Source organism: Ipomoea nil, unplaced genomic scaffold (genome assembly GCF_001879475.1).
Source record: "Ipomoea nil cultivar Tokyo-kokei standard unplaced genomic scaffold, Asagao_1.1 scaffold2165, whole genome shotgun sequence".
NCBI lineage: Eukaryota > Viridiplantae > Streptophyta > Magnoliopsida > Solanales > Convolvulaceae > Ipomoea > Ipomoea nil.
In genome coordinates this window covers 66,732-137,212 of record NW_017618593.1, presented here as the reverse complement: position 1 = coordinate 137,212, position 70,481 = coordinate 66,732, and the positions used below count along the sequence as shown (strand labels likewise).

Below are 70,481 nucleotides of genomic sequence, written 5' to 3'. Positions count from 1 at the left end.
ACAGACCAGATGGCACAGCAATTCCAAAAGTGATCAGTCCCAGGATGCAGTAAAGTACAAAGAAGATAATAAGGGATGATATATTGAACTCTGTGGGAGTGTTTATGGAGAATATGTTGCGCACAGCATCATCATTCGTCGTTAGCAGAAGAGTGGCCAGGTCATTATAATACCCCTTTGGGCAGTTGAATTGCTTGAAGTTCCCAGTTCCTCCAGTTGTGGGACACGACTCTTCCTGTGAGGGATTACAAGGCTTACATTTCGCAAGGAAAGGAAGTCCATATAAGCAGATAGAGGTGAAAAGCGAAACGCTTAGACTCAGAAGAAGTTTATGCAATTTCCCCCTCCTGCACCACAACAGTTTACAAGTCAAAATTGTGCTTATGAAGTGTATTATATATATATATATATATATTTATATATATATATATATATATATATATATATATATATATATATATATATATGCTCACATCTTTCTGACAATTGATAGATATGCATATTAAGATGATTTGATGATGAGGGAGGGTGCTTACTCATTGATGAGACTATATAGCCTGAGGACTTTGTGGAGAACATGGTTGTAGAGGCTTCCCAAGAGTCCACCAATGACTCCAATCACTGCAATGGGGATGAGGTCCACTACATGGTAACTCACACTCACCCCACTCACATCAAACATGATAAGCCCCCCTCTGCCAAACAGCCCACAGTCGCTCGACTTGCAGTACTCCATGAAGGACCTGAGTACCACCACCACCACTGCTGTGCTGAAGAAAGTTCTCCACAGAAGAGCACTCCTCCACCATGTTGCCACCTCCTCCAGTGCAAAGAGCACACCTCCAACTGGGGAGCGGAAAGCAGCACATACCCCTGACGATGACCCACAGGTAATGAGATCTCGCCTGTCCCTATCATTGTTGAAGTAGCGCAGCCAACGCCATTTGATGCGATAATCATCCGGGCCCCCTTGCCCTAATAAGGAAGCAATGCAGCTGCCTATGTGTACTAAAGGCCCTTCTTTTCCTAGATCCAAGCCTGCAGCAACTGCCCCAATGCTTCCAACAATCTGTGAAGTTGAAGGAAAAGGTACAAGATTACTTACTACATTTCTACTGCTGATATGTCTTAGAATCTTTTCATCTATTGAACTTTGAATAAAGTGTCTTATTTAAAATCAACTGCCAATCCACTACTTATCCAAAAACCTGAAACTGTTGCTCCACTAACTTTCCTATTCCCATGATAACCATCCTCAAAAAGTTGCAGTATATACTACTATATAGTTATATCATGGTATGGTATGGTAAACTGAAACAAAGAACATCGAGTGAGGTTCGCTTATTCTGGGATTGTGGGGTTAAGATGTCATTGTCACATACATACATACATACACCACACAACTTTCTAGTGCTTCAAGATCTGGTTTTTACTTCCAACTACCACTCATTTGTTAACTGCAACTTCTTGAATTGATGTGTTTGTTTCACACAGAATTGTAGTATCAACAACAGGCCGGGTACGTACCTTGACGATGAGTGTCGTGGCGCCAAACATGTTGGGAGTGTCCACTCCATTGAGATAAGCCTTGATTTCAGGTATTCCAGGGCCAGCAGCAGTGGGTGCAAAAAACACACAGAGAACGGAAGCTACAAATGTGAGCACAAAATTGGCCCCAGCAAAATATGCAAATCCCATCAGGTACCTGCATCACATCAACCACTCTTATACTGATTCTCTGCAGGTGTCTGCTGGTCAGAATTCAGAATGTTTTTGGAACATACATATATATATATATATATATATATATATATATATATATATATATATATATATATATATATATTTCACTGACCTTTTCTTGTCGATGTAGTCAACAACTGCAAGAAGTTTGTAGCCTGCAATGTTCTCCACAGCTAGATTGATGAGAGTGGCTATGATTCCTGTGAGAAGTCCTACCAGGAATGCCAGTGTCCACTTCAGGAACACATACTGCAAAACCTGGGTTCTTGATCTGCTCCTCCAATCATGCTTGAACAGATCATTCTCGTTGATCCTAAATCAACAACAGGTAAGGAATCAACAACACAATTTTGCAGTTCCCCCATATATATATGGGGGTAGGTGAGAGTAAGTAGTAACTAACTTACTCATAATCCAAACTCTCTATGTGAGAAACCTTGGCTCCAACCATGGCTAGTGGACTGGAGGAAAGCGTTAGGTTTCTCTTGAGGAGCAGAGGCTGATGCAGAGAGTTGCTCTCTGGGTCTCTCTCAGCTTCTTCTTCTTCAGCTTGTCCCGCCATGGCTATCGTCGTTGCACTTTCTGCATACTGCTCCTCCATCCTGGATGCGGAAACTCTCAAATCTTATCAGCTCCACCCTCCAAATAATATGATGCCAGAGGATTATTTTGTATGTCTGATCTATTATTATTATTATTATTATTATTATTATTATTATTATTATTATTATTATTATATTACACCACTAACTAGTTACCTTTCCACGTCTAATGGACCAACCAAACAAAATACTCCGTATATAATAAAACCAAACACATGTATAGAAGATGGTTCTTAATATAATATGTGGGCTCCAACAATGTCATAATTCAGATTCTGGATATTTCGTGTTTTTATTATTTTTTAAATCTAAGGGGATGTTTGGTTGGATGGAAAAGTTTTTTCATGGACAATATTTTCCTTCAAGTGGAGGGTTCGTGGAATTCATTTTCTATTTCCTCACATGTGAGGAAAACAAAATTTTTGGTAGGAGTGTAGGACATGTGATTTTGTTTTCCATGGGAGTTGGGAAGCAAAAATGAGATGACTTGATAATTTTACCCTTGTTGTTTTGTAGGGTCATATATCTCATTATATTCGTTATTCCTTACAATTTTCAATCCAACCAAACAATGGAATCAATATTTCTAATAATTTTTTTTTCACCAACAAAATAATGAAATTCATCTTTCTAGTAAGCACCCCTTAAAATATTTTTTGCGAACCAAATAGATCCTTAAGGGAGGGGGGACCCCGATTAGTGACGGTAGCTCACTCTGCAGTTATTTAGTAATGTTATACGGAGTAATAGATTGATTAACTCTATCTGTACTTCTATTTCCTACTCTCATTTTTTACTCTATATAATGTGTCATATTTTGATATTTTGATTGCTTAATAAAATAGGGCGTATTGTGATTGGGGGCGAAGTTTAAATAAAGTTAGAAATGTCAATTATAAAATATCAAATATCCTATAGTCATAATAAGTTTTTTTTTTTTTTTTTTTTTGAAAAAAAAATATATAATACATTATAAATTACAATAGAATGTTTTTGATATATTACACGATAGTTAGAGTCGGAGCCAAAAATTATACTTGAGTGGGGTGACAATGTGAAAATACTTATGACAACATATGAAGCATAATAAATTAGATAAAATAATTTGAATAATACTATATTCATAAATACGTTTTAATTTAATTTTTTTTTAATTAGATCAAATTTAAGTTTTTCTAAATTAATTCGAATACAATGAAGTATAATATAAATTTGTATATTACATTAATTGAATGATTCATAAAAAGTAGACTAAAAGAATATTTAATTTGTTAATTAAATGATTTATAATAGTAGACTAAAAATATTTATCTTGGGAAGAAATGAAAGAGATAAAATAAACAAATGAAAATAAGAAAAATGTTGTTAATGAGATTTGAACCTATGACCAGAGGCTTTCTTAATATTAAAAAATAGAGTTCAACCAACTACACTACTCAAACTATTGACAATTTAAACAAAAATATTTATTTTATATACATATATAAAGGGGTCCCCCACACGAGCTCCGTCTCTACTTGGTGGGAGTTATACTACAAGGAGTACATCTACTATTTTTCTAATAGATTATTCTATGTTAGTCTTTTGTTTTTTTTTTTTTTTTTTTTTTGGGATACATTAAATTTCTCAACTTACAGTAGATTAATACTGAGCCTCTAGAATCCCTGCCAAAGCCATAGTTAGTGTTAGTCCTTTTCTACCTAGTACTCTTAGCAAGAATGTTGATTAGACATATTTTATACTGTTTATAGTAATACGCGATTGAGGAAAATTTATGATGTATGTATAGTCTAAAAATGAAGATTTTTTTTTTTTTTTTGAAAACCAGATTTGTTATTTTTCTTTCTTACAAAATCCATTATCTTCCCTCATCACTCATTATTTAGGAAGTAGAAGATCTAACTCTTTGGGAACAATTTGGTGGGTAAATATGGAAAATGGTATATGGACTCCTATTGAGTAAATTCTCTATCATGTGTCGTGATTTTATTGATAAAATAAAAATAAATTAATAAAAAATTGTATTATTTTTTTATAGATAAATCAGAATACACTAGTATGCAATGAGTAAAAAAATAAAGAATTCTTTTGTCAAAAAATATAAAGAAATGAAGAAATTTGGAGTATATGTAATATTATTTGGTAAATAATGGGCAGTTGGCAGTTGGCACAGCAAAAAGTGTGATGGATCACAATACATGACATGTCACTTAGGTTATTAGATGCAGTTTGCTTGGCTTTATTGCCATAAATGATTGGAGCTTCATAGTCACATACAGCCATGATCATGCTTATCTCTTAATCAATGTTTTTGCTTGGCTTTTTTGATTTCCAAGAGACATAATTTTAAAACAATTTTGTAAAGTGGTCTTTTATTTAATTTGTTTTAGATCACGAGGAAAATTCACACTTATTATTCAAAAGTGTTGAAACTATGCAATTGTGTAATAGTTTGTAAATTACTCACGAGATGAAAATTGTACTAAGAAAATATATATTTTTATTTATTCAAGTTGTAATAGTAATAGTGAGTGAATGTTAATATTATAACACTTATTACAAAATATATAATTTATGTCAATTTGTATAGTTAAAAGACGAAAAAATTGAGTTATTTCAAATACTGCCACAAAAAAACAAAAAAAAAAAACAAAAAAAAAAAACAAAAAACTCATAGTTTAAAAAAGACCGTATCCGAACCGGACAATGGAGTAACATGACATGTCATTGAATACTACTCTGTAGTCTGTACTCTGTATGACCGTATACGAACCGGACACATCTTATGGAAGATTGGTTTCATAAGAATCAAATTTAATTTTATTGTCTAACAATAAATATAATATACTAAAAAAAGCTTAACACTGTCAAGCATAAAAATATAAATTACTAAAATAGAAACTGTGAATTGTTTAATCAATTACACAAGTTATGATATAATATTCTAGCTATTATTCTTATTACTCATCATGTCTCATTTTATTTGTCATGTTTACTATTTATCGTTAAACCAATTATTTCTTCCTTGCATATTTTCTTTGGTATTTTTTTCAATTATTTTTAAATTTAATTTTTTGTATTTAATAGTGCAGTTAATGTAGTTTCTAAATATATAAATTTTATATATTCATACTAAACTTAACATTATGAAAAATTGAATTAAAAATAACTTCAGTCAAAACAAGAAACATAAAATGGGACGGATGAAGTATTTTGGTGATGAGGGAAACCCCCAACTATTACTCGAATGTGCATATTGGATAAACCCCGCTCCTGTGTGATAATTCACAAACCACACATGAGAGATAAATCGCATTAAAAAGACATGTGAGATAAACTCAACCGATAGGATGTTAGCAAATATAAAATCATGCTTCACCCACTTGATTACACCTTTGGGACATCTATTTTATTTTTATTGTATGTAAAATGAGTGATTCTTTTGAAGTTTTCTTGTATTTGTAAGTATAATTATAAATATAATATCAATGTTTTTATTTTTAACGATTGATATATAGTTTGCCATATTGTATTGATTGTTGGTTCTTAGGAACAAGTGTTTTTAGATTTTGATGATACCAAATTATGTTAGAAATTTTAGTCCTTATTTTATTTTTAGAAATAGGAATTAACGGATTTTCAGTTGAATAAATGTTTTTTAATAATTATTTTTTGTTTAGGAAATGGGCGTGCTACAAGATCATACAGAAAAAAGTGAGCTTCAAGATACTCATTGGATTGCCCGAAGCTTGGGAGATGAAAGTGACAACAATGAGAGATCACATGGATCTAAAGGCTATGCCCACCATTTAACTATTCAGGGATCTCAAAGCATATGAGTTCGAGATGAACTCAAGAGATGAAGATGAAGAACCAAAGAACACAACGTTGGTTGCAAACCAACCACCTACTTCATCTAGGTCGTCAAACTCTAACCCCTACTGAATTATTGTCTGATGAGCAGTGCTATGTTTGTGCGCAAACCCCCGTCTTCTTAAAAATTCTTGGGGTTTAAGGAGAAGAGTGGTCGTAGATTGAGTTTGGTCGAACCACTTAAATCTCTCTCTCTCTCTCTCTCTCTCTCTCTCTCTCTCTCTCTTTCTCTCTCTCTCTCTCTCTCTCTCTCTCTCTCTCTCCATCTATCTACATTCCGGTACTTAATCAACCAAATCTACGATTTAAAATCCATCCATCTATCTACATTTCGGTACTTAATCAACCAAATCTAAGATTTAAAAAGAACAAATACATGCAAGTAAATTAAAAAGGGGTAACAAATTATTTTCCATTGTGTTACTCAAGCTGTTTTTAAGTTCAAGTTTACTTGAGCTAAAAATCATTGAAAAAAAATTAAAATTTATAAAAGTCTATTCACCCACCTCCCCCTTCTAGACTTGTACCCCTTTTCCATCGGGAGTAACACTTGTTACTACATATCGCATGATTAGATCCGTCAAAATATGTCAGTGAGATGGACTTTAAAGCCTATCAATTTTTTTGGCTTGAAAATTGCCAGCCCACCGAAGTGTTTTTGAGTAATCATTACTTTAAAAGCAAATTCACGGGTGTCTTTGCAAAAGCATCGTCACCGACTTCTCCCTCCCCCCTTCATCCACCCCCAATCTTTACAACAAATTTTTTGTTTGTGCATTCAAATTGAAGATTAAAATTTAATTACATGGCTACTCAGAGTATTAGATCTTCATCAATAATAAAAATTTACGATATGTAGACTTTCTTGAATTATATTCTGCATGATTTCATATCCTCATGTGTAATATGTTCACATTATTTCTTTACCGAGAGGAAAACATGTTATAATGTGTGAGGCTTTCTCTACTATCGCTTATCATTGCTTTTGGTTGGCATACATAGCTTAAAACTGAAAGCTTAAAAGTTAGTAGTCATTTATTTTGAAACGCTATTTAGAGAAGCGTTTGAAAATAAACTATTATTTTAAACTCTCAATGTTTTATCAAATAGAGCTTATAATTTGTTTGTAGCCTAAAATAAGGTATATACTTTAACAAACATAGCCATAGTCATCTATTGTATTAACACATTTATTCGCCAAGAGAAGAAGTAAACAAATAAATTTAAAAAAAAAAAAAAACAAAAAATGCAATAGTATCTCATTGACTAACTAATTAGATGCTGACTCTTTATTAAAAGGTTTGGGTTTAGTTTATACTTTTTTAAAGTAGATAACAAAAAGTTGAAAAAGAATGAGATTTATGTGAGTTGATGGCTTGATGGTTGGGGAACGTGGATATACTGATAGGAGTTACATTATAAGGTGGATCACTAATATATATTTATTTGTAGTATATTAATGATTCACTTTACAACGTAGATTTAGATATAATGATTTAAAGTAGATAATAAAAAAGTTGTAAAAGAAAAATATTTATTTGCCCACAAAAGTGAAATTTCACCTCAATTTTAACATGATAATAGATGTATAAATCACAGTGATTCAATGGCCTAAATACCCACAATGAGCTCACGGTGGCTCAGCGGCGCTCACACCCACAACATTGGGTGATGCACTCACACTACAACTGTAAGTGCTTGATCCTATGTCATTGTTCATAATTTATCACTTAAAAACTAATTGAGTTATTCTTGCAAGCAACCTAAAGAATATTTATTTGAGTGGGTGGCTTGATAATCATTATGCAATGGAACCATGTTCACCATCCATGGTGAACACGGTTCCAACGGTAACGACACCGTTATCTTTTTTTTTTTTTTTTTCTCTCTCTCTCTCTTTTAATTAACAACGCGACTTTTCTTCTTCATTTTCACATTTCGCGGTTTCACTTCCTCTTCGCGCAAGCTTCTTCAACACTCAGAAATTATGAATGTACAAACATAGATTTATGATTGTGCAGTTATGAAATTCTGAATATTATTTTATGAGATTATAAATTTTCTGTTATAAAATTATGAATTTTCTGTTATGAGATTATGAATTTACAGAAAATTCACAATTAATAACTGTAAATTTATAATTTCATAACAGAAAATTCATAATTTCATAAATGTAAATTCATAATCTCATAATAGAAAATTCATAATCTCTGTTAAGAGATTATGAATTTTCTGTTATGAGATTATGAATTTACAGAAAATTCATAATTACATACTGAAAATTCATAATCTCATAACAGAAAATTCATAATTTAATAAATATAAATTCATAATCTGAATATAAAATGCAAATATCATTAATAGCACATTAACTAATTTTTTTTTTTTTGTAAAAACGATACCGTTTAGACTCGTGTTTACCATTATACGATTCCAGAGCATAATTTGCGGTGGCTTGATGGTTGGGGCAACGTGGATATAGTGATAGGAGTTATGGTCGGTTGGGCCCTACAAATTTGGGCTACCACTAGTGGACTACAGTTGTTTGAGATGAAACATAAACGTGGCAAAAAAACGTGCGAAACCGACCATATGACTAATCATCATCACCTATAATTCATTGACTTTTTTCCAATCTCTTTACGATTTCCCATTCCCAAATTTTAGTATTTCTTAGCCACGAGATTCATATGAAATCATTTAGATTGCCTTTACTTCTTGATTTGGAAGTTTTAGGCACCGAAATTTGATATTATAAATGGGCCATTGTTATTTATTATGTTAGCATACTAATTAGATTAGTATTTGAATTGCTTCTGTTTATCATTATTGTGTGGACCCAATCGTTATATTGTGGTGCATGGTGTACACGGTTGCAAAATGATGCCGTTTTATTTTTAAAAAATTCCATTCGGATTGTCGTTAACGGCGTTAGTCGGTTCCCTTTCGTATTCAAATAGTAGGATATATCCATAATTTCATACCTATATATCCACAATTACATAACTATATATCCAGAATTACATAACTGTATATTCATAATTTGACAACAGTACATTCAGAAATAATAACTACACATTCATAATTTCATATCCATATATTCATAATTTCACAACTAGACATTCATAATTTCATATCCATATATTCATAATTTCACAACTAGACATTCATAATTACATAACTCCATATTCAGAATTCTTAAAGTGCTTGTTCACAGAGAACTATATCCATAATTGCATAACTACACATCCATAATTTCAGAACTATATATTCATAATTTCAAAACTATATACCCATAACTTCATAACTATATATCCATAACTTCATAACTATATATTCAGACTTGCACTATGTATTATAATTACACGTCGATTGGAGTTTTTGTAAAAAAAAAATTAAAAAATTATTTGATTGGTGGAGTTAAACGGTGTCACTGACAAACCGATCGTTTTTTTTTTTTTTTTTTTTTTTAATAATAATAAATATATGTAATGTATTAAATGTCTAAAGTGAAGTTTAAACCCTTAACCACCAAGTTAGAAATCAAGAACTCTAACCATTAAGTTATAACTACATTTGTATTAATATTTACATTTGTATATTAATAAAGGTATACATTGTTTATTAAATGTTGTACACTTCAATTATAATGGACAAAATTGTCCCTACTACATTCTTGTTAGACTAAAATACCCTTATACCATTATAACACCGTTACTATTTAATTCTAAAACTTTCATGATTCTATCATTATTATCATACACCTATATCTAATTATCTATGAGATCTTTTTCCTATTCTTTAATTATCGTTTTATTAAAATCATTATATAATTACTTTAATTGTTGATTATATTTTAATTAAATTTCTATGAATAGTAAATCATATATGTGTGTATATATATAAAGGCACACACGCACCAATATATGTGACCGGGTTCTAGATTAGTATTATAGATATTATTTATTTATTGTAAAAACAAAGTATAAATTATATCAAAATTGTTTACATTATTAATAAAAAAAAATATAAATTTTGTTCATCTCTATAGTTTTCAAATTCGATAATTAAAATGTACTATTTTAAGAAATTGCGAAATATAATTTGAACTATAATTTGTAATTATTTGCATTTATCAATTTTTAATGTTGGGCATAAATTTTTGCGCATCACGCCTACAAAATGCTAGTATTATATATAAATATTATAATAATTAATAATTTTAACTCCTCAAGTCCTCAGATCTCAACTCTAAGTTGTAACTCCCAACATTTGGTGTTTTAATAATTCTTATTTTTTAAATATTAACTAAAGATGGATGATTCTTCATATTGTCATAAAAAAAACACTTCAAGTGCCACTGCAAGTGAGCCAACTGAACAATCGGTCAGGCAAAAAAGGAAACGTTCAAATAGTGGACATCCATCAAAACCGAACCAAATCGAAACTGAACTTTTCAAACCGAAACCGAACTCTATTTTAAACCGAATGGTTTAATTTTTTTAAAATCGAAATCGAAAAAAAAAAAAAAAAAACGAACCAAAACCCGAAGTGCCCAGCCCTAAATGGCACCGTTACTCCATCACAGTAAACAGTGTCGTTTTGCAACCGTGTGCACCATTGCACACGGTTGCACATCATAATTTGCGGTGTAGACCATGGTCCACACAAGTTGTATGGACCATATTTTGTATACTGTAAAATCATGTACATTCAATACAAAAATAATATACATTGTATTCAGGGGATGTACATTATTTCTGTACTGAGTGTACATTATATTGTATAATGTACATTCAGTACAAAAATAATGTACTTTTTGTTATGGTCCATATAACATTATGTGGATCATGGTCCACACAATAATTTGCCTCAAATTACTCAACAATTTGATTTATTTAATCTAATTGTGAGATAAAAAAGCAATCCTTGATTGGCCCCACGTCATATAGGTATTATATACCTTGATTCAGATTATGTATTTTCAGTTAACATATGTACATTCAATTATATAATTGAATATACATAATATATACTCGCACGGGTAGCTGAGTTAGTTCATGAATGATAGATTATAAGCAAATATACATAATATATTAACTAAAAGTATATAATAGAATATTTTGATAAGATACTGTGAAGAAAGGAAATGCTTAGAATGAGATTTTTTAGTTATCTATTATGATGTGTTTTAAATTTTAATTTTAATGCAAAATATTTTGAGATCATGAACCTAGACATAATAGCGGTATGATTCATTTTGGATATTTTTTTATATTATCTTAAAGATTTAATTATTAATTTGGAATAAATATCAAAGAAGGGAATAATCTGAGTCTCATATTCTCACCACAATTACACTGAAATTCTACCAAAATCTCGTCAAGATCATCAAAAAGATTGAAAGAACAAGCTATTTGAGCTCATAGGCTCTTCAACCCTCATGACATACTCAAGATTCAGTTATATATAATAATGAAAAATTGCTCTCAATTCACCTCTTTATTTTCAAAAAAAAAAAAAAAAAGAAGAGTTAATTCCTTTACCGAAATTATAATGAAACCTTGCTTTCAATTCACCTCAAGTAACTAAGAGTTGATTCTTTTATCCTTATTCTATTACACATCCATTCGAGAATTGTTTCAAGTTTAATTCCATTGATTTATGTTGAGATTATTTTTTACTATACACCAACAATAAAAATGAACATTTTCTTTGATTTATATATAAATCAATTGCTTTTATCAATTTTTTGTTCACAATACACTTTGATTAGAGCTATTAGACTATTAGAGCACTTGCTAATAACACCCTTGAATAAATTGATATATGAGTTTCAACATTCTTATAACACTACACGTTGAAATGTCGCATTATATTATATAAATAAATAAATAAATATAAATATAAAATAATAAATATTTATTTAATATCAATTGATGGTATTGGATGGATGTTATGATGTTACATTATAAGAATAAAAATATAATAAGTATAAATACTACATAGTCCATATCAATTGATGGCACGGGATGTTGATCTTGTGATCATAGACAAGAAACGACAGCGTTTACCTAGACTTTTCCCAAAATCCAATTGGATATAATTGAACCAGCTACTAACCCCGTTTAATTTATATTTTGAACATAAGGACCATACACTTTTTGTCCTTCACTCCTTCAAATATACTCTTCTCACTTATGGTGCCTCAATTGTCACAAGTGGCTTTTTTTATCAATTAATTGTCAGCAATGTGATTTTTTAACCGAATACTGATAAAACTCACAACGTCAACCAAAAAAAAAAATCACTTGACAAAAGGATGAAAAGTGACTACAAAAATAACTGGGGAATAGGAAGTGCTATTTCTCTCTAATTCGGGGACAAAAAATTTGCAATTTTTCCTCTAAATATTTTGAAGACAAGGGTGTGTTTGGATTCAAGGTTGAACTTATAAGATGAAAGACTTAGGAGGTGTTTGGTAAATAGTTGTTAGCTGATTGGGTTAGTGGGTTTGACTAATTGATAGCATTAGCTGATTGTAGAAAAGTATTTGGTAAATTAATTGTTAGCTGATAACTGATTACATGCAAAATAACTTTCTCAAAAAGCTTATCGAAAAAACTACTTTGAGCAGCTTTTTAAATTTGAAGCAATAAATTGTTACAAAAAACCAATTAATCAAACATCATATTGATTATTTAACCAAGTCAAACAGCTAACAGTGATCAAATAAGTCAAAATTGACTTATAAGCTAACTATGTTACTAAACTGGCTTTAGGAAAAAAAAGAAAAAGTTTACACCATAATTGAGAGACTAAAAATATTGTTCTCCCCCAATATTATGAAGACTAATGGTGTGTTTGGATTTAAGGTTGAACTACTATGATGGGCAAGATTATCCCTAGAGCAGTAAAGCCTATGTACTAATGGGCCTGGTTGGAATTACAAATTTGGGCTTAACCATAAGGCAGCAAGGGATTAGATTATAAATGGACAGTCCTTACATTGTAAGGATGAAACATCATGTCATTGGTCTTATGATGGACTTACAACATCAACTATTTTACATAAGATACTAGATGATGTCTAACAACTCAGAAAGCAACAAGAAAAGCAAGCAATTACATGTGCATTAAGAAGAAATCACAGAAAAATAGAGAGAGTTAAGTGCATTGGGAAGATTAGAGGACATGAAACCTTACAGGGATAAGAAGCCTCTTCAAAAGCAAAGTCAACCAGAATCCTTGTAAAATAAATTCAATCAAAAGGGCACGTCTTTGTCGGGAAGTTCCCAATTGTCGTCGTCTTCTTCCTCTTTTTTACCATCGCCATTGTTGTTTGCAGAGGCCATTCGCCTATCCTCAAAGGGACCTCTTCGTCTGTCACAACAAGATCAACCAAAACCTTCGTATTAACATAGAATACAATGTCACTCATAGTACAGTGAACACACTTAAAGCACAAAGCCTCAGAGCTTAAACATTGTAAATCAGGAATCAAACACTTGCGACCAGAAGGACACAAGTAGCATCTTTCATCGTTTGTCTGTCGAGAAACAGAGGTTTCACAGAACATCAATTACTGGAAATCTGGAATCCAGATTCCAACTTCCCATGTCCTGCTACAACAACCTCTCCAAACTTCTAATAGCACACAAAATCTGAATTGGAAGCCGCCTTTTCTCTACTTTGATATCACATTACCATGCATCCAAAGTATATGTTATGATTTAATTTTCAACCCACCCAAACTACTCTCGCCTCTTAACCTGCTAGAACCATCCACTTCTATACTATACTGATTTAGGCAGGTTTACCCCGTTTTCTATCACAAACTTGAAACAATTCATGCATTTGTAGTCTATCAGAGTCTCAGGGAATGAGAATCAAAACTTAAGCCTCTCATACAGTTTCAACCTATTCCTGTGGACTACAAGATCATTAACAAATTATCAGCGACCTTGGAAGCAAATGAATAACGTATCATTTGAACAAAAAATTATTCAACATTAAATTTTTAATTCAGAATATCACAGATTCGATTCTTCAATGCCACTATGAACAATACAAATCATTTAAATTTTACTATACATTGTTAAAATTTCATAACCTAATCTAAACAAGTTAACCTGTACAAGTAACTTGTATTTCAAACTGGTAATTAGGTTCTATAGAATCACAGAACAATATACAGTAATATAATCTTAAGTAGTCAGAAACAGTTGAATGAATCGATTATCCATAAAATTAAATCTAATCCACACGGAAAATGCGTGTTTGTGTGGTTAAAATGAAGTCTGCACTGAACTAGGAAACATGTTTCTCAATCAAAATTGAAAGAACAAAATAGTGTTACCGTCGACGATTGCGCCTGGCGGCTTCACGGGACTTGCGCTTCTTCTCCTCCTGCTTGTTCTCGAAGTATCGCCTGCGCTTGCACTCTTGAATCAGTCCGGTTTTCATCACCTCTCTGCGGAAGCGGTTGAGCAACCGCTCCTCCGGCTCGTCCCCATCCACAATGAGCTCGACGTTGTAGGAAGAGAAGAAGAGGGTGTTGGCGTGCGCCAGAGACGGGCAGACGACGGACATGAGCTCGGAATTGCCGGATAGCGGCGATGGATACTGCTGTTGGTTATCGGCGGTTTTCACTAGCGGGGCCCAACCATCGTTGTGGCTTTTCGAGATAGAAGAGGAATAGTCGGAGGAGAGAGACAGCTGAAGCGGAGGAGCTTTAGGGGATGGCGGTTTGGAGGGGGAGAAGAAGGAGAAGAGAGTGGCTATGGAAGATGCAGCCATTTCTGAAAACTGGAAATGGCTAGAGGCTCTGTGTGGATGAGCCCTTTTCTTCTTCTTTTGTTTTGGATAGATACTCTGATACTAGATAGGGAGACTACAATTTCACTCTACCGAGTGAACTCTGTATAGTCTGTACACAAAATAAGATATAATATTCATTTTTATAAACATTTTCAATTGTTAAACCAAATTTAAGGGCCTTTCGTTCACAGAATCTTAGATTACCTGAATTACTTCCAGGAAGGTAATGTGAAATTTTAAGAATATAAGATTAATTTATGTGTTTAGTATGAATTGTGGAATATAATATTACATTGTTTTGTTAAGGATTATATTTTAAGTTATATACATCAATTTACTATAATATCCTCATATATATATATAATTTATATATGCGTGTATTTATTTATTTATATATATGAATGTATATCAATGCTTAAATTAAAAAAAAAAAAAAACAACTAAATATATAAATATACACACATGTATATTTGATTTTTTTTGAAAACTATATTTGATTATATAAACATATATTTGTTTCATTATTATTATTAATATTATTATTATTATTATGAGAAAATTTCAATTTTGGTCACATGATTGTAGGGGCTTTGTTAATTTCAACATCTAACTTTCCATAGTGTTAATTTAGTACCTTAAGTATTTAATTTTTGTCAATTTTGGTCACTCCGGTCAAATTATTGGTCAAATTTGGCCGAAAAAATTTAATTCAACATTTAGTCTAAAATCTGAGGGGCAAAATGGTCTTTTCTATCCTTTCTCCTAATTGGTGTTGACCCGGTTTAGACACATTTGACCCTGGTTCGACTTTAGCTTTCCTCTCAATCTGCAAAATCAATTTGGTTGATGAAGCTAAATAATTGAGGTTTATAACTGTTGGTTGCGCCGCCCATGCGAAATATGGGTAGACGTCGAAGAAGAAGAAAGAATTGGTCCGGTCCAGGAACTGTAACAACCGTTTGAAAACCGAAACGATGATGTCCGACAGGAAAGCCCCGCTGGACGGCGGATAAGACGCCTCCAACATATCCATGGCTAACGGAGTCCCCACCTTGATCTTTCTCAGCCCGAATTTCTTAATGAATCGTCGGATTTTCCGCATCGCCGGCACGAGCTGAAACCACGTGGTGTTCAGCGGGTTGCTAAAGATTTCGTTCCCGACGAGGAGGTAACGGATCTTCGTCTCGCTGTAAAACGAGACCACATTGGTCTCCACCCACCGGTCCGCTAAAGCTTGGTCAAAGGAAATGTTGGGGATAATCTCGTTGGGAACCATGACCGAGACTTGAACGTCGGAGTTCCCGAGAGCTCTGAGGATTTTCAGGTTTGCATCGTAGATCTTGACCCGCTTCGCCTTTAAGCCATGGATCAGCTCTGCATATTGTGATGGTGTGGGAAGGTTGTTGCCTAGTTGACCGTAGCATATTCCGACCTTAGCTGGGATATCTGCGCCTGAAATCAACCGGGGGGAAAAAAAAGACAACAACAACGTCAGCTTGATCGAACCAAATCACTCTGGACTGGGTCAACACCAATTAGGAGAAAAGATAGAAAAGACCATTTTGGCCCTCAGATTTTAGACTAAATGTTGGATTAAATTTTTCCAGCCAAATTTGGTCGGCAATTTGGATGGAGTGACCAAAATTGACAAAAATTACATTACCGAAAATCACATTACCTTGAAACATTAGTGCCACATCAGCTTTCAGGTAATATAACATTATCAGGTAATCTCATATTCTCATTACTTGAACCAAACAAGATAATATAACATTACCAAACTCAGATTATCTAGGTAATATAAGATGACCTGAACCAAACGCCCCCTATACTATATTATACTTCAAAAGTTAATACCATTTAAATTTATTAATTCAAATGGGCAAAAGAGTGAAATACTCTTTGAATTGAGAAATAACATTCATTTTTTTCTAGATTTGAATAAACATTAGTTTTAGTTCATATTAACATCCCAATAAAATATGAAATAACAAATTACAGGACAACATGATGAGAGTGAGAGTATTAAAATTCAGTAAACATTTAAGGCTCGGAAAATGACTTCTGGAAAATATTTTCTGGAAAATAAGTATTTTTTCAGAAAATATTTTCCTTTCTAGTGTTTGGCTACACAACGGAAAATTGTCTTTGTGTGTTTGGTTCATTTTCCAAAAAAATGAGTAGGAAAATGAAAAAATTGAATACTTCAAAATTTTAATTATTTGATACTTTTGATAAGATCCTTTTGTGAATATCACTCTTATATATATATATATATATATATATATATATATATATATATATATATATATATATATATATATATATATATATATATATATATATATATATAATTAACATTTTAAAAAATGTAATTTTTTTTTAATTTTTAAATATGAAAAAATTAATATTATTTGTAGACTTTACTTATTTTTTTGAACTTTGAATTCAAAAAAAAAAAATCGAGGATCGGCCCGGCCCGTCAACTCGCATGGAGCGGGCTTTGGTTTCATGAACCCTAGCTTGCGGGTTTGGTGGGCCGACTCACAAAAGCCCGCAAAAAATTAGGCCCGGGCATACATATTTTCCTTTGACTATTCCATTGACCTCATTTTCCCCCTCTTGCCAAACACTGACAACTCGGAAAACATTTTCCGGAAGTTATTTTCTGGGTTTTCAAACACACCCTTAATTTACCAATGGAACCAATAAATTTTGGCAATATTTTGAAACTTTACTCTCATGCTACTAGCCATGTTTCTAAGAACTACATCCTCATTATTCAAATTTCTTTTCAACAAAAGCTCAATTTTCCATACTTGCATGAAGTATAAGTTGGAAGTAGGATAAGTTGAACCCGAAATCAATTTTGTAATTTCATTAAAAGGCATCAAAAATTCACAAATCTTTTCACCCCTAGCCCACTCCTCATTTGAAGGACAATGCTTATAATGAGTGTCAAGCAAGTGAAGACTACTAAAACCACGCCGGTACTTAATAGCACTATCAAGCATCTTATAAGTTGAGTTCCATCTAGTGGGCACAACTAACTGTCTCAACACATTCTTCAAACACTTTCATCCTCCCCTCCGACCATTTAACATATTTCACACTATCTCGAATTTTATTCAAAGCATCACCCACCACTTTCAACCCATCTTGCACAATAAGATTCAATATATGTGCAGAACATCTCACATGAAAAAATTTCCCATTACACAACAAATCCTTTTGTAAACATAGTTGTCCTTTCAAGATATTTTGCATAGTATCGTTAGCAGAAACATTATCCAAAGTAAGAGAAAACAATTTTTTCTCTATTCCCCACTCTTTTAAACATTCTAGAAGCTTCTTAGCTAACTGAACACCAGTATGTGGGGGAGGCATAGCACAAAAGGATAATATTTTATTGTTTAACTTCCAATTACTATCAATATAATGAGCAGTTAAACAAATATATCCCTCAACTGTGCATGCTGTCCAAAGATTAGAAGTCAAACAAATTCTACTAGGAATTCTTTTCAAGTTACTCTTTAGTTTCTCTTTTTCCTTCTCATAAAACTTATAAACATCTGCTACTGCTGTATTCCTACTTATGAATTTGTAATCAGAATTCAAATACTTGTGCAACTCTCTAATTATCTTATATTCAACAAAAGAATACGGCAAATCATGTTCAATAATGCTCATGCTTATCATTTCACGGACCACATTATGATCAATTTTTTGGCATGCAACTTTCCTTCATGATCAATTAACATGGAACCCACATCATTATATTTATGCTTTACTTTACAAGAAGCTAAATGACGGGATAAAGTTGATGTTCCATATTGGTGTGATCCCATCATATAATCTTTATGACAATATTTGCATTTAGCTCTTTGTTTATCACCAATTTCAATTACATCAAAATGATTCCACACATATGAAGTTTGACGTCTTTTCTTACCTCTTTTTTGTGATTCTAAATTTTCAGCTTGTTCTGAAGGTTTAGGTGAAACCGGTCTGTCCCCCGGCATATTAACTTCACAATCAACATTGATATAAGTGTTTGGAGAACTTTGCTGTTGAGAATCCATCTCCCTGCCATTAAAAAATATTAAAACAATGTTAACTCAATGAGCTCTATTTAACATGCTAATTTAACACAACTCTATTTAACAGTGTTGAAGCATGTTAATTTAACATTCCTCTATTTGGGGGTAATTCAATTTCCCTAGTCCTAAAGATAATATGATATCATATAAAAACTTTCAATATAAACTGGAAATTTGAGCCACAACTATTTTGAATATATCTAGAGGCTTGCTTGTAAGCTGTAAGCAATATATAGGAAATTGACTTCAACCCTTAACTATTATATACGAAAAAATTAAATATTAGCTAGAACTAGAAGTGTTCAATTTTTATTTGAATTATAAACTTTTCTATACTTTCAAAAATTATCAGACAAATCCCAGGACAACTTACCCGAAACTCGAAGACTGACTCGGAGAAGAAGAAGAAATCAAATTAGTGGTGGACGGTGGCGATCGGCGAGGACGTATGGTCGGCCGGTGATGGGTGAACGGCGGTGGGCGATTGGGCGGTGTTCAGTGTTCTGGCCTCTGGGTTCGCGAATCGCAGAGAAGAGACGTGAGGTCTGTAAGTCTGTTTTTTTAATTAGAAATTATTTAGAAATTAGAATATATAAAGGAGTAAGGGGCGTAGGGTATAGGGTTTATTCTGATTTCTACTCAAAAAAGAATTAAAGGTTCAAGTTTTTTTTTTTTAAGGCTCGGCCTGCGGGCTGGCCCGCAACCCACGAGGGTTTGCCTGCGCGGGCCGAGCCCGTTAGGCCCGCATTTTTGAGGGCCAGTTTTTTTAAAGCCCTAACCCGCCCCGTAGTGGGGCGGGTGCGGGCCAACTCGTGGGTTTTAGCCCACTTTGACAGCCCTAGTGGTACCCCACAATAGGCATTTTTTGTTAAAGTATAGGGCTCATATTAATGTTAAATGGTGCAATCAGTCTCGTCCAATCAAGTATTTGTTCAAGTATGTGAACAAGGGTCACAACAGAGTTTTATAGAACAAACAATGACAAAGAGGGACAGCAAGTTATTGATGAAATCAGTATGTACTATGATTGTAGGTACATATCGCCGTGTGAAGCTCCATGGCGGTTGTTCGGTTTTGATATACAATTTAGGACACCATCAGTGGAACGATTAAGCTTTCACTTGCCGAATCAACAAAGTGTTGTTTCGCAGACGATGATCCTGTTGATAACATACTCAGTCGACCTACAATCTTACAAAGCATGTTCCTACAATGGTTCGAAGCAAATAAAACCTACCCGGAAGCAAGGAAGCTCACATATGCTGAAATGCCAACGAAATTTGTATGGAAGAAAGATATTAGAAAATGGCAGCCAAAGAAAAGAGGATTTTCAATCGGTAGAGTATTCTATGTACCTCCGGGGTCAGGGGAGATCTTTTATTTGAGGTGTCTTTTGAATAAAGTGAAAGGTCCAACAAGTTATTTAGATATAAAAACAGTGGATGGCGTCCAATATGAATCTTTTAGGGATGCATGTTGTGCAAGAGGATTAGTTGATGATGACAGGGAATATGTTCATGCTATAGAAGAAGCAAGTCATTGGGCCACAGCGGTGCATTTGAGAAGATTGTTTGTAACTCTATTGATTTCAAACTCAATAGCCAAACCAGAGGTTGTGTGGGAAGCTGCTTGGATTCATTTGTCCGACGATGCACAATTCAAGATTAGAGAACAATTGGAAATTACATGTATTCTATTCTCTTCATATTACTGCTAAAAATAATTTTTATAAACAAACTTCTTATATGTGTTAATAATATTGTCATAGATTTGATTATATCTGAAGATGAGAAGAAGAATTTTGCACTTATCGAGATAGAAATAATGCTTTCAGCTATGGGAAAGAGTTTGAAAGACTTTCAGTCCATGCCGATACCAGATTTAGTTAATCATTCTAGAACAACCAATCGGTTGATCATGGAGGAATTAGCATATGAGATTAATGTCATGAAGGAAGAGAATGATACTTTGGTGGAGAAACTAACTGAAGAGCAAAGAACAATATATGACAACGTATTACAAGATGCTGAGAATAATCTTGGAGGACTTTTTTTTTTTGTTTATGGATACGGTGGAACGGGAAAAACTTTCTTGTGGAGAGCGTTGTCTTCTGCTATAAGGTCAAAAGGCGAGATAGTTTTAAACGTTGCATCAAGTGGTATAGCTTCTCTTCTATTACCTGGCGGAAGAACTGCACATTCAAGGTTTGCAATACCAATCGCTGTTAATGAAGATTCAACTTGCAATATAAGCCAAAACAGTCCTTTGGCACAGTTGATCATGCAAAGTAGGTTGATCATTTGGGACGAGGCACCAATGATGCATAAACTTTGCTTTGAAGCTTTGGACCGATCTATGAGAGATATAATGCGTGCCAAAAATCCAAACAGCTTTGATATGACTTTTGGTGGAAAAACCGTCGTGTTAGGTGGAGATTTCCGACAGATTCTACCAGTAGTTCCAAAGGGCACGGGCAAGATATCATCCTATCTTTGGAGAAGCTGTAAGGTTTTTAGGTTAACAAAGAATCTATGGCTTAGGGCTTTGAAATCAGATAGTGAAGTTCAAGAGATTGAGGATTTTGCAAATTGGATTGCTAAGATAGGTGATGGAACAATTGGTGATTCAATGGATGGAGAATCTGAGATAAATATTCCTGAACAATTTTAGCTCACGTGTGGGTTGGATCCCATTGCTACAATTGTTGATAGCACATTCCCAATGTTTCGCAGTGGCAACAGAGATCATGGATATCTAAAAGATCGTGCGATCTTGGCGCCAACTTTGGATGTTGTAGATACAATAAATGAATACATGAATGACTATAACAATGCTGCAGGAAGGACGTATCTCAGTTGTGATTCAGTATGCAAATATGATTTGAATGTTGACATGCTTGCTGATCTGCACACCCCGGAATTTTTAAATGGCTTACGATGTTCTGGAGTTCCAAATCACTCTTTGACTCTAAAAGTTGGCTCGCCAATTATGCTTTTGAGAAATATTGATCACTCATTGGGATTGTGCAATGGTACAAGGATGATTATTTCAATGTTGGTTGATCATATTATAGAAGGGTGATTATTTCAATGTTGGTTGATCATATTATAGAAGCTAAGATACTATCCGGATCAAGTGCTGGTACAAAAGTTTTAATTCCAAGGATGTCATTAACACCTTCAGATCCAAGATTGCCTTTTAAGTTCCAAAGAAAGCAATTTCCGCTAGTGTTGTCATATGCCATGAAAATAAATAAAAGCCAGAGGCAAACACTTTCAAATGTAGGTTTGTTTTTGAAGATACCGGTTTTTAATCATGGTCAAATGTATGTAGCATTGTCAAGAGTTAATAATCCTAAGGGATTAAAAATACTCATTTATGACGAAAATGTACAATATAAAAATACGACAACAAATGTCGTGTATAAAGAAGTATTCAATAATGTCTAATACACTGGAAATGTTTTGCATGACTGGTTTTTTTTATACGATAATATATATTATATTGATTACATATATGGCTGTGCATCGCACGGGTGGAACTACTAGTTCTAAATTAAAGAAATGCATATGTATTATTTTTTGTTGTAGCTACTAAATTATTATTTAATTTAATAAGAGTAAAATAGAGTACTAATTATGCCAATTTTGATTGGGATGTGGTTCGAACCTAAGACATTTCTTATTGAAATCAATTAGTAAGTTAACGGTGAACTAACAGAAATTAACGGAAAATATAATATTTAACGAAAAAGCCAGAGGCAAACAATTGAACATCGAAGTGCAAGTAAAATGTATTATAACTGCATGTAAAATGTATTATAGGTGCAAGTAAAAATTTACTCTGAGCATCACTACTAAGTGCACCTATAGGCCTAACTCTCTTGGGCTCTTTTATATATATATATATATATATATATATATATATATATATATATATATATATATATATATATATATATATATATATATATATATATATATAGAATTGCACTCATGTGCGAATGCTTCGCCCGGGCGCGAAATAGGAATGGATTCTGTCGGTCCACGTGTCCAGATCTAATGGATGAGAAACACTGATTTTACAACTGAACATCGAAGTGCAAGTAAAATGTATTACAACTGCATGTAAAATGTATTATAGGTGCAAGTAAAATTTACTCTGAGCATCAATACTAAGTGCACCTATAGTTATAAGTAGTTACAACTATAGTTCTAAGTAGTTGCACACATAGTTATAAGTAGTTGCACCTAGGTGCATGAATGTTTGCGAGTGGTTTTCTGGGATATTACTACCTGCTGAACTCAGACCAATGAATGTTAACAAGGCAAAATTACATGCACTTATAGGTGAAAGTAGGTGCACCTATAGTTATAAGTAGTTGCACCTATAGTTATAAATAGTTGTACCTATTGTTATAAGCACACCCAGGTGCATGAATGTCTGCGCGAAGTGAATACTAACAAGACAAAATTACTTATAGGTGAAAGTAGGTGCACTTGTAAGTTATTGTACTTGCACTTCGATGTTCAATTATTTATGAAAATGCCACCGCATTTTTTTTTAAGTTATTAGATCTGGACACGTGTCGCGAGCTGATTCGTTCGCATATTCCTTCCTGGACATTTATTCGCACCTGAGTGCATCCCTATATATATATATATATATATTATCATACATTGACATCTTTCTTAAAGTGTGATGTAAATATAGTGACCATTATGTCAACTTTTTTTTACCACCTTGTTTACCTAGTCTGCCAGCAAAACTTCAACAAATTCTTTTTACTTATGGTATTGCCTTGCCGTACCTAAATTTCTCTAGATTTGTTTTTTCAGTTGTATTATTTTTAGAAAATAATAAAATTACGATCAATAATGAAAAAAAAAAAAACGGAATTAAATTATACTCATAGATAAATAGGAAGTAAAACACGAGGCCAACGAGGGTAGCATTGTAATTTAAGTAAGTGAAGGTGTATTGCCAAAAGGAGCCGTCCGCAACTGTGCAGCAGATAGAAGAAGAAATGGCGGGAAAGCAATCGAGTTTGGAGACGAAGCAGCAGAAAATGGAGGAAGAGAAGTCGGAAGTATGGTGGAGAAAGGAAGTGGATACCAACCTGAAGAGGCTCCACTCTTTTGTCTTTGGAGCCGAGCAGGCGAGAGAGAGAGGGGACTTCAGCTCCGCACAAGTACTAGCGATGGGGCTCGTCGGTTTTCTCGATTCCCACTCTCATTCCGACACCGACCGGGCTTTCGTTCGCCCTATCCGATGCGAAGCCTTATCGAACCTCGATTCCGCTCGCCGCTCCTTAATTCCTGAGTCCGATCGGTATAGATTCATTCAATATTTTTGCTGATTACATGTTTTTTAACTTATTTATGTCTGCATAGTTGCTTTTAAGTCCCAATGGGAATGTAATTTCACTAGATTTTTTTTTTACATCTTTTAGTTTATTTGATTTATAACTCGATGCGCGTTGGTTTGACCTGCTTGTTTATTTATAACTGATATTGGAGGCATACCTGTATAGATTTTCAGTTTTGAGGAGAAAATAATTAAACTGTAAAGTCAATTGTAGGCTTGTTCTTGGGAAAATTTGAATTTAACTAGTTTGTTGTGTAAATTAACAAGGAATGCATGTTTATTAATGTGGAGAGTTGTGTGTCTGCTTATTGAATAATATGTAAGGAGAGGCCTATTATTCTGCTAACCTATTGAAGGCTTTCTTTGGAGTGTTGGCATTCATTAGACTTAGCACGGCATCTTCATGTATGTTAAGTATGTCTCATAAGGAATAGGAATATAGCGGATTGGGTCGAGCCCGTAGTACAGGGATATTTTTGTACTTGTAAATGTTTAGAGTTGCATATAAATATGATTGCTTGTAACCCTGGATGTTTGATCACCACCATCACAATTAATAAAGAACAGTTTCACTCTTGTAGATGTAGACATGAACCACGTAAATCTTGTCTTCCTTACTTTTTGACATTGTTATTGTTTCTGGTTCTTGTTAATCTCAACAATGTAACTGATTTGTGTTGATATCATTTCTGAAATTCATTGCTTTAGCTAACGTTTACTGGACAATTACTGAACTGCTCAGTTTACCTTCAGCCTAGCTTTTGAACAGGCAGGTAGAGATCCGGGCTGCATATTTACCAAGAAAGGAGGCATTGACGTTGATAAGATTAAACAATCAAAGTACTTTCAAACCCTCGTTCAACAATCTGAGGGAATAACTTGTCATAAAACGGTATATAGCAAATTGTACTTCATTTCATGTTTGTTGAGTGAACTACTTAACAATAATTCCTTTTCCCATTAGGTTTTTATTTTCTCTTTTGCTGGTACCTGACCTCTAACCGGAACACCCTCATAATTTATTTCATTTTAATGGAAATTCATGCAATTTCTCACAGGCAGATAAACTTACTAGGCGGGAGAATCTGACTAGCAAGAACTCAAAATCACCAGTACTGACAAATTATGGAGATGTCTCCAGGTATAACCATAAGAGATCTGAAAAAGATAATAGTCCAGATATCTGCTTGATAGAAAAGGTTCATTCAAATTATGACTCCAAGGATCGTGGTGCCACCATGGAGATTGAAGATGAAGATGCAGAAAGAACTTTTGGGAATAGTCCCAAAATGAAACGGCTCCACAAGGAAACCATTGGGCAAAGAAACAAGAATGTGAAATCCCCCTTGTGCAATGAAGGAGCTGATGCTGATTCTCCTTGCAATGGATTTGTTACTGCTAGAGCAAAATTGGTACTCATTTGATTTCACTGAGCAGTATTTTTACATGTTGTCACCATTATCTTTCTCTGAGATATCTGTTTCATGGCTTCTCTTTCTCTCTACCTCTCTCTCTTTGTTTGCATTTCTTAATAACAAGATTTTATTTTATTTTTTCCATTTATTTGTTTAGTGTCTATATATGTCTCCCATATCTAACTCTTGGAAGGCAGGGTTGCTTCTTATATGTGAACCCAAGATAGATGCATTGAAAATTCTTTGCCAACAGAAAATACTCTGGTTGCACATTCTCATATTAGTATTTTCCATTACTAGATGAAGTACAAGTGTGTGCTGAATTTATTTTCTTCATTTATTGAATTGTCATTCTTGAAGATCTCTAAGATGTTTAAATTCCTGAGATGCAGTGATAATTCATTGCCAAAAGAAAATGCACTGATTGTATGTTCTAATACTAGTATTTGAAATTTCTAATGACCTTCAAGTGTGTGCTGACTTTATTTGCTTTATTTATAAAATTCTTACTCCTGAGGATTTCTTAGAGGTTTAAATTCCTCAGTGACTTAATATGATAGGAAATGGATGTGAGGCAAAGACGAGGATTAAATGGTTCTCCTAGTGCTACAGATTCTCCACAGAGTGATAACACTATGGCAAACAAAAGCTATGGAGTCCGGCCTTATGGGTTTCCACGCCGTGGTGTTCGAGGTAATTTTGTTCCTCCAATCAGAGGGAGTGGGAATAATGGTGGTAATGTGACTTCACGCAATGCCGGGAAAGGTGAAGATGCGTTAGAGGACTCAACACGGAGATGGTTAGTTGACTTCTCTATGTGAATTCTCTAGACTCATAAGGAGAGGGAAAAAAAAGGAGAGGAACCGATTATGCTTTATTGCCCATATCTAATGCATAACTTTTCCTATTTCCACACTGTTAAGTTTGGAAATGCTTTGTGGTCCTGATGGTGAGCTTCCTGAGAAATTGAGGAATCTAGAGCCTAGACTTATTGAACATGTCAGCAATGAGATTATGGATCGGGATCCCAATGTTAGGTGGAATGACATTGGTAAGATTATGATGAATATCATCCTTCTTTTGCTGATCAATTTCTAATTCTCTATCCTCACCTAGCTTTCTTCTTCTTTCCTCTATAGCTGGGTTGGAGCATGCTAAGAAAGTTGTGAATGAGATGGTCATCTATCCATTGATGCGCCCCGACTTATTCAGTGGATGCCGTTCCCCAGGCCGTGGCCTTCTTCTGTTTGGTCCACCTGTATGTCCATAGTCCACGTACTGAAAAGATACAGATCAAAGACAATTGAGTTGTTTAATGTTACATCTTTCATGCATCAGGGAACTGGTAAAACTATGATAGGGAAAGCTATTGCCGGAGAGGCTAAAGCAACATTCTTTTACATATCTGCCAGTTCTTTAACAAGCAAATGGGTATGTATATTCTTTATCATCAGATTGTTAAGAATCCTATATCTTGGGAAAAAGAATAAAGAAAAAAAAAACAAAGATTTTTTACTTTTACAAAATCATTGATTGACATTCATTGCTGTAGATTGGTGAGGGAGAAAAGTTAGTGAGGGCACTATTTGGAGTTGCCAGTTGTCGTAAACCTGCTGTCATATTCGTTGATGAAATCGATTCTCTGCTTTCTCAGGTATGTAGGTTCTGTCCAATGAAAAGATAAACATATATTTGCAAAAAAAAGAAGATAAACATATCTGCTGTTTCTACTGGGTAACAAATGTGGGCTATTAAGAATGAGCTTTGGAGAATTGCGTCTTTCTTTCTGTTTTAAAGTGGAAATAGTGCATTTCCTGCTTGTACTAAGTATAATCCAAGAAGTTATTGTACATTTCAGCTAAATAATAAAGATTGAAACTCCTAGAATCCATGCTCAAATTTTGATGACAGAATACAGTTGGTGTGAATTTGAGAACAGTAGTGCTGTTTACTAATCCATCTGGAACGAGCTTTGTAGTCCAGGGTTTGAACCATATTACTATGTACCACATGCTAAGAGAAGGATCCTGCTAAGACCTTTTTTTGTGGTGGTTGTAGCGCAAATCGGAAGGTGAACATGAATCAAGTAGGCGGCTGAAGACACAGTTCCTTATTGAGATGGAGGGCTTTGACAGTGGTAGTGAGCAAATTCTGCTTATAGGTGATTTCTCTACTACTGAAATTGTTGCACACTATGTATGCATTTACAATCTAAACATGTGCTGAAGGAAGCATTCAAGGCTGCTGATTTATGTGTAATCTAATAACAGTATAAGTAATTACGCAGCATTGTTCCATCATAATGGATTCATATTAAGACAGTTGGTGCATTGAATTGATTCTTGTGTTGGTAGTGCAGGTGCAACTAATAGACCACAAGAGCTTGATGAGGCTGCAAGGAGGAGACTTACTAAGAGACTCTATATTCCACTCCCTTCCTCAGGTGTGACTACTTGCAGTCATTTATTCCCTGTTTGTTTTTACAGCAGGGAGCTACTGCATATAATATGTTGCTAACATATTGTATTGTGAAAATAAAGAAGCAAGAGCATGGATAATCCAGAATCTGTTGGAGAAGGATGGATTATTTAATCTTTCGAAAGAGGAGATTGAAACTGTATGCAAATTAACTGAAGGTTTGTGCAGTGCACGTAATTACAATTAATTTATTTCGTGTCTTGGTTTGTTGGCTCATGTTCCTTATTTTATTTTTTTTAAAAAAAAAATTGGTTGATTATTAGGGTATTCTGGATCTGACATGAAGAACTTAGTAAAGGATGCATCAATGGGGCCACTTAGAGAGGTTCTTCAGCAGGGCGTTGAAATCACAAAGCTAAGGAATGAGGACATAAGGGGTGTTTCTCTTCAGGTGATTTTCTTTTCTAAAATACAAAGGATATGATGATGCAATTTGATTGCTTTCCATTCCATTCCAGTTTGATTTGCAATTGTGGGTTTGCATTTGTTTGTTTGTTTGTTTGTTAGGACTTCAAGAATTCGTTACAAGAGGTAAGGCCTTCGGTATCATTGAATGAACTGGGCACATACGAGGATTGGAACAAACAGTTTGGAAGCTTATCACTCTAGGAGTAGGAGAAGGAGAAGGAGAAGGAGAGATGTTCAGATGTTTATGGAATGTTGCCAAATGCCAATCAAAACCTTACATCATAGTGATTGGTATGGTGGAGTACAGTTGATTATTGCCGCTGAAACATAAACACCTACGTACAAAATGATCAGCCCGCGTTGTGTGGTTGTGCTACCACAAAAATATAATGGTGACACTGTTAACAAATTTCAGAAGACGAAGCTGTGTGTGAATTGAATTTGCTGCAACTTAGCTTTAATAATAGTATTCAACACTTAATATTAATATTTTACCTAAACTCATGTTTATACCACTACTTCCATCTGTATGACTGTATACAATATATATATATATATATATATATATATATATATATATATATATATATATATATATAGTATGGAGTAGTTTTTAACTAATTATACTTATTAATTCATATTCAATGGAAGTGAAAACTTCTTCACATAAACAAGATGATGTGGAAAGAAGGATGACAATATTTATGCAGACCCAACAAAATATTTTGCGCTTTGTCCTTTAAAAACTTCTTATTATAATATTTTAAATAGTGCAACGTATTGTATTGCAAGAGAGTGACAAATAAGTCGGGCAAATTATATCGTGCACCGCGGTGTATAATGGATTATGCACCGAGCTTCTAAATGATGCCGATGTCGTTTTGTTTAATGAAAAGAAACGGCACCCGTTTCGCACCATTCCGCAAAAAGTAACTCTTTTATTCAGTTTCATTTTGTATACACTGCAGTTTCATTTCGATATAATTACAGAATATAACTACAGTTTCATTCGATATTATAACAATCAAATATGTGAAAATGTTATTTTATTTTATATACATCATAGTTTCATTAAAACACAACTGCATGATCATTTCGATATAACTACAGTTTCATTGCACAAATATACACTCAAATATGTGAAATATTATTCAGTTTCATTTTATATACACTGTAGTTTCATTTCAACACAACTACAGTATCATTTTGATATAACTACAGTTTTGCTGGGCAATATATATACACTCAAATATGTGAAATTGTTATTCAGTTTCATTTTGTATACACTGCAGTTTCATTTCAACACAACTACAGTTTCATTTTGATGGGGAATATACCCCGGGTTCAGACTCTCCGTGCTTCAGTTTAGGTCGGGGTCAAACGGTTCCGGTCAAAGTTAGCAGGTCAACCCTTGGCCTATATAAGGGCCATTGATCCTCCATTTTAGGAGTGCTTCCCTTCACTTCTACCATGCATTCTCTCTCTACATTGAAACTCTCTCCCCTCTCCCTACAAGCATAAAAGAGCAATTATGAATAAAAGAGAACTCTTGAGCTATTTTTCCTCTTGTATATATCTTTGTTCATACATACATTCTAGATACACACGGAAATTAACCGCGACGAGAAGCCGTGTTCCTATAATTTTTCAATTCCGACTTCTCTACTACTACGTATGTTTTACCATCGGATCTCATCTTTGTTAGGATCGAAACGGGTTCACAATACAAATTTACAATAGCAACTTGAACTGGAAATATTGAGAATAAATTCTAGTGTAAGATTTAAAATAAATCATACACAGAACAAGGCAATTTGAAGAAGAATTGCAAAAGGATAATACAATAGGAATTACAAATATAACTCTCTATTTTTTTTCTACTGAATTTTGCTATACTCTCTGTATATTTCGAATGAGATGGAATGGGATGGGATGATATGATGAATGAAGGATGTTGCCTTATTTATAGAAATCCATGAGTCTAGAATTTTCCAAGCTAGAACCCATGTGCCTATAATGCTATTTCTTTCCCTGCAAGTTTTTTTCAAAACTTATGCTCAGAACTGGCTCCTTAGGCAAACCTCCTCCCAAGTCCCTTAGGAAACCTTCTCCCAAGTTCCTTAGGAAATCTCCACCCAAGTCCCTTAGGAAAACCTCCTCCCAAGTTCCTTAGGAAATCTCCTCCCAAATTCCTTTAGGAAATCTCCTCCCAAAATCATCCCAGGCAAAAACCTCTGCCCATTCCACATTCTGACTTTAATATTTACAATCTTCACCATCAGAAGCTCATCACCACTCTTGGTCAAGCCACCACAACCGCTACCTGCTGGTTGCTCTAGTTGCTGTAACTTTCCAATGGTCATTCCATGGAAGCAATCCAAGGTCCATCGCTGCTGTCACTGTCATCTCAGTCGTTGTGGGCATGCGAAGGAGGAGCAATCCAAAGTTCATCGCTGCCGTCACCCGGTCACTGTCATCTCAGTAGTTGTGGGTATGCGAAGGAGGAGCAATCCAAAGTTCATCGCTGCCGTCACCCGGTCACTGTCATCTCAATCAGTATCTTTTCCTATTTTATCTTCTCAATCTGTGGTATGATTTCTTGTGCTATTGTTTCAAATTTATAGATGTTTGAAACCGTGTCTATTTGTTGAGTTTCTGAGTCTCACTTATCTATCACTAAAATATAGTGTGGTTTCTTTGTCTGAAATTATGAATTTATCTACATCTGGCTCATATCTGAAATCGTGTAAAGCATTGTCTTTACCATTTTTTGAGTCAATCTGAGATTGTACCCATTGTTGAATCTGTGTTACCTTGGACTAAGGAAAACCCCATGTTTCAGACCTAGTCGGTGCATTAGTTGTACCTTATGTTTCTGCATAAGGAATTGCCTCTGTGCCATGCTATATTTCAGTGCTACTACTCCTGTTTTGACTGTGGTAGATTCAGTGCCTACTTTCCCCTTATTTAAAATTCTTTCTACAGGTTTTAGTATCCGTAATGTATCTCCTTCTCTATGTTATACCTGCCTCCTCGTACAACACCAATTGTGTCTATCCCTGAGAATGAGTTCTTTGTGCCTATATCGAGTCACACTTCTGATCTTATTGTTGAGCTTGTGTCCAAAGATCCTATTTCTGCGCCTTCGTCGTTCGTGTCTGTCCCATGTGTGCAGGTTCCAGTTGCTGGCCTCTGGCCGTACTAGAGAAAGGAAATAAAAAAATTCAAAGCTCCTCTACTCCGGCAAAGAGAAAATCGACATTCACTAATATCATTAGTGATTCGAAAGATATGATGAGTGGAATATAATTGGGAAAAGCATATATAGCTGATAGTGTCAATTGCCACGTAATGCGGTAATTAAGTAAATAAGAGATCAATTAAAGCAAGTAAATAACTCTTATTGATCACAATGAAGTCCCTAAGTACAATCTACTTGGTTGCTCTGAGTACCGACTGACTGCGGTCGGGATTCTCAAACAACAACCTATCGATCGTCCAAAAGTCCCTCTCACTGTTGCTGTCGCGGGTATTTATAGCCGCGGAGCCGGAGACACAAATCCGGTCGTTCGGCATGCTTCCCACGTAGCAACCACGTGTCAACGTCCCGGGTGCCCTGCCTGTCAATGCGTAGAGCCGCCACGTGTTCCTCGTCAGCTCTCTCGCTAAAGGGCTACCGCTCGGTGGTCGACACTGTCGCTCGAGTAACACCCGGTCGGACCCCGACCGGGTTCTTCACAAGAAACCCGACCTGTTACCTGCAAAGACAAGAAGAAAAGGACGAAGGCACACCGGTCGGGGTAACGCTATGTCGGTCGGGGTATTCCCTACCAAGAGCCCCCCAGCCCGTGCCTTTTTGATCGTCCGGTAAAAAACAGGATGGGATGAAGAAGCCCAACCGTCAGCCGCCAAACCGACCGGCCAGCTGTCATTCCCTCTCCTGCCACGTGTCGAGGACTGCCGGCCTCTGCGACTGCAACGGTCGCCTCGGAATCAGCGCTGGTCGTGTCACGCAAGTGGACTTGTTTCCCGCCTAAATGCTCTCCTATAAATAAGCCCTTGAGGCCCTCATTTGAACTTTCTCCAATCTACTGCATCGATCGGTACCCTCAGAGAGCCCCGAGCGAAGCACTTCAGCAGAGCAGTCGAGCAAAGAACTTCTAAGCTTTTCAAAGCCAAGCACCTTCAATCGGTAAATTCTCAGTCCTTAGCTCTTACTTAGCGTTTACATTTGTGCGTAGAGTTGGTAGGTTATAACTAACTGTCCCGAACGGCCCGAGTCCCATACTAACCCCGACCGACCTTTAGGTAGATCGAAATGACAGACTCCGATAGCCAAAACGTCTCGATCGCGGATTACGACGAGGAAGTCGAGCATATCAGCGACGAGGAAGTGGACATTATGTCCTACTCACCCGAGGTCGTCCAACGACCAGAACAAGCCCCCGAGCAGGCCCCTGAGCAACGGGAATCATCGAGCCCGTCCGGGACATCGGGGTCCAGTTCTAGCGGGTCGGGGAGTTCAGATGGAGAAGGCGAGGAGACCTCAACGAGCGGACGAGGCTCCCCGGCCGAGGGCGTTAGGGAAACGCCGACCGGGGTGATTGGGGAACACCTGGAAACCGACCCTCAAGGGAACGATCAAGAAAACGTTCCCGAGCCAATCGAGGGAGAGGCAGCTGAGTCGGCCGCACCGGCGAACAACGGGTTCGAGTTCTTGAACAGCGAGAACGTCGAACAGCAGATGAGTCGACTGACCAAGGGAGAAGCGGCTAGGATTGCCGAGAGGCTCGGGGGTCGGGTGGAGTTTGACACAAGTCGGAAGCTCGGGAATGTCATCGACCGGCATCGGGAGAAATGGATCGGGATGCATTACGATTCCCTGATGGCCCCGATCGCCATTCCCTTTCCTCCTCTCCTGACGGCCTTCTTGGGGTACTACCAGGTCGTCCCGGCCCAGATCTGCCCCAACTCGCACAGGATTATCACCTGTTTTCCTCAGATCTGCGCTCGGCACGAAGTGTCTTGCACGATGGAGTTATTCAACTTCATCTATCAGGTCAAGACTCTCCCAGCCAGCTACGGAGGTGGCTTCTTGATGCTACAGTCCCGAACGGACATGTGCGCGATTGAAGGGCTACCCGGGAACAACAAGGGTTGGAAGAACCGAATTTTCTCGATCAAGTATGATCCTTGGATACTTCCGGTTGAGCGAGTTTGGAGCACTCATTATCGTAAACAAGTCCTGCCGGCCGAGACGCAGCCGCTCAAAGACGCAGTCGCTCGGATCTCGAGCGAGATTCATGAATACAATATTTTCCGGACGGCCGAAAGTCTCGAGGCGGCCGAGCTCCCGCCCCCCGTGTACGACCTGACGGAGAAGTACCTGCCCGTGCCAATGGGCGTGACGGTCGCGAAAGCGTCCAAACGGAAGAAGAAAGGTCTAACATCAACTAATTCCTCCCGATCCTAACTCCTCGAGAGATACCTCACTTCCCGACCTAACTGACTTCATTTTCTTTGTTTGCAGCGATGGCAGATTTTGGAGATGATGAAGCCCCCCTTCCCCCGCCTGCAAAGATTTCACTCGGCAAGAAGAAGCCGAAGACCAAGCCGGCCGGGCAGAAGGAGGTCCCACTTGCCCGACCGATTGGCACCTCGACCATCACCACGGCCGAAGGCTTCATGGTGGATGCGTCCGAGGTCCTGGTCGCCCGGGTGGCGGTCGGGAAAGGGAAAGAAAATGTGCCCGAGAAGGGCGTGACCGAGAGCGGCGGCCTTAAGCGCTGGCGAGAGCAGCAAAGTCCGAGCCCCGTGGCCGAGGTTAGCAAGGGCAGCTCGATCATCCTGGCTCAGATCGGGAACGCCGGGCCGGCCAAGGAAGACCTGAGCCGGATGACCCCGACCAAGGTGGCCGAAAAGATCGGTCACGACTTGGCCGAGGTACAAACTCTTCCCCCTTTTCAATTTTACATGTTAAGTACTCCCAGTCGAGCTAACATAATGTGCCTTGCAGATCTCCCGAGCGGCCCAGCTCCTTCAAGGTCGAGCCATGCTGGCCGACGAGGCCGATCGACACAAGAAGGCCGTCGCCCGACGCCTTCAGGAGGTCAAGGACATCCAGGCCGAGCTGGAGAAGGTCCAGAAGGACCTAAAGAAGAGTCGGGAAGACCAGGAGATAGCCGAGAAGGTCGCGCAGCGGGCGATCGGGGAGACAGCCGAGTGGAAGACGACGGCCGAGAAGGCGACCAAGGAGGTCGCGGAGCTAAAGGCCCGGCTGGACAACCCGGACGAGCTGGCCCGGTTCATTTTTCAGGACAGCGAATCGGGCGCGGCATTCCTCAAGGCGGTCCGGAGAACGAAGATCGGGGAAGACCTAATGCTGTCGTTTGGTCGGTGGGCCTTCAAAGCCGGCCAAAGAAAGATGCTCGAGAAGGCCTAGAAGCGAATGGAACAGGCCCTCGAAGGAGACGATCTCCAGCTGGTCTTGTCCGCACTCCCTCCGGATCTTTCTAACCCCGGTCCATCTCCGTTTGACCCGAAGGAAAGACCAGCCGAGCCGAGCGGGTCTGCGGCGGCCACCTCGGGCGGGAAGGAGCCTTCTAAGAAAGGCGAGGCCGAGCAGGCGAAGAAGTAGAAATAGGTTGTACTTCTTCTTTTTGTAAACGACCTTGATCGGGAGCCCGTTCCCGAGTTTGTACCGGGCACGTTCTTGATTAATACAATTTATTTTTTGCTTAACTTGTTCCACTCGTCTTGTATTTTCATTTTCAAACACACATACGCCGAACCCCTAATGCCCGACCTCATGGCCTTATGGCCTGGTGGCCTCATGGCCCGGTCGTGTATCATTAGACTCGTTCAACACCCGACCTTGTGGCCTTATGGCCTGGCCATGCGTCTTATGATTGGTCTAATGCCCGACCTCGCGGCCTTACGGCTTAGTCGTGCATCTTTCGACCGGAATTTGGCCTTGTCGAATTTTTCGAAATTTTGAAAACTGGTAAGCCTCCACGATCGGGGTGTTCCCGAGCGACGGACCTACAACACTTCCTTCATCCCAGCCCCCACACTATTGTGCCCTCGAGGCATGAGTGGGTGCGATAGTGGAAAGAAGTTGGACGGATCGGGGAATTATGCTGGGAGCTCTGGCTTTCCTGATCGATGGCGTGACCCAAATGTCCGCCGAAGAGGAGCGCGTTTGACCGGTCGATAGACTCGCCCGGTCGAGGTAACATGGTGATGACTTGACCTGCGTGCAATGAAGGTAAAGAAAAGAACCGACCGGGCCGCCGTGTGCAAACGGTCGAGCAATCACCGATCGTCTATACAATGAACCTTCCCGCTCGCAGGCGGTTGAACAAATATTTACAACAATAGAACTTAAATACAAACGACGACCGGGACTAACTCACAGGTCGAGCCCCCACTTCGTCTGAAAATTACAAAAAATAGGCTAATGCCTAAACATCATGAGGTACTCGGAATTCCAAGTCCCTTCGATTACCCGACCGGTTGTTGTCTCCAGTCGGTATGTCCCCGGCCGTACGACAGCACTGATGATGTACGGCCCTTCCCAATTCTGAGCTAGCTTCCCACCTTCCAAACGTTGGCTGGCCTCCCTTCGTCGCAGAACGTAATCTCCCACCTGAAAATAACGAGGGTTGACCCGGACATCCTTTGAACTCTTGACTCTCTTCTGATACTCGGCCATACGCTGAGCGGCTAGCTCTCTTTTCTCCTCGACCCCATCGAGATCCACGACCATCGAGTGTTCATTCTCCTCCGCATTGTAAGTTCGTTCTCGGTCGGCCGGGATCCAAGCCTCGATCGGGAGTCGGGCTTCTGCTCCATAGACAAGGGCGAAAGGGGTTTCCAGAGTAGCCTCCCTCAGGGTCGTCCGATAAGTCCATAGAACATATGGCAACTCATCGGCCCAACTACGACCGGCCGAGTGTAGCTTCTTCTTTAGACCTTCCAGAATCGTCCGATTGGCATTCTCCACTTGTCCATTTCCCTGCGGGTAAGCCACGGACGACCGGACGTGGGTCGTCCCGATCGTGGCCAAGAATTTTTTGAAGTATTGGCTTACGAATTGGCGGCCGTTGTCGCTGATCAGATGCACGGGCACGCCAAAGCGTGAAATCACATTGCGCCAAAGGAACCGAGCACACTATTGAGAGGTGATCGTGGCTAACGGCTCGGCTTCAATCCACTTGGAGAAGTAATCAATGGCAACAATGACAAACTTTCTTCGACCGGAAAGTTGAGGGAAGGGTCCCAAGATGTCCACCCCCCACCTAGCGAAGGGAATTGCAGTTGTGACCGGTTGATAGAAGGTTGCTGGTCGTCCAGGCATCCGGGCAAACAGTTGGCATGTCTCACATTCCCGAGCGAGCTTTTCACAATCAAGCTGGAGGGACGGCCAATAGTACCCGATCAGCATGATCTGATGAGCTAACGATCGGCCTCCTTGATGGGACGAACAAATGCCTGAGTGCAACTCCTTCATAACCAAATCAGCCACAAATGCAGTCAAGCAACGCATAAGAGGGCCTCCATACGATCGCCTGTAAAGACGACCGTCCAAGACTTGGAATCGCGGGGCTCTAAGCTTGGCCTTCCGAGCACGTTGGGGGTCGTCTGGGAGCCGACCGTGCTCGAGGAACTCCTTCAGATCGGTGATCCAATTGTCTTCTACCGGTTGGATTGGATTAACCGGCAAACGATGGATGTTGTGTCTCGGGATCACCAGAATCCGAGCTATCTTCGACATATGTTCCGGGGCGTCTTGGGCCAATTTGGACAAGATGTCCGCATCGGCATTATCCAATCGGGGTATGTGCCGGACGGTGTACCCCCGGAACTGGGTAAGCTTCTCCATGGCCATGTCTCGGTATAGTTGTAGTCGTTCTCCGTTTACTTCATAATCCCCGAGAACCTGCCCGACCACGAGTGCGGAGTCTGTTTGAGCTCGAATGTATTCAGCCCCCAAATCCCGAGCGCACTGTAAGCCATTAACAAAGGCTTCGTACTCGGCTTCATTGTTGGTTGGATGGAACTGGTACATGAGGGCGAAATAGACTTTGAATCCCTCCGGGCTCGTGACCACCACTCCTCCTCCTGCCCCTTTCTTGCTACTCGACCCATTAGTAGCCAACGACCACCACTCGGCCTCGGGATCCGCAACCTCGGGGGGTCGGGTATCCCGGGCGGTGCACTCGACCAAGAAATCTGCAAGGGCTTGACCTTTGATGGCTGGTCTTGGTCAGTATTCGATCGCGTACTGGGTCAGCATTAACGCCCACTTTACTAGGCGACCGGATGATGAAGCAGTTCGGAGGACTGGCCCTATCGGCTGATCGGTCAAAACGCGAATCGCTCGACCTTGGAAGTAGGGAGCCAACTTCTTCGCGGCAATGTACAAGGCATAGACGACCTTTTCTAACCGGGAGTACCAGAGCTCGGGACCATGTAGCGCGTGGCTTACATAGTACACCGGTCGCTGGACCCCTTCCGGATCGGTTCGGCACAATACTGCGCTTACTGCACGATCGGACACGGCGAGGTACACGTCTAGCTCTTCTCCGAGCTCGGGCTTTGAGAGCACGATTGGTGACATGAGGTACTCCTTTAGCTCATCAAAAGCCGCTCGGCATTCTTCGTCCCAGACGAACCCATTCACTTTACGCAATACCTTGAAGAAAGGTAAAGCGCGCTCGGCTAACTTGGAGAGGAACCGGCTGAGAGCTGCCAACCGACCGGTCAATTGCTGGACCTCACGAACGGTTGAAGGTGGTTGCATGTCCAGAATCGCCTTGACCTTGGCCGGGTTGGGCTCGATTCCCTCTTGGTCATCATGTAGCCGAGGAATTTCCCAGTCTGAACCGCAAATGTGCACTTGGTTGGGTTTAGCCGCAACTGGTACTTCCTCATGATCTGGAAGCACTCCCGGAGGTCCCGAGTGTGGTCGGATCGATCCCGACTCTTGACCAGCATGTCATCAATGTACGCCTCCATCGTTCGGCCTAGTAAATCGGCGAAGAGCATATTGACCATCCTCTGATAGGTCGCTCCCGCGTTGCGGAGGCTGACGGCATCACTCGGTAGCAATACAGCCCGTCCGGGGTCACGAAGGCTGTCTTGCTCTCATCTTCATGGTGCATCATTATTTGATGATATCCTTTAAATGCATCCATGAAGCTCATTAACTTGGCCCCGCCCGTCTCGTCGACCATTTGGTGGATACTCGGTAGAGGATATGGGTCGAACGGACAGACCTTGTTGAGGTCGGTGAAGTCAATGCACATCCTCCAAGCTGGGGGCTTCGGAACAAGGACAATGTTGGCCACCCATTCGGGATAGATTACCGGCCGGATGTGCTCGATCGCTGCCATCTTCTTGACCTCTTCTCTGACAAATTCACGGCGATCGGAAGAGAGGTGCCGGGTCTTTTGCACGACCGGCTTTGCTGCGGGATCGATGGCTAACTTGTGACAGATCACCGATCGGTCAATCCCGGGCATGTCTTCGGGCCCCCATGCAAAGATGTCGGCATACTCCCGGAGTATTGCCAAAACTTCCGCTCGGAGCTCGGGGGTGAGGGCCCGGCCAATTTTAATCTTCCTGTCCGGTCGGTCCTCGGACAGGGGAACTTCTTCTATTTCCTCGGAAGGTTCGGGTTGTTCCTTCCGGTCTTTAGATTCCTCCTTGGCAATAATGTTCATCCGGGAAGACGGACCAGAGTCACGTCTGTTGACCGCTCGGGTGTAACACTTCCGGGCGGATTGGACATCACCACGGACTACACCGACCCCATTGGGGGTGGGGAATTTCATGCACAGGTGAGGCATTGAAATTATCCCACCAATCTTCATGATTGCGGGTCAGCCCAAGATAATGTTGTGGACGCAATGGAGGTTGACCACAACGAATTCCAGCTCTGTCTTGATCGACTTCGGAGAGGTGCCGATCTCAACTGGGAGCATTATTTTCCCTTCGGGGTAGATGAGCGCCCCGATAAATCCCGACAATGGTACACCGACCGGAGTCAGCTCCTTCCTGTCGAGTCCAAGCTTTTCGAACACGTCCAAATAAAGGACGTTGACACTGCTCCCAGTGTCCACTATAACCCTCTGGACATCCGTCCCTTTGACATCAATCGTGACCACGAGCGCCTCCATGCCATGGTCACCGTTGCTGGGTTGATCTTCGAGGGTGAAGGTTATGGGTTCCATCTTCTGCCTCTTCCCGGTGTCTCGGGAATCCACTATAGCGACCGAGCAGTTCCCCCTCGATCGGGAAGCATCGTCCAATCCACCAAAAATAACGTGGATGGTCGGATTTCCTGCCGGTCGGCTACTAGACGGAGGGTTAGGGTCCCGTCGGTCATCACGACGATCGTCCCTTCGATCGTCTCTTCGGTCCTGACCTGACCGATCGGAGCGTCCCTCACGATCAGAACGATCGGAACGGTGGTGAGAACGCCGGTGATCTCTCCGATCGGTATTCTTCTTTGTGTCTTCTCTCTTCCCCACACACTTGTCCAACTTTCCAAGATTTAGCAGGTCCTCCAACAGTTGGCGCAAGTGGGTACACTCTTCAGTGTCATGCCCGGCACATCGATGGTAAGCACAGTGCTTACTCTTGTCAGGGCCGTCTTGATCGGGATGGGGGAGTTTGATGAGATTGCAGGACTGGGCGTACTGCATAGCCTCCGCTGCGGATCGGTTTAAGGCCGTAAACTCACCAGGCCTGGTGCGGGACCGGGGATGGTCATCACCCGATCGGTGTTCCGCCCGGCCGGCCGGTTTACGGGACGAAGACCCGACCTCCTGCGAGCGCTTTACGGCATTCGCCTCGCCGGCGTTGGCATAATCTGTGACCCTTCGAAGGGCCTCCTCATACGTGGCCGGGGGGTGTAGAATGAAGTCTTGGTACAAATAACCCGCCCAGAGGGAAATGTGGAGCATGTGGGTGGCGGTGGCATCATCCATGGGCTCGACCTCCCCGACCGCTGCTTTCCATTTGACGAGGAAATCGGTCAAGCTTTCCCCTTCAAGCTGCTTGGCCTTTTCCAGGTACATGTAGGGCTTTCTCACCACCTTGGAGGTGATGAACTTCCTCACGAACTTGATCGCCAGGGCATTAAAATCAGCAATTGAGCCCGGTTGCAAAGTTCGGAACCATTCCGCCGCCCGACCGGTGAGTGTGGAATATAAGGCCCTGCACATCACGGCGTCTGATACGCCCTTCAACATAATGTTGCCGTAGAAGTCGTTGACATGGACCTCAGGGTCCTTACGACCATCATAGCTTTTCTCCCCGGAGACCTTCAAGTCAAGCGGGTAGGGCTGAGCCATTACCTCTGCTGTAAAGGGCGTCCGGAGCAAGGACGATTGGTTGACCGGGGGTGTCGTGGGATGCGCATTCCTGAACTGCGCGAACTCCGCCTGGAGGGTGTGCAGCAATCCTCGGGTCTCGATGAGCTCGGCCGTCTGGGCGGCTTGGGCTGTGTCCCGAGCGCGTCGCCGACGGTGAGATCTCGACCCACTATGCCCGGATGAAGCCTCCTGGCTGGCCTCCTGCATCTGTACGTCTTCCGGCTGCCGGTTCGGGTCTTGGGGCCCCAAACGTTGTCGCATCGCCGGTCGAAGACGATCAAAAGCTACCGCTCGGGTAACTTCTTCGGGGTCCTCCGCTCGGGCTGGAACCTCCGGTTCTTGCTGGGCCTGCCGTGGTGCCTCCATCGCATCAGCACCCCCCGACCCCAACCGCGAACAAGCCGAGCGTCGAGCCCGGGAAGTGGGCTGATGCTGCGGCTCTACATGTGCGGCCGGGTAAACTGGAGGGGCGGCGGCTGGAGCCGTGTACGCAGGCGTGAAAGGTGGATAGCCAACCGGTGGCGTGTAATACATCGGTTGACCGGGCCAATACCCGTACGGTTGAGGTGGGACCGGGTATGGATACTGGCCGGGATACGGCATCTGTTGTTGCTGGTACTGCGGACCGGGTGTTTGATATCCCGGTTGAATGTAGTTCACCGGCTGTTGGGCGGCCGGGTATGTATTGGATGGATGGGGTGGTGAGAGATTGAGGTTGATGTCCATATTCTGACCTTGTTGGTGAGTCGCCGGGTGGTCGGATGAGCTCGCTGCATCCGCCTGGTCGTCAGCGAAGTTGTTGTATGCCCACGGATACATGATTGGATAAGAGACCGGGTGCTCATCAAGACGATAGCTTTCTTGCACAGGTCCCCACAGACGGCGCCAAAATGATAGTGTTAATTGCCACGTAATGCGGTAATTAAGTAAATAAGAGACCAATTAAAGCAAGTAAATAACTCTTATTGATCACAATGAAGTCCCTAAGTACAATCTACTTGGTTGCTCTGAGTACCGACTGACTGCGGTCGGGATTCTCTAACAACAACCTATCGATTGCCCAAAAGTCCCTCTCACTGTTGCTATCGCGGGTATTTATAGCCGCGGAGCCGGAGACACAAATCCGGTCGTTCGACATGCTTCCCACGTAGCAACCACGTGTCAACGTCCCGGGTGCCCTGCCTGTCAATGCGTAGAGTCGCCACGTGTTCCTCGTCAGCTCTCTCGCTAAAGGGCTACGGCTCGGTGGTCGACACTGTCGCTCGGGGACCGGGTTCTTCACAAGAAACCCGACCTGTTACCTGCAAAGACAAGAAGAAAAGGACGAAGGCACACCGGTCGGGGTAACGCTATGTCGGTCGGGGTATTCCCTACCAATAGCTTTCTTGAGATTTGTTTGGTCAATGGTGGGCGGTTGGAAGGTGATTATCAACAAAGGGGAGTGAAAGACAAGAGAAATTGAAAAGGAAAGCACCTAGCTACATGCTAGCAAGCGGCGATGGAGTGCTATTCGTGTTTTACAAAACCAAGAAGAAAAGATGGTGGACTGTGGGCGATGGCTGCATGGCACGGGAATGGTGGTTGAAAAAAACAATAAAAGTGGGAAAACGTGCGCTGCTTGTTCGTGGAACGGGTGGCGCCTGGCAGTCTGCATACATAGCACTGGAAAATGCAACAAGTAAGATTATTTAGAATTTATAAATTTGTAATCAAATTTTAGATTGTAATTTGTGTAGTAGGCATGGTTGCAATAGGTGCTAGGCGCTAGTCGGGCGGTAGAGTAGCGCCTAGCGCCTAGACAGCCTAGGCGGGGCCTAAGCGGTCGCCTAGGCGGCTAACTGAAAAAATGAAAAACAGTGCACGTGTGTAGGTGCATATATGTCATATTATACATACATACATACATACATATATGTGTGTGTGTGTGTGTGTATATATATATATATATATATATATATATATATATATATATATATATATATATATATATATATATATATAAATGAAAAAAATAGCAAGGTCAAGTTGGCCGGGTTAACTCGGCAGAAATTGACGAGTTAACTCGGCGTAATCGGCCGAATTAGACGCTAGGCAGGCGCTTAGGCGGCCGGTCTCCTAGGCGGGAGCCTAGGGGGGAAATCGGCACGGCCTAGGGGCGCCTAGCGCCTAGGCGCCGATTACTCGGTAGTAGGATAAAAGCCTTGTAATTGTATTTAGAAAATAGCAATAGCATGTGTATCTAAGTCCGGTTAGGCCAGTCCATCCACCACCGGTATTGTAAGTCCGGGATTAAATCTTGGCATAAGTCTTACATTGTAGCAGGAAATTTTGCTCGGTTAAAAATCGGCTGCGGGAGTAGCGTGCCCGTTTACGGTCCTCGTACCGATCTGTAGGAGAAACATGCCCGTTTACGGTTCTCGAACCGTTTTGATTTGTGTGAGTAGCGTGCCCACTATGGGAGAAGCATGCCCCTTTACGGCCCTCGAACCGTTTTGATTTGTGGGTGTACATTGCCCATTACGTGAGCAAGGTGCCCGTTTATTTGCCCGGTTGCGTGGTATTACCACCATCGACGCTATAAGTCCGAGATCAGATTTATCCCGCTTTTTAGCGATGTATTTATTCTGCTTTTCAGCAATGAATCATTCCCGCTTTTCAACGATGCAGCTTTTTAGCGATGAACCATTGTCGCTTTTCAGCGTTGAATATATCCCGTTTTTCAGCGATGCCGCTTCTCAGCGAAGTATTTATCCCGCCTTCTAGCGATGCCGCTTTTCAGCGATGAATCATTTAGCCATAGCTTTGTATTTAGAATAGTCATAATATAAATGTACGTATGTGTGTAGATAAGTCCGGTTAGGTTGGTATTTCCACCACCGACATCGTAAGCCCGGTTAGGTTGGCCCTGCCACCACTGACATTAGTAAGCCTGAGAAAAGTCTCTGCATCAAGCCCTACAAAGTAGGCAATTTGGTCTCCGGACCCGTGAGGACAATAGTCCGACCTATCAACCGCAATGTCGCGTAAACTATAATTCCGGTTCCATACCGAAGAGAGGACGAGGCTTCTATAGTTTCGGTTCCATACCGAAGAGGGGACGAGGTTCCTATAGTTCCGATTCCATACGGAAGAGAGGACGAGGTTCCTATAGTTCCAGTTCCATACCGAAGAGAGGACGAGGTTCCTATAGTTCCGGTTCCATACCGAAGAGGACGAGGTTCCTATAGTTCCAGTCCAAGACCGAAGATGACGGGGTTCCTTCAATTTCGGTCTTGTACCAAAAAGGACAAAGGTCCTCCAGTTCCAGTCGTGTGATAAGTCTGGTTAGATTGAGTAGTTAAGTCCGGTTAGGTCGGTATTGCCACCACCGGCCCAGTTAGCCCGAGATTATATCTCGGCCTTGAGCCCTACTAGGTAGGCAATCGAGCCCGCAAGGTCGGACTTATGCCCCGAGTAAAACCAATCTCTTGATTGGTAAAGGTTGATCACTTGATCGTGCTAAAAATTCGATCACTTGATCAGTAGCTTGCAAATCCCCCACCGTGTTAGAGGTCTGATCCCCTGATCGGTAAGTTTAGATCTCGTAGAGTTCCAAAAGTCCTACAAGTTAAGCAAATCGACCAGTGGTACACCGGCACTATGAAACCGATCGGGTCACTTCCCGATCATCGACGTTATGAGTGTGGTTTGATGCATCGGCATCATGAGATTAGTTGGGTCATTTCCCGATCGCAATTAAAGTTGCAAAGCAAACTTGGGAAACTATCGCATCTACTCCCTTATGTGACGATTCTCGCAACTAAGGGAGTGGGGGGCTACACCGGTAGTAGCTCGTTCGCTCATCGTTCGTTTCGCTAAAGCATTTCCCGAGTAGATTAGCTCGTTCGGTCATTGTTCGTTTCGCTAAAGCATTTCCCGAGTAGATCGGCAGAGTAGTCGCTTCGCTAAAGTATTTCCCGAGTAGCCAAAGTGCTTCCCAAGTAGACCGACTTATCTCGTTCACCAAAGCACTTCTTGAGTAGACCGACTTTCCCGGTCTCGTCGTCACTTCCCAATCAAAATGACCTTCCCGATCTCATTATCGTTAGACCTTCGGGTCTCCTAGCGGGTTTCATAACACCAAAGCGCTCCCTGAGTAAAGCGACCTTCCCGGTCTCGTAAATCGCTTCACGAGTAGATCGACCTTCCCGAGTTCTCGGTCTCGTAATCGCTTCACGAGTAGATCGACATTCCCGGTCTCATAATCGCTTCATGAGTAGAACGACCTTCCCGATCTCGCTATAGTTAAACTATCGGGTCTCATAGTATCCCTTTGCCTGGGACTTTCGATTCGTAAACCGAGCGCATCTCTCTATCGTTAGACCATCGGGTCTCCATGTGTCCCTTTGTTTGGGACTTTTGATTCGTTAACCGAGTGAAAAAGGGGGGAAAATTGCCCCGATCGAGCAATTTTTGGTTTCTAAAAAGCAAGTTGTGAGTCATTAACGCGGTAATCAAAGCCAACCAAACGCGATCGGCTAAGAACGATCTTTTAGTCAGATAATTCGAGTCGGGGTTTGACCGATCTCAAACCGGTTGCGACCAGTTGGCCCGAGTGAAGGGCATGGGAGAAAGCGTTCCCGCTTGTGATGAGCACGATTAGTTGAGGTCCCTGGACCATGAATAAAACCACTCTCTTGACTGGTAAGACTTAATCATTAGGTCTCCCTACAAATAAAGATGGAGCAGGGGGGCAGCTGCCCTCCCTCACCCCACCCTCGCCCCATATATAACCTTTGTATGTATATATGTATATATAGTACAAGTTTTAGTATTAGTATAAAAAACAGATAAATATTAACAAGAAGTGAGTTAGATTAGTTGGTAAAGCATGTGTTTGGTTATAATGAAGGTCATGGGTTCAAATTTTGGCATAAAAATATTTTCACAGTTTTTTTTTTGGCTAATATTTAACACACACGCATATATAACATTTTTTATATATTAATAATGATATGTGTAATTTATAATGTATTTTTTATTCAAATTATTTTATCAAATTAATTATGTTTCATATTTTGTTATGAATATTTTTATAAAGTTTCGATGGGTTTTATTTTTGCTCATATCTAACAATATTTATATCTATAATTCTTAGATATTTTTTTTCAAATTATCTCTTTTGTTTTAACATTTCGCCTTCACTAGAAAAAATTTCTGGATCCGTCCCTGCTTCTTCGCCCCCCCCCCCCCCCCCCCCCCAACGGAATTCCTGGCTCCGTCTCTGCCTACAAACCCAATATCTTGATTAGTCGGTTTCGATCCATAGATCGTAGGCAAATCCAGTATCCCGATTGGTGTAACCCGATCCTTAGATCGGTGAGAAGTGACCTCCTTATTGCGCGAGAGTTCGATCCGTTGATCGCGAGTAAATTCGATCCCGTGATTAGTAAAGTTAGATCTTCCGATCGCAGTTAACCCAACCTCCTGATCATACCTAGCATCCCGATCTCCATATCGGTAAAATTCGACCCCTTATGGTCCAAAAGACTGTGCTTATGGTTGTACTCTTTTTCTCTTAACTAGAATTTTTTCCCACTGGGTTTTTCCTAGTCTAAAATTGTTTAACGAGGCAACCGTCATATGTCACAGACCGTGTAGTAAGCTTTTCCAGCCCCGAACCCTTCCTCATTAACCCATCGTCAGGGCACGGACTGGGGGCTTCTTGCTGGGGAATAAACCCTGGGTTCAGGCTCCCCGTACGCTCCGTGCTCCTGTTTGAGTCGGGGTTAAACGGTTCAGGTCAAAGTTAGCGGGTCAACCCTTAGGCCTATATAAGGCCATTGACCCTCCATTTTAGGGGTTCTTCCCTTCACTTCCACCATGCCTTCTCTCTCTCTACATTGAAACTCTCTCCCCTCTATCTACAAGCATAAAAAGAGTAATTATGAATAAAAGAGAACTCTTGAGCTATTTTTCCTCTTGTGTACATCATTGTTCATACATACATTCTAGATACACATGGGAATTAACCGTATCACATTTCAATTCAATTGCAGTTTCATTTGATAATATAAAATAATACATGAGGTAGTGTCAATTTAGATACACTGTAGTTTCAGTTGGTAATTAATACACCAAACATGCGCGCTCCGTTAACTGTAACGGTGCGCCGTTTCTTTACTTAAAGAAACGACGTCGTTTTTGGATCGCGGTGCATTATCCATTATGCACCGCGGTCCACTATATAATTGCTGAAATAAGTTTGCACGGACTTAGCTTAGTAGTTTAGTAGGCACTATTTGGGAGAAAAGATGTAGGTTTGAAACTCGACAATGACAATGTGGGGATTATGTTATGTCCCACTGACATTTGGTCTTGTCTGCTAAGTCACTGAGTTACCGTGATTTATTTCCTCCCACATGCTTTGTAGAGTTGAAGATTTAACCTTTTGGGATAGGCAAAAACTTGTGTTAGACCGCCTCACGGATCTCAATTCGTGAGACGAATAAGGTCTTTGATTAATGAGGTCAAATATCTTACCTATGGGTAACACTTGTGTGAAACCGTCTCACGAGTCTCAATCCGTGGGACGAGTCGGATCTTTAATTAATGGGTCAATTTTTTTTTTTTTTTTATTAATGAATCGAATCTTTGACTTCATTAATCAAAGATGACGGTCTCCAATCGTTATACCCTGCACCACGACGCACATAGCACCGTGCACCCCGCGCCTCCCAAAATGACGTCGTTTAGGGAGACGCGGTAGGGAGTTGACGTGATTATGTGTATTTGTTTATACAATTATGTGTATTTGTTTATACAATTATGTGTATTTGTTTATACAATTATGTGTATTTTTTATGCACTTATGTGTGTTTATTTATACAACTATGTGTATTTATTTATACAATTATGTGTATTTTTTTATACAGTTATGTGAACGACGTCGTTTTGCATCAGGGCGCACAATGCAATGCACACCCTGGTGCACGATATAAATTGCCGACGGTCTCACATAAATCTTTGTCCTGACCCATTAATAAAAAAATTGATCTATTAATCAAGATCCGATTCGTCTCAAGGACGAGTGAGACGGTTTCACACAAGTGTTACCTTTTGGGATAAGAAGAGAGCGACAAACAAATGTGTGTCCCTTTACAATGATAAATTTATTTTATTTTTCATTTTGTTGATGATGGGGAAAAAAGAAAGTAAGCAACATTAGAGGTGGACTTGTAGTATTTGTCTAAGACAAGATTGGACTATAGAAAGAAGCATTATCTGTACTAGTTGGCTTACAGGGACAGGGAGGGGTGCGATTTGCGATTGAGCCATTTGGGGAAGAAATCGAAGGCGGAGGGAGCATTTTGGAAACCCTAAACTCCTGTCCTGTATACGGAGATCCCAATAATAAAGAAACGCTCTTTATAAACCTTAATTTCACTCTACCAGTACCTCGGACGACAGAATTTGCACACCGATCTGATTCTAGTCTGTCTACTCCCGCGACCTCATACAGTATAACATGTACTCCCTCTCTCTCTCTCGCTCTCTCTCTTATGTGTATTATTATTTTCCTGTGTTAATTTTGACATTCGGTGATTGTGAAGGAGACATTCGGTGAATCGTCCACCCACACCCGATGTGGGAGATGATGAAGAAAAGCAGCCTTCGTTTCAAGAAATCATCAACATCAAGGTCTAATTTCACACACTAATTCAACTTCTTCTCTTCTGTTAATCTGTTCTGCTCTTCAATAAAAAAAATAAAAAATTGAATTAATAATTTCTTCATCTTCCTTAGTTGATTGAGAGTGGGGAAAAGGAACGCTTGATGGAGCTGCTGAGGGAGAGGCTAATTGAATGTGGGTGGAAGGATGAAATGCTCGCGCTTTGTAGGTACTCACTCTCCTAACTCCTAATTACCACTACTTGTTTATGATTAGTTGCCACACCACTGTATTTCAATTTTGCGACTTTGCACTTTGTCTTTCCATGTTTATCAATCTTTCAGCTTCTAATTCATATACTATACTGATTAGAGTATCAGCTAGGTGATTTTCAGGTTATTGTTAATAGGATTTTTCGGGTTCATTCTATTACACTGCTACAATGCTCATTTGCACCTTTCTCATCTTCATGCCATAACAACAACTCAAAAACTCAGTCAGGGCAACCCCAGCCCAGCCTAGTTGGCTTGGTAACCACAAAATTCCAAGGGCCTATTGGCCTTCTTGGTTTGAGTAAGTCAGTTATGGGCAATCTTGTCTTTTGCCGTCTAAGATCACAAGGCAGGGTTAACTCAGTGCAGTTAGTGCACACCTCCGGGTGGTGGCTGCGAGTTTCCCTCGTCATCCAAAAAAAAAAAAAAAACTCAAAAAGTCTATTTTTGTGTTAACAGCGTTATATATAAGCAGTGCTGACCTTTTTACTTTGGTGGGTACATAAATGACTTTCATTATCCGAATGAAAAGACTAGCGTGATGTATTTTGTGATGTCAAAATTAGGTTTCAACTTTCAACAAAGTTCTCTTTGCAATTTGTAGTAGACATTAGGTGTCATGAGTAGGATACGGACATGTATCCTTTCTAGTTTTAGATTTCCTACTCTTATCATTTATTGGTGCAAATGAGGAAGGAACTTTTTGATTGTGGATACCTATAGGTTATAGTCCTATATGACCTCAACTTCACATTCTTGCATCCTGATGTTAATTTGTACGTGTTTAGAAAAGCTTAAATCTTTACCATCTACGTTCTGTAAATTTGCATCTTTCATATATCTGAATTTCTCTCGTTGAATGTATCTTTAGAGCCTTTATAAAGAAGAAAGGGCGAAACAATGCCACTCTTGATGACCTAATACAAGTGATTACCCCAAAAGGCAGAGGTTAGTATACCCGTTTACCTTCCACAAAGTGCTAAGTATAATCTCAAGTATTTAGCTGCCTTTATCATTTTTTTTTGCTGATGCTATTGGTTCTCTCTTTTTTGTTGACTTCATTATAATTTTCATTTTTGTCTAGAATTAGAAAATGAGTTTTTGATCCTTCAATGCCTAAACTAACTACCCAGGTTAAGAAGTTAGTGATTTTGATACTCTAAGCACATTGTAATCTGAAGCTCGCTACAATTGTGCTCAATAGAAAAAGCAAAATCTTATTGATTGATTAGGTAGTACAAAATAAAAACAACTTTATATCAATTGGAGTTTACACCAACAATTTGAGAATTGTATTTAGATAACAAAAAGCAAGAAGAAATAAAGAGATGGTTAACAAGATTTAGAATTTATTTCCTGAGTGGGGGAGTGCCGGACTGCCGGTTCCAAAGGGAGAGCTCCTTTTTGATATTGTAAAATTGCAGTTGAAATATGCACATGTGTTTTTTCAATTTTTATATAGACGAATGCTTTTGGTTGGTGTATTAGTCATTTTCAGATGGTTTAGAAATATATATTATTTAATATCCTCCTCGTTTTTAATAAATGTTGCAGCGTCAATTCCAGATTCTGTTAAAGCTGAGCTGCTACAAAGAATACGTACTTTTCTGGTTTCAGCTTCTCTTTGATGTGCGGTGGATGGGTGTGAGCAGAGTAAGTTATATGTGCAATTATGGTGTGTTTGCCATGTCTGATATACTTAAGGAGGGAGGTATTGTTGCAGTAAAATTGTAATGGGAGTTGTGTAGTTCCAGTAGCCTTGTGCTAATTCACAAGTATAGATTGATTGATTAATGTTGATTTAGTACAAGTTAGTTGTGGGGGAGTTTGAGTTTCTCCTCAGTGTAAAAGTACCAAGTGGTGGAAAATGGAAATGGAATAGAGACTTGTCATCTTTGCTTTATATGATAGGAAAATACAATATGTATTCTCACTCTCTAATTTCAACTTTTATTCTCACACTTAAAATTTTGATGTAGACACCTTTACAGGGGTCCACATGAGAAGAAAATAACCTATTAGCCTCCGGGAATAAATTTGAGGAAGTAAAGATTTAAAAATACATGTAGTAGAACTCTATATGATACTTATTTCTCAATTTTTGAATGCTTGTTTATCCCTTCTTTTTTCTGGGATTTCATGCCCTGAATCTGGGTAGGACTTGTCATTCGGCAAATTATGCCGTGAGCACGTGCCCACCTTGCAATTTATGCCGTGAGCACGGTTCCATATCCATAATTTATATACTGTAGATTCATAATTTCTATATTGTAGATCCATAATTTCTATACTGTAGATTCATAAAATTTATACTTTAGATTCCAATTGTTGAACTCTGTTTTCACAAATCAAAGAACTATATGTTCATAATTTGATAATTATACAATTTAGAAATTATGAATTTACAGTACAGAAATTATGAATTTATAGTATAGAAATTATGAATCTACAGTACAGATATTATGAATCTGCAGTATAGAAATTATGAATATACTGTATAGAAATTATGAATCTATTGTATTTAAATTATGAATCTATAATTTAGAAATTATGAATATACTGTATATAAATTATGAATCTACTGTATTTAAATTATGAATTTACAGTTTAGAAATTATGAATCTAAAGTATAAATTTTATGGATCTACAGTATAGAAATTATAAATCTATAGTATAAAAATTGTGAATCTACAGTATAGAAATTATGAATATGGAACCGTGCCTACCTTGCACATGCTTACAGATAACGTTCCCTTGTCATTCAAACTACCCATGCCCCCAAAGAAGGCACGCACGTGCCACATAATTGAGGCCATTTGCATGTACAAGTTTCTTTTGGTATCTATAAAATGATACGGACTACTTTTCTTCTCTTCTCTTTTTAAAGGCATCGCGTATCAAATATATATATATATATATATATTTTTGAAAACAAGATAAACTTTCATCAACTTAAATCGGAAACCAATACATTACAAATGATAGAAGGAGGATTGAAAACCCACTCCGAACAATCAGACAAAGAACTAGACTGCTTAGCTAACACATGAGCTGCCTGGTTCGCTGATCTCTTGGTAAACGAAATGAACACATTACAGAAAATCCTGTAGAAGGTGTTTAATATCCTCAATAATCATCAGGTGGAAAGATGAAGTTTCGCCCCTCGAATTAATACTCTGGACAACTTGCAAGGAGTCGGATTCAACCTGCACATTATCAATATTGTGAGACTTTAGCCAACTTAAAGCTTCTCGAATAGCAACTGCTTCTGGTTCTTTAGGCGTGAAAGTATCCCTCTAATGAACTCCCCTTGCTGCGTAGAAATTCCCCTCTTCATCCCTAATGACACTTCTAAGTCCCATTGCAGCATCAATAGAGTTAATTGCTGCATCGACATTCATCTTCAACATGCCCCGCTGAGGTTTTGTCCACTTTTGAATTGGAGTAGATCCGCCAATAGATGAAGGGGCTGTATAGCCGTAATATCTCTCCAAACAATTAGGAACTCCTTAGCTTTCCTTACCAGTTGATGCGCATGCATGATAGTTGAGTTGTTCGAAACTCTCCCATTTCTTTGTTTCCAAATTTCCCACAGATAAGCACTAGCAGAGCCAAACTCCCTTTATCAAGCTTGGCAATGCTATGGTTCACCCATGTCGAGAAGGATAGGTCCATTAGGTTGCTCAGATTAAGACCAGAGAAGCTCCAACAGGATCTTGCATAATCACAGTCCACAAAGATGTGGGAGATAGATTCAGCCGACAAATTGCATAAGGGGCATCGATCATCACAGTTCACTTTTTTCATGCGGAGAAGGTCTTTAGTGGGAAGGCTGTCAGTGCATGCTTGCCAGAATAGAACCTTAGTTTTTGGAGGAATTTTTAGGTTCCAAGCAGTTGCCCAAGGTTGAGTATTAGCTTCGTTCAGGTTACCTCTGATCGCTTTATAGCAACTTCTCACAGTATAGCAACCATCTTCGTCTGCAGACCAAATGATTCTATCATGGCACTGCTGCGTGGCTAGAGGGATGCTCAAGATGAGATTGGCATCTCTAGGGGAAAACATGAGTCTGATAGTGTCTTCATCCCATCTTTTTTCCTCTGTCAAAATAAGGTCTGCAGCTTTTGCATCTTCCATAAGAGGGTAAGGAAATGAGATCACCCTGGGATTAGATTTTTCCGGGAGCCAAGCATCCTTCCATATATTGATTTGAGTGCCACTGCCCACTCTCCATCTACTGTGCTTCCCGATAATGTCTTGAGTGTGAGTCAAACTGCTCCAGATGAATGAGGGGTTTGTTCCCACTTTGGCCTCCAAAAAAGATGAGTTGGGGTAGTATTCTGTCTTATAAATCCTTGCTGCCAGAGAGGTTTGGTTGTTTATTAGTCTCCACGATTGCTTTGTTAACATAGCCATGTTAAAGCCCCTTAGGTTCCTAAATCCAAGACCTCCCCACCTCTTTGGATGACACAGTTTCTCCCAAGATTTCCAATGGATACCCTTACTCTCCCTCCTACTCCCTCTCCACCAGAAAGTATTCATAACATTCTCAATCTCCTTGCATAAACCAATTGGCAACAGGAACACCCCCATAGCATAAGATGGAATAGCATGGATAACGCTCTTTAACAACACAACCCTTCCCGCTCTAGAAAGAAATTTGTGGTTCCAATTTTGAATACGGGCGGTGATTTTTCTTTGATAAATCCCATTACTTCTCTCCTATTTCTCCTTACCATCATAGGTAGCCCAAGATAGTTTCCAGCTCCCTCCACTCTTCTCACCCCCAGAATGTTACTCACAGATTCCATAACTCCCTCCCACACATTAGCACTGAAACAAATAGCTGACTTGTCAAAGTTAACATATTGTCCAGAAGCCAAACCATAAAGAGAGAGAAGTTCCTTTACATTGCTTGCCTCGGTCCGATTTGCCTTGAAGAACACGTAGCTGTCATCTGCGAACAACAAGTGGCTTACTGCTGGTGCTGATCTAGCCACTACAATCCCGTGAAGCCTTCCATCATTCTCATACTTTGAAATCTGCAATTAGAAGAAAGAGATAGGGGGAAGGGGGGTCCCCTTGACGAAGGCCCCGACCAGGAATGATAGGGCTAATCTCCTCTCCCTGATTAAGAATGAAAAAACTGGTGGTAGTAACACAAGTCATTACTAAGTTCACCCAATGACTATGGAAACCCAACTTTAGCATAATATTACGTAAAAGAGGCCATTATACCCAGTCGTAGGCTTTACTCATGTCTAGTTTCAGAGTAGCGTACCCCTCCCGGCCTTGTGTTTTCCTCTTCAAGAAATGTTGCATTTCAAAAGCCACAATGATGTTGTCAGTTATTAATCTCCCTGGGACGAAGACACTCTGCTTGTCAGAAATAATTCCCTCCAAGATTGGTTTCAGACGGTTAGCCAAAGCCTTTGTAAGAATTTTATAAGCTACCATACACAAGGCAATCGGACGAAGATCCCCCATAGAAGCTGGTTTAGCTTTTTTTGGATCAAAACAATGTGGGTTGTATTTAGCCCCCTCGGCAAATTGCCGGTCGACAGGAAACTGTTACACAAATTAACAATGCTACTCTCCAAGATGTCCCAGTAAGTGTGGAAGAAACCTGGGTTTAGGCCGTCGATTCCTGGGCTTTTGTCAGGGTGCATAACAAAAGCCGCATCCTTCACCTCCTGCCGTGTGAAACGACGAAGGAGAGCTTTGTTCTTTGTGTTGGATATTTTAGAATTGATACATTGGAGGACTGGGATTTGATCCTCGACTGTTGATTTGAAAAGATTTGTGAAGTAATCTCTCATCAGATTATTCAAATTTTCCCCTTGCTCGAGCCAATTGCCGGCTGTGTCTCGCAGACGAGTGATAGCATTGTCTCTTCTCCTCTTCTAGACAGAATTATGATAGAACTTTGAATTGTTATCCCCACCTTTATACCAGAAAACTTTTGCTCTCTGCTTCCAGTATGTGCCGTGTTTCTCAATCAGTTGAATGCAATTCCTTTGAGCTGTAATAAATTCCAGAATTCCTTGGTTATCAGACCTTCCTCTTAGATATTCCATTCTCCTTTTCCAAAATTCAATCTTAGGTTGAAGACTCTTGTTCAGATTTTTCCCCAAATTCCAAAGAGCCCTGCTACATATGTCGAACCTTGTGCTCAAATTCATCCCTTCAGATAGAACCCAGTTGCGGCTGATGATCTCACGGCATTGAGGCTCAGTGATCCAACAATTCTCAAACCTGAACCGCTTTCTCCTGTTGACGCGAATAGTCGGTGCTGACCAGAGGATTAGAGGAAGGTGATCGCTGCAAGGTGCCTCTAATGATGACGCAGATGCCTCTCCGAATATCTCCAGCCAAGAATCGTTAGTCATAATTCTATCAAGCTTCTCGCGTACCCAATGTGGGGTCCATCTTCCCTTCTCCCATGTGAATTGGAAACCCCCAAATTCAAAATTTCTCAACCCGCTTGTTTGACAGCCTCCGAGGAGCCCCTAAGGAGCCACTGAGGGTGTAGGTTTCTGCCAATCTTCTCGCTATGATCTAAAATATCATTGAAATCTCCCATTGTTATCCACGGAAGGGAGCTCTGCGAAGAGAGTGTTTTGAGGAGATCCCAGGACGTTCTTCTACGATTTCTTTCCGGGCATCCATAGAATCCTGTAAAGCGCCAAGGTTGAGAAGAGTTATCAGTTCTGACTATGGCATCAATATGATTAGCTGAATAACTTACAATGTCAATATCCGGCCCGTGCTTCCAAAGGAGGGCCAAACCTCCACTACGCCCAATGCTATCTACAGTGAGTAAACCTTCAAAGCCCAACTTATTTTTTATGACTTTCATTTTCAGTAAATTTGCTCTAGTCTCCATAAGAAAAACCAAAATTGGCCTCTTAGAGTGGACCATGTCCACTAACACTTGAACCGTCGTAGGGTTGCCAAGCCCTCGACAGTTCCAGGAGATGAGACTCATTCGCAGACCCGCCTCTAGCAAGTTTTTTTGGATCCAAAACCAAATTGACCTCATGGTGCATAACAGCGTCTTGGGCTTCCGTAGGCCCAAAAGAATCTTTTCTTCTTCTTTTCTTATCTTTGTCTGGATGAACAACCAAAGCAGACTGTAGCTCAATTTCGCTGTGATGGGAGCTTTGATTGAGAGTGGCCCAGTATGACCTTTGGTCAACAGATTGGAGGGAGGTGGTGTAGGCCAACTGGCTACTGTAAGTAGTAGTATCTCCATGCATTAAATGCTCACGATTTTCTGTCATTCTTGGTGTTGCCACTGCCATCGCCGGTTGTTCATTAATGCTTATGGAGGAGTAAAAAATGTATGATTCAACCTGCTTCTTTCCAACATGCAAGTTGTCCGTTGGACAAAACGATGTTTCAAAAACTTTTTGTCTCATCTGATCCTCATACCTCGGATCCTGTTTCTTTTCCGGCTCTCGGTCCTGGCCATCGGTATTGTTTGTTGTGCGTAACAACAAAAATAAATACCTGGAAAGAAGTACGCGATGTGTCGTTGCTTTAGTACAAAACCGGTAGCGTTCTGTGTCGTGTTATAATAACACTATCTTAAAGATATTTAACGACCAGGGTATCGTTATATCTTCGACCGATAGCACAGATGTATAGAACTCAGCTTAACAAGAATTTTGGGGAAGTAGAAATAGTAATTTCGGTGTATTGTGACACTGTAGGATGATTGCTTTTATACTGCTACCATCCCTTCTTACAACCTTACCGTAATTGTAGGCTATGTGTGGCCAGGCAGCATGAGAATAGGTAGTAAGAGGTGAAGCAGTATGCAATGCTGACAGCACATGTGGCCACACACATCTTAGCTTTGAATGTTTCCCAGCAATCCCCCACACATTCGAAGGTGTAAGGCTTGAAGGAGAGCAACTGAGCGTAACAAACAAGAGCTAGCTTTCATGTCAGTGTGTTAAACTTGAATTGACAAGTGGTGGCACTAAGTAATCCACTATCCGAGAGCTGAGTGAACATAATCTTGAACTCTTCGGCTAGTTGAATTTTGAACTTATGTGCACCTCGTTAGCTCTATTTGTTGTACACTTTGTATAGTTATTGGATAACCAAGTATTAGCCCTGTTTTGTCTGTCTCAGCACAGACATTCCACTCCACCGAGTGTACACCACCGTTGCCAAATGTGGACTACGGTGAGCGGACTGATTTACAGTCTGCTTATAAATGCGAGTCTTTCCATGATTTCGTTTGACCACCGAGGTGGTGTCCATTCAGGCCGTATCAAGGATAGCCTTTCGATTCAGGCCTTTCGTGAAAGGATCAACTATATTCCTTTCAGATCTCACAAACTCCATTGTGATTACCCCATTCAATATTAACTGCCGTACAGACTCATGTCTGACTCTAATGTGTCTTCTCTTTCCATTGTAGACACTATTTTGTGCCACACAAATATCAGTTTGAGAATCACAATGAATGGGTACGGCGGGAGCAGGACTCCCCCACAGCGGCACGTCTGCCAACAGATTTCTTAGCCATTCGGCCTCTTGGCTAGCCAGATCTAAAGCTATGAACTCTGCTTCCATAGTTGATCTGGCTATGCACGATTGTTTGGTTGATTTCCCAGACACAGCAGCCCCACATAGTGTGAACACATATCCACTTGTGGAGCTGACATCATCACTATCGTTTACCCAGTTCGCATCACAGAACCCTTCTAGCACAGCTGGGTATCCTTTGAAGTTGAGACCCCAGTCTAACGTGCCTCTTAGATACCGGAGTATCCTTTTTAGTGCGTCCCAGTGAGGGCCACCAGGGTTATGAGTGAAACGACTAAGTTTATTCACGGCAAATGCAATGTCGGGACGTGTATAGTTCATCAAGAACATTAGACTCCCAATTACTTTTGCATATTTTTCTTGAAACGTACCTGACTCCATGTTCTTCAGTAGTTTGACACTAAGATCGTAAGGAGTCTTAGCCGGAACAACATCATAACTGTCAAACTTCTTCAGAAGTTTTTCTGTGTAGTGACCTTGGGATAGAAGGTAACCTGTATTGGTTTTTGTGACTTTTATCCTGAGTATCACATCGGCTTCTCCTAGATCCTTCATTTCAAACTGTTGACATAGAGTTCGTTTGGTTTCATTTATAGCCTCAATACTTGAGCTAAAAATCAACATGTCATCCACATAGAGACATATTATTACAATGCTGGATTGGACCTCCTTTGAGTACAAACAGGCATCTGACCGGTTAGTCGTGTAGCCTAGGTCTATTAAGGTCTTGTGAAATTTTTCATTCCACTGCTTGGGGGCCTGTTTTAGGCCATAAAGAGATCTTTTTAATTTACATACCTTTCCTTCTTGCCCTAGATCAACACAACCAGGTGGTTGTTCCATGTAGATCTCTTCTTCTAATTCACCATTGAGGAATGCAGTTTTTACGTCCATTTGATGAACTATCCAGTTGTGTAAAGAAGCCAATGCAAATAGAACTCGAATGGTTCCCACTTTTGTCACTGGTGAGTATGTGTAAAAATAATCCTCATCGAATCTCTGCGTAAAGCCTTTGGCTACTAGCCTGGCTTTGAACCTTTCAATAGACCCATCTGGTCTAAGTTTTCTTTTGAAGATCCATTTACAACCAATTGGCTTGCACCCTTTGGGTAGTTCTACCAACTACAAGTGTGATTGGACTGAATAGAGTCCAATTCACTTTTGATTGCTTCTTTCCACAGAATGGAGTCGACTGACTGCATTGCTTCTTTAAACGTTTTTGGTTCTTCTTCCAATACTAATTGACACACAAACTGATCACACAGTTCGTTTAAATCTTTTAGTTCTGTGACATATGTTATGAAGTCAGAACCAAAATTCTTCTCTATCCTGGGTCTTTTGCTTCTTCTGGGCTCATCCAAATCATTAGTAATGCGAGGAAAATTGGCATTATCATTTTGACATAGAGTATCAACTAGTGAGACATAAGCATTTTTTAAAGGAAAGATATGTTCAAAGAATATTGCATTTCTTGATTCACACATAGAACGGTTTTCTAGACACATAAACCTATATGTTGCACTATTCTCGACATATCCAACAAAAATAGCATCAAAGGTTTTGGGTCCTATGTTGGACCTTTTCAGGGATGGTAGACCCACCTTAGCCAAGAATCCCCACACCTTAAAGTGTTTCAGGTTCGGGGCGTGCCGTTTCCACATCTCATAAGGGGTTTTCTCGAACCCTTTATGTGGGACTCTATTTAAAATGTGGTTCACCGTTAGAACAGCTTCCCCCACATAGAGTCTGGTGCCCCAGAACTGATCAACATTGCGTTAATCATGTCTTTAAGGGTTTTATTTTTTCCTTTCAGCGATGCCATTTTGTTGGGGAGAGTAAGGTGCAGTTACTTCATGGATTATACCCGAAGTTTCACATAAGGTTTTTAGCGATAAAGATTCATACTCTCCACCTCTGTCAGAACGAAGCCTCTTTATTTTCAAGTTTAACTGATTTTCTACCTCAGTTTTAAAAATCACAAGTTTGTGTTCAGCTTCATCTTTTGTTCTCAAGAGGTATAGTTTTGTAAAACGAGAATAGTCATCTATAAAAGTTATATAATACCGTTTTCCACCTTTACTTTCAGTGGTTTTAAAATCCGCTAGATCAGAGTAAATCAATTCAAGTATAGATGAAGTTCTATGAGTTACCGCAGAAAATGGTTTCCTAGCAAATTTTGCTTCAGCACAAGTTTCACATTGGGAGCATGCATCATTAGACAAGTTTGGCAACATATTCAGGCTTTTTAATCTATTTAAGAACTTTGAGCCAACATGTCCTAATCTACCATGCCACAAATTAATTGAAACAGTAATATAAGTCGAAGGGGAAGCATTATTCTTATTGATAGATTCTGGTCCAATTACAGATATGTCTAACACAAATAATCCCCCCGTAGATACCCTTTTCCGAGAAAAGTCCCACACCGAGTCATAACCAATCGGTCTGACTCAAGGAAAATTTTGATCCCGGCCTTATTAAGTAGGCCCCCGGAAATTAAGTTTCTATGCAGAGAGGGAACATACAACACATTGTTCAGTAATAACTTCTTGCCAGAATTAAGCAATAACTCTACTTTTCGTCTACCACTTACCTCAGAAATGCTGGAGTTGCCCATGAAGACTTGTTCTCCTCCAGTGACGGGCTCGAACACCTTGAAAAAGGACTTGTTGTTGCAGAAGTGACGAGATGCCCCCGTGTCCACGACCCACTCGTCTGGGTCTCCGACCATGTTAATCTCAGTAATCACTGTTGCTACGGCCTCGTCATCCTCCGTGGTTTCTACCACATTTGCTTGATTTTTGGATCCGTCCTTCTCTGAATTTTTATTTGTGGACCCTTTGCGATAATAGCACTGTGCAGCTCGGTGTCCACGTTTCCCACAAACATAGCACTCGTCGCCCTTGCCCTTTTTCTGAATTTTTCCATTTTTGATGCGATTGTTGTTATTTTTCGCATTCCCTTTTTGATTTTTATTTTGATCACCTTTTTTATGCCTATCATCTTTTCCTGTAATCTCAACAATGTTAGCCTTTGAATTAAAAGAAAAGGATTCATATTTTTGTACCGTGCGATTTTCCTCTTCAATATTGATGCTACTGATAAGTTCTTGAAGGGTGTAGTTGCGTCGCTCGTGTTTCATTTTACTTTTGAGGTCTACCCACAACCCGGGCAACTTATCAACAAGTGCTTCGACCAGGAATGCATCGTTGACTTGAGCACCTTCAGTTCGCATATCAGAAACCATATTTTCGAAGTCATGTACCTGTTCCACCACGGTTTTGGATTCGGTCATCTGAAAATGCAGCCATCGTCCCACGACGTACTTCCTCCTACCGGTGTCATCGGAACCATATTTTTCTTGCAATTGTTCCCAGATAGCTTTTGCAGATTTTTCCCCAGAAAACATGTCAAAAATAGAATTTGTTACCCGTTGAAGAATGGAGGCCCGCGCAGTTTTGTTGTCTTTCACATATTTTAGACAAACCTGCGACGTGCTTCGTACAGGCCTCGGTGCAGGAGCTTGATCAGCTGCCTTGTCCAATTGATCAGCTGCCTTGTCCGACTTGTCAGCTGCCCCGGTTGTGGCAGTAGTGGCGGTCGCAGTCGTGGCCGCAGTCGTAGCAGTCAGGATGAAGGTGGTGGGATCATCATAAATCATGTAGTCAACATCCTTCTCTTCCAGCAGCATGATAATCCTTGCAGCCCATCGTTTGTAGTTCATACCGCCGGTGAGAATTTCAATGGGTGTGACATCAGAAGCTGGCTTCGTTGTAGTAGACATCGCCTCCCTGATTTTTAAATATCTTTAACTGTTGTGCGTAACAACAAAAATAAATACCTGGAAAGAAGTACGTGATGTGTCGTTGCTTTAGTACAAAACCGGTAGCGTTCTGTGTCGTGTTATAATAACACTATCTTAAAGATATTTAACAACCAGGGTATCGTTATATCTTCGACCGATAGCACAGATGTATAGAACTCAGCTTAACAAGAATTTTGGGGAAGTAGAAATAGTAATTTCGGTGTATTGTGACACTGTAGGATGATTGCTTTTATACTGCTACCATCCCTTCTTACAACCTTACCGTAATTGTAGGCTATGTGTGGCTAGGCAGCATGAGAATAGGTAGTAAGAGGTGAAGCACTATGCAATGCTGACAGCACATGTGGCCACACACATCTTAGCTTTGAATGTTTCCCAACATTGTTTCCGGCCGGCTGTGATTTCTTGGTTGGGAATTGATCGAGTAGCCACTTGTTGTCATTGTTCTGACCCCGACGGCCTACAGCTCTCAGCTCCGGTCCATAGGCCTTTAACAAATCTTCACCCTGTGTTTCGAACTGAGCTGGGCAGAAACTCTCGTCATGGCCAATCTTCCCACAGACAAAGCAGAACGTTGGGAGGCGTTCATATTTACATTCGAGAGTTATGGGTTCTCCACCTTGTGATTTGAACTTTACTTTCCTTCTCATAGGTTTAGTTATGTCAATGCGCGCACCCGTAACCTGATAAAAGCTTTCAAGTGCCGTCATAGTTTGCAAGATCAGCCTTTACAAACTGTCCAAATGTAGATCCTATGGCTTCAATCATCTGCATATTAGAGAGCTTCTGAGGCAGTTTATGTATCTGGACCCAGAACTCCGACGTTGAGAGGTCGATAATATAGGGTGACTTGTTGTGTTCCAGCTTCTGCAAAACTAGGAGGCTTTGTTTGAACGACCAAGGACAGTTTTCGAGCACTCTTCTCCTATCCTTCTCATGAAAGAAGTAAAAGATGAAAAGGTTGGTGGATATCTCTTCTGCTACCATTCCTTTCATAGGTCTCCAAATAGCTGAGAGAGTTTCTTTCAGATAGTTGAACTTCACGGTTTTTTCAGTAATGAGGGTGCCTACTAACATGAACGATTCTGCCTCTTCCGTATCCACATCACCACACGGGAAATCAAACTCCACTTCATCGTCATTCTGGATGCTGAGGTTGGCGTAATGATCTTCTAGGGTTCCTTTGCCTTTGCTACTAGAGGCCATTGTGAGAGAGAAGGGGAACCTATGTTGAGAGATTGAGATAAAGATAGTGGGTTGTGAAAGTACTCCAAATCGACAGAGAGGCCATAAAATCTATTCCTGGGAGTAAATGCTCACCAATCTTCCATTTACCATTAATGCCACACAAAAATGCTACCAATAAAGAGGGAGAAGACACTGAGCGATCAACCAAAAGATGGAGAGAAAAGAAAACAACCAACCAAAAAAGTTGGAGAGAAGAACAAATCAGAGTAAAACTTGCTACCAAGAACAAGATGGAAACTTGTTAACTAGAACAAGAGGAAAACTTGTTAACAAGAACAAGAGGAACTCAGTCTTGACGGCGAAGTGCAGGGTTTCTACTTTCTTGTGGGTGTGATAAGCTTTTAGTATTTTAGCATAATGTAACATATTTTAGCATAATGAATCTTATTAATAGAATTTAGAAAAAAGAGTTGAAACTGGGAAGATTTATTGGTTTAACTTTTGACTATTAAAAAGATTTTCTTTTTTAACACTCAATAAAGTAAATCTAAAACGAAAAAATAGAGCATTATTCAAATAAAATTATAGGATCAAATAGATCCCTATATACCAAAATGCAAATAGACCCTTGAACTAAAAAATATATATATCTAATTAGACTCTTAAACTTATTAAATTTGTGCAATTAACCTATTTGACCTATAATAGCATGTTACTCCTAAGTCACCTACCACGTAGGATGCCACATAAGATTCCACTTAGATTAACATTTTTTACAAATTATATTGTTATAAAAATTCAACGGTTGTTTGCTACGCTACTCACTTCAAGTTCAATCAGTAGGCCAGATATGGTGTGGAATGCCGTTTGAGAATTTCTTGCGGAGGATGCACAGCTTTAGCGTCGACGTCTCATGCGAAATCCAGGTATATCGGCATCCAATCTATTTATTCGACTTTGTTATTTGCTTATCATTATTTCTAAATAAACTAATTTGTTGATTTTTTTTTTTTGGTCTATGAAGAGTTGGTGTTATCGAATTCGGATAAGAAACAGTTCACTTTAGTGGAGTTAGAGAAGTTGCTATCTCTGTGGGGGGAAGAGCTTGAGGGACTTTCCAGAAATGCCAATTCGAAACGAAAGCAGCGTGGGTTTGATGGAAAACATGTTGATAGCTGAAAAGTTGGTGTATGACAAGGAACCGTTGAAGACAGAGCATAAAGGTAACACAATTGACGGACGAAGAAAAAGAATGTCTATATGACTCTATGATGAATTATATAAATTCTAATGGAGATGGATTGTTCTTTGTGTATGGTTACGGTGGAACAGGCAAGACGCTAGTGTGGAGAACGTTATCTTCAAAGATAAGGAGGCGCGGTGATATTGTTCTCAATGTTGCTTCGAATGAAATAGCATCTTTGCTCTTGCCAGGAGGCAGGACGACGCATTCCAGATTTGCTATACCATTCTCTTTGAACGAAGATTCCACATGCAATATATCGTGACCTTGCTAAGCTTATAATAAGGAGCAAATTGATAATATGGGATGAAGTAGCGATAACGCACAAACATTGTTTTGAGACTTTGGATAAAACCATGAGGGATGTTTGAGGTTCGCCATACCGGGTAGTGATGAAAAGACATTTGGTGGAAATACAGTAGTTTTGGGCGGCGATTTTAGACAAATTCTTCCTGTTATTCCGAAAACAACTAGACTAATAATTGTCGCAATCAGTACATGTACGACATGAATACTGTAGAAGGTCGAACATATTTAAGTTGTGACTCTTTATGTAAGACAGAATTAGATGGTGAAAATATATCAGAAGTACACACTCCTAAATTCTTAAATAGTTTGAGATTGTCTGGATTTCCTAATCATTCATTGACATTAAATGTTGGTGCACCTGTTATGTTATTGGAGAATATAGACCACTCTATTGGTCTTTGCAACGATACGTGCTTCTTTGTCACAAGATTGTCCGATCACATTATCGAAGCAAGAAATAGTTAATGAGACTAATGAAGGAAACAAAGTTCTTATCCCACGAATATCTCTCACTGCTTCTGATACAATATTGCCCTTTAAGTTCCAGCGTAAACAATACCCGTTGATGATCGCATATGCCATGATTATCAACAAAAGCTAGGGACAACCAGTAACTCACATTGGGTTATTGTTGAAAATCAGGTCTTTAATTATTGTTAATTGTACATAGCTTTTTCCCGAGTCACCCATCCTGATGGCGTGAAGGTGGTAGCTCTAGACAAAGATGGACAAGATTCTGTTGCTACTCTAATGTCGTCTACAAAGATGCTTTCAATAATGTGTAATTCCAACCAGTGACATTATGTTTTCTTTTTATGCGAAGATGACAAAATTGGTATATATCTACACAGAAAATATATCTTCCATACAAATAAATTAGGATAGCAAATGATTTCTATAATTGAGTTACTAGACAACGACCAAATTTGCCCAATTAATACAAATCCTAAACACTGATATATAAATTCTATAAAGTTTCAGCACCGGATTCGTACATATAAACATTAGCTATTAATTGAGTAATTATTTGTTCAAATTCAAGCAATGATAATATCATAAAATACAATCGATCGAACTCAATTCTTCAATTGCATTATATAATATTCAATGTTATAATTTATATCATTGTATATCGATCCAAATATTCTTAAAATATTATAACAAATTCATTTCGTGCATCGCACGGGTAAAAATACTAGTTAAAATAATAATATTTATTTATAAAAAATTAAATAAATAAATAACTAAATAAAACATGACAGCTTGACTGCCATGGAAATCGTCCATGGCAGTTAAGCTGCCTGGCAGTCGTCCATGGTAGCTTAGACGAAGAAGCTTAATGAGGAAGTCCAAGTTTCTTCATTAGATGAACAGTTTTTTTTAATTAGTTTTTAAAAGATTAATTTTAAAAATAATTTTTTTTTTAATTTTTAAATAAAATTCTACAAAAGATGCATGTCATGTAAGCAAAGTTAACAAGTTACATTTTGGTAACTTGTTAAATAAGTTATTTGCACAAATTTAAAGGTCTAATTGGATATTTTTAATTTGATGATCTAATTAAACTTTGGTATATAATTGGAGGGTTTATTTGATCATTATCCCTTGTTTTTATACTATGCTTGAATGTGTATATGATTTTTTTTTTTTTAAAAGAAGATAATTTTTTTTTTAAATAGATGTACCAAATTAAACTATAACATGTAAAGTAACAAAAAGCTAATAATAATACTCCGTACTTGGGATCAAATGGTTTAGGCAATAAACAATTGGACTATTAATATACACGTTCGTTTTTAGTATATATTTTTTAATATATTAAAAATTTATTTTTAATATACTGTAAATTTATTTTTTGATATATTATTACAAAATAATAAACATTCAATATATTAAAAATAAAATAAATAAAAATACACATCTAATATATTAAATTAAAAATAAAGTAAATATTTATCAATGATTCTCCTTCCTATGATACTCTATATTATTTATCAATCAATAGTTATACATGGACCAAGATTCACTAATACACACACATAACTTAATGTTTGTTTTGGAGTAAGGTTCACAGTGTATTAAAAATAAAGTAAATATTTATAAATGATTCTCCATCATATGATACCCAATATTATTTATTGGCAATTATTATACCATGAACCAAGGTGTGGCTCACCAATACAAACACATCACTTGAATGTTATTTTGGACCAAAATTCACAATGCGTACACCCTAGTCTATGGTATAATTTGCCAATTATACTTGTAATAAGTGTCCTCACGAGAATTTAAAATTGGAGAGATTGTACTTTTGAGAAAAAATGAATCGTTATTATAAAAAGTTAAAAAGGAAATTATTATGGGAACTATAATATACACGTTCGTTTTTAGTATATATTTTTTAATATATTAAAAATTTATTTTTAATATACTGTAAATTTATTTTTTGATATATTATTACAAAATAATAAACATTCAATATATTAAAAATAAAATAAATAAAAATACACATCTAATATATTAAATTAAAAATAAAGTAAATATTTATCAATGATTCTCCTTCCTATGATACTCTATATTATTTATCAATCAATAGTTATACATGGACCAAGATTCACTAATACACACACATAACTTAATGTTTGTTTTGGAGTAAGGTTCACAGTGTATTAAAAATAAAGTAAATATTTATAAATGATTCTCCATCATATGATACCCAATATTATTTATTGGCAATTATTATACCATGAACCAAGGTGTGGCTCACCAATACAAACACATCACTTGAATGTTATTTTGGACCAAAATTCACAATGCGTACACCCTAGTCTATGGTATAATTTGCCAATTATACTTGTAATAAGTGTCCTCACGAGAATTTAAAATTGGAGAGATTGTACTTTTGAGAAAAAATGAATCGTTATTATAAAAAGTTAAAAAGGAAATTATTATGGGAACTCCCAAGTTCTATTCTCAAATTCTACTCTAACATGTTGATATTTTTTTGAAACCCATATGATGAAAATAATCTATCATTGTCTGTCACGTCAAGGAATAAAAGTGAGATGAATAAAAGTGAGAGTAAACTTTGAGAGTACATGTAGTAAAAGTTTAATAAGATACATGACCCAACATGAGTTGACTTGCAAGTTGCAAGATCTAGTGAAATTGAGGTCAGGAAAATCCATTGCATACATGAACCCACACTATAAATATATATATATATATATATATATATATATATATATATATATATATATATATATATATATATAGATGACTTCACTATTACAGAGTCTAGCTACTAGTACACCGCGCTAGATATTTTTTAACATATTCACTAGTACCCATCATCATTCATCACACCTCATTACTTTTATTTTTGCCTTCCCAGACTTTCATTCCAAGCTTACGCTGGGGAAAATCTGATGAACCCAAACCTGCCTTCTTGCCTCTCTCACATTCACCACAAACCCAACATTGTTTCACATAACAAGATGATGCTGCGATTTTTGTTCGTAATAACAGAAGGGTGAATAAAGTCTATTCAGCCACTCCACTGTTGACTCCCGCTTGTTCACACAGATCTAGTAAGTCTAGTGTCTGCAAAACCACAATAATTCAAAACTATGATTCCCTACAGGCTACAGGAAAACTTATGGATGCATTTGAATAGATATTTGTCTTACCTCGGGTACTGAGAGCTCAAGACGGAACTTTGGACCATCATAATGGTGCAACACTGGTCTAAAAGCATCTTCCTCCAGTGGCTTGCAAAGCTTCCTAATATGGATTCTCACCTAAATGTTAGAAATATCAAACTCAGTCATCAACAGAAACCCATAAAGAAAAACAGCTGAAGTTCATAAGGTGAAACATACGACATACCTGGGCAGGGAACCTTGATTCTCCTCTGCATTTTTTATCTTCCCAAGCAGTAGGATCAATGTTGGAACCCCCAAAACTTGCTGCCTGTTTTAAAGTAAAATAACAAAGTCTTGTGAGGAATTTAAACAAGTACTCCATCATAGATTGCATCAAACTTGCTAAAATGCCTTCTTGAAGTACAGAAGTTTTTTAACTTGTTATCAAACTGGCTGCCTGTTTTAAATTAAATAAGAAAGTCTTGTGAGGAATTTATACAAGTAATCCATCATAGATTGCATCAAACTTGCCAAAATGCCCTAGGTACAGAAGTTTTTGAACTTGTTATCAAACCGGCCAACTAGGTTCAGAAATTAACAAAAGTTGTTCTTGTAAATTTCGGTGGATATATGAAAGATTTTGGGACACAAATATTGAACCAAACCAGGTTACCATGGAATCATGCTCAAGAGCACTCAGATAACAACAGAACAAAGAAGCAACAAACCTCAAAGATACCATGCAACTGGTGAGTGGTGTAGTTATAGAGAAACAAAGGTAATCCTGGAGTAATTGCCCTCACAGAGTCTCTGTATCTGGGTGGTAGTCCTGAAAAAAGACAGCAAATTAGCCAGTAGTGTTAGCAATTCATAGATGAATAACTTGAAATCGCAATAATCTTATATCAATTGTGGATTTGCAGTTCATCACATAGGTGCAGATGCAGCTCCTATAAAAATGCATTGCAAATTTCATATAAAATACAAAGCACCACTTCCAGTCTCAACTGTTTTTCCATCCTTACGGCAATAATGTGATTTTTAGCTACAGTACTTTCCAGTAAACCTGGACTTCACACTTCACTTTTGCTGATATTTAGGGGAAATAAAATTCTCCTAACCATTTAATGCTAAATATTCAAGTCCAGTTAGGTAGAAACAGAATCAATGGCAAGAAAAGTAATTACCAAAGAGCTGCCGCTTCAAATCCTCTTGCATAGTGTCATTGTTGCAAACAAAGATGTATCCACCAAGCACCTCATTCCTTGGAAGTGTCTCTGCAGCGGGCAAGGTCTTAAACCTCTTATCCACAGCACCATTGGCATTGAGACTTTCATTGGTGTTGTTAAGATCCTTGTTCATGCTGTTGGGGTTGAACTTGCTTCCAGATATATTCCCCAGAGTGTTGATATTAGGCTTATGGTACATGGCATTTAAATTGTAAAAATCATTCCTAATAGAACTTTTACTGAAGTTGTCAGTCACTTTTGATTCTAAATTCAGCATATTGAAGTTCAGGGTCTCAAATTTGTTATCTTCTTGAAATCCAAAATTGTCTCTGGGCCTAACTTCAACCGGACCCTTTGAAAGGTCTAGATTATTCCTGCGCTCACCCTTTGACTGTGTCTGCTCAGCCAACTTGGAAGCAACCATTAGCCATTTGTGATCCTCTGAGACTTTTGTTGATTGCCCTCGAAGCTCATCACCAAATTGCCAATAGCTGTTCATGCTCTCCATTTTGCAGAACCTGAAAACAACTTTGACACAATCCTGTCAAAAGCCAGCCATAGGTTTATCCACATATAAATATATAATCACCACAGAAACAGCTCTAAAAAGGGGAAAGACAGAATTTGTGTTCAGAACTAAATTCTCAAACACAATAGAAACATCAACGCTGCAATAACAGTGACAGAAACAGCCTTGATTTTATACTTAGTGAGCTCAATACTAGATCTGGGAGCTTGCAAATGTCCAAACCCTCCAATAACAGTGAGTCCAATCATTGAAACAACGCATACAATAAATCTCATATCATTTTTAAACAACATTAGTTTAACACAAACCCTATCACGACTAATACAGAGCTAATGAAAGAGACAGAAAGGAAGAAAAGTCCAGCGGCAAAAGATCATTAACATAGAATAAAACTAAAAATAAACAAGAAAAGAAATCATCTCCAAACATAAAAATCATCAAGCGAATGGAAAGTACTGAAATAGTTCTCAGATCTCGAACTTAATTTAATTCCAAATTAAGCGAAATTGCATAAAATTAGTACTAGAGCGCGCAATATAAAGTTCAACACAGAGATCAAAGCATGAATTAGCATAGAAAACACAGAAATGAAATCATAGCACCACCAGAAGTACAATATGTTAGCAGATTAGAAGAAGATTCAAGTGCAAAACCAGTAATAGTCAGCAGATCAGAACTACGTACTCCATAGATGCAATAGCGGCTTGCTTTTAGGATTCAGATCAAAGAAGATAGAGAGAGAGAAGTAAGGGTTTACCTCTCCGGCTGTGGGAATCCCGGAAGATGCGACGGCGAAGAAGGAGAGTACAGATTTTTGGTATTTATGGCAGCAACTTTTA

The 70,481-nt window shown here is 39.2% G+C and overlaps 9 protein-coding genes across 11 annotated transcripts in view; 4 read left to right on the top strand and 5 right to left on the bottom strand.

The window, feature by feature from the left end:
• LOC109149977 (chloride channel protein CLC-b) overlaps positions 1-2,417 on the bottom strand; it is a 3,677-nt gene extending 1,260 nt beyond the window's left edge. Inside the window, exons 1-5 of the mRNA XM_019297957.1 lie at positions 2,151-2,417; positions 1,856-2,056; positions 1,528-1,705; positions 537-1,069; positions 1-347 (exon numbers count right to left, since the gene is read on the bottom strand). The exon at positions 1-347 is cut by the window's left edge and continues 806 nt beyond it. Coding sequence (XP_019153502.1) covers positions 1-347; positions 537-1,069; positions 1,528-1,705; positions 1,856-2,056; positions 2,151-2,344 — 1,453 coding nt within the window. The 5' untranslated portion in view covers positions 2,345-2,417. The remainder of the gene's footprint in view (positions 348-536; positions 1,070-1,527; positions 1,706-1,855; positions 2,057-2,150) is intronic.
• A 10,775-nt stretch (positions 2,418-13,192) lies between these two features.
• On the bottom strand, positions 13,193-15,160 carry LOC109149994. Its single transcript, XM_019297984.1, has 2 exons — positions 14,578-15,160; positions 13,193-13,601 (listed from the first exon to the last, which is right to left on the bottom strand). Exons 1-2 carry the CDS (start codon positions 15,015-15,017, stop codon positions 13,484-13,486), a joined length of 558 nt encoding a protein of 185 aa, XP_019153529.1. The 5' UTR covers positions 15,018-15,160; the 3' UTR covers positions 13,193-13,483.
• Positions 15,161-15,759: 599 nt separating this feature from the next.
• LOC109149912 (probable glucan endo-1,3-beta-glucosidase A6) lies at positions 15,760-19,120 on the bottom strand. The gene is made up of 2 exons (XM_019297903.1): positions 18,991-19,120; positions 15,760-16,490 (listed from the first exon to the last, which is right to left on the bottom strand). The coding sequence occupies exons 1-2, from the start codon at positions 19,118-19,120 to the stop codon at positions 15,760-15,762; spliced, it is 861 nt and encodes a 286-aa protein (XP_019153448.1).
• A 1,285-nt stretch (positions 19,121-20,405) lies between these two features.
• On the top strand, positions 20,406-21,808 carry LOC109149911. Its single transcript, XM_019297902.1, has 2 exons — positions 20,406-20,826; positions 20,907-21,808. Exons 1-2 carry the CDS (start codon positions 20,406-20,408, stop codon positions 21,806-21,808), a joined length of 1,323 nt encoding a protein of 440 aa, XP_019153447.1.
• Positions 21,809-21,859: 51 nt separating this feature from the next.
• On the top strand, positions 21,860-22,219 carry LOC109149910. Its single transcript, XM_019297901.1, has one exon. It carries the CDS (start codon positions 21,860-21,862, stop codon positions 22,217-22,219), a length of 360 nt encoding a protein of 119 aa, XP_019153446.1.
• Positions 22,220-24,128: 1,909 nt separating this feature from the next.
• On the top strand, positions 24,129-29,306 carry LOC109149895 (fidgetin-like protein 1). Its single transcript, XM_019297890.1, has 13 exons — positions 24,129-24,469; positions 25,259-25,397; positions 25,564-25,917; positions 26,481-26,719; positions 26,844-26,971; positions 27,060-27,178; positions 27,259-27,351; positions 27,473-27,574; positions 27,979-28,081; positions 28,280-28,363; positions 28,461-28,556; positions 28,662-28,789; positions 28,906-29,306. Exons 1-13 carry the CDS (start codon positions 24,165-24,167, stop codon positions 29,005-29,007), a joined length of 1,992 nt encoding a protein of 663 aa, XP_019153435.1. The 5' UTR covers positions 24,129-24,164; the 3' UTR covers positions 29,008-29,306.
• A 19,137-nt stretch (positions 29,307-48,443) lies between these two features.
• Positions 48,444-51,039, top strand: LOC109149894 (transcription and mRNA export factor SUS1). Of its 2 annotated transcripts, XR_002049021.1 has the most exons (6): positions 48,444-48,698; positions 48,782-48,869; positions 48,975-49,069; positions 49,984-50,060; positions 50,667-50,922; positions 50,956-51,039. XR_002049021.1 is itself a non-coding variant. In XM_019297889.1 (5 exons), coding segments are annotated over exons 1-5 (336 nt in total). In that variant the 5' UTR covers positions 48,444-48,696; the 3' UTR covers positions 50,741-51,015. The 2 variants fall into 2 exon arrangements, 1 of the variants encoding a protein (XP_019153434.1); XM_019297889.1 differs by having other exon boundaries at positions 50,667-51,015.
• A 3,976-nt stretch (positions 51,040-55,015) lies between these two features.
• Positions 55,016-55,501, bottom strand: LOC109149908. Its single transcript, XM_019297900.1, has one exon. It carries the CDS (start codon positions 55,499-55,501, stop codon positions 55,016-55,018), a length of 486 nt encoding a protein of 161 aa, XP_019153445.1.
• Positions 55,502-67,341: 11,840 nt separating this feature from the next.
• LOC109149988 (B2 protein) overlaps positions 67,342-70,481 on the bottom strand; it is a 3,158-nt gene continuing 18 nt past the window's right edge. The window contains exons 1-7 of one of the 2 annotated variants that reach the window (XM_019297976.1): positions 70,400-70,481; positions 69,072-69,631; positions 68,613-68,713; positions 68,129-68,212; positions 67,930-68,040; positions 67,509-67,843; positions 67,342-67,448 (exon numbers count right to left, since the gene is read on the bottom strand). The exon at positions 70,400-70,481 is cut by the window's right edge and continues 18 nt beyond it. In XM_019297976.1, the coding sequence (XP_019153521.1) occupies positions 67,784-67,843; positions 67,930-68,040; positions 68,129-68,212; positions 68,613-68,713; positions 69,072-69,621 (906 nt within the window). In that variant the 5' untranslated portion in view covers positions 69,622-69,631; positions 70,400-70,481 and the 3' untranslated portion in view covers positions 67,342-67,448; positions 67,509-67,783. Of the gene's footprint in view, positions 67,449-67,508; positions 67,844-67,929; positions 68,041-68,128; positions 68,213-68,612; positions 68,714-69,071; positions 69,642-70,399 lie in introns of those variants that run through there. The other variant, XM_019297977.1, reaches the window with a different exon arrangement.

Bases quoted from the DNA above. Each gene is read 5' to 3' on its own strand.
- LOC109149908 (XM_019297900.1), bottom strand. From the start codon at position 55,501: ATGACTAACGATTCTTGGCTGGAGATATTCGGAGAGGCATCTGCGTCA.
- LOC109149894 (XM_019297889.1), top strand. The intron at 48,870-48,974 runs GTCTAATTTCAC...CATCTTCCTTAG, and splicing joins AAGAAATCATCAACATCAAG to TTGATTGAGAGTGGGGAAAA. The intron at 50,061-50,666 runs GTTAGTATACCC...TAAATGTTGCAG, and splicing joins GATTACCCCAAAAGGCAGAG to CGTCAATTCCAGATTCTGTT.
- LOC109149895 (XM_019297890.1), top strand. From the start codon at position 24,165: ATGGCGGGAAAGCAATCGAGTTTGGAGACGAAGCAGCAGAAAATGGAG. The intron at 28,557-28,661 runs GTTTGTGCAGTG...GTTGATTATTAG, and splicing joins TGTATGCAAATTAACTGAAG to GGTATTCTGGATCTGACATG. The intron at 28,790-28,905 runs GTGATTTTCTTT...TTTGTTTGTTAG, and splicing joins TAAGGGGTGTTTCTCTTCAG to GACTTCAAGAATTCGTTACA.
- LOC109149910 (XM_019297901.1), top strand. From the start codon at position 21,860: ATGTTTCGCAGTGGCAACAGAGATCATGGATATCTAAAAGATCGTGCG.
- LOC109149994 (XM_019297984.1), bottom strand. From the start codon at position 15,017: ATGGCTGCATCTTCCATAGCCACTCTCTTCTCCTTCTTCTCCCCCTCC. The intron at 13,602-14,577 runs GTAACACTATTT...TTGTTGTGACAG, and splicing joins GCCAGGCGCAATCGTCGACG to ACGAAGAGGTCCCTTTGAGG.
- LOC109149912 (XM_019297903.1), bottom strand. From the start codon at position 19,120: ATGGATTCTCAACAGCAAAGTTCTCCAAACACTTATATCAATGTTGAT. The intron at 16,491-18,990 runs GTAAGAAAAGAC...GGTTGATTTCAG, and splicing joins TTTAGAATCACAAAAAAGAG to GCGCAGATATCCCAGCTAAG.
- LOC109149911 (XM_019297902.1), top strand. From the start codon at position 20,406: ATGCCAACGAAATTTGTATGGAAGAAAGATATTAGAAAATGGCAGCCA. The intron at 20,827-20,906 runs GTATTCTATTCT...ATATTGTCATAG, and splicing joins AGAACAATTGGAAATTACAT to ATTTGATTATATCTGAAGAT.